This window comes from Phycodurus eques, chromosome 13 (assembly GCF_024500275.1).
Source record: "Phycodurus eques isolate BA_2022a chromosome 13, UOR_Pequ_1.1, whole genome shotgun sequence".
Lineage (NCBI taxonomy): Eukaryota > Metazoa > Chordata > Actinopteri > Syngnathiformes > Syngnathidae > Phycodurus > Phycodurus eques.
Genome location: NC_084537.1, coordinates 16,372,205 through 16,442,719, shown reverse-complemented (window position 1 = coordinate 16,442,719; position 70,515 = coordinate 16,372,205). Strand labels below are relative to the sequence as shown.

Below are 70,515 nucleotides of genomic sequence, written 5' to 3'. Positions count from 1 at the left end.
TGTTCCGATTTCCTGATAAATTCAACAACATCCTGTTTGATTATTTCTTATGTGTTACGGTAGCGACATCTTCTGCTTCCTGTTGATGCAGAGATGAGCAGTCAATCTGTGTGTCACACAATATTGCACAAAGGTTGTACGCGAGCAGCTTTTAACAGCCCACTTTGAAACCATAATAATGCAGGGGCAGAGCCAGGGGGTGGAAGGACATGTGCGCAGCCACATTAGACTGAAAGGGCGGCCACCCCCATGGCCACCCCCTTCGTGCATGGGTCTCAGTCTATGAAAAATGTCTGGTCAAATTTCAATCAACAACCCACACTAACCTGTTTGTCTGCCGTGCATTTGACCAAAATACAACGCTACATAAGTAGAACATTGATATGGGATAGAAATAGATTGAACGAGGCGAAGAGACAAAATTGTCACACAAATCACCAATAAAAAAAAAAAAAAAAAGGGCTGGAGTCGGCCTTGGCACAACAGTGATTACATCGCACGTGGGAACGACGGGATTAAAACTCTAAAAGCCTTTGTGTGTGTGCGCGCGCGTGTGTGTGTGTGTGTGTGCATGAGCGCGTGCGTGCAGTCAGTTAATCTCGCTTTCTAAAGTAATTCAGCTTCACACTGTCTGTCCGCTTCAGCGCATCCCTCAGCGGGGTCAAATATGCACTTAAGGTTTTCAGTATTGGGCCTTCTCTTTTACTATATGCATTAGTCGTTTCTATAAACTCTAAATACATCTCTTTGTTACAAGACTCTATGTATTGTCCCAAAGCCCTGTAATAAAACATTTTTCATGTTCACTGGGTTGTGAATTGGGTTGTGTCTTTGGCATCTTGGCATATACAGTGGGAGGAAAAAGTATTTGCACCTTTTGGAATTTATTTAATTTCTGTATAAATTGGTCTTCAAATACAGTCTGATATCTACCTAAATCACAGGAATAAACAAACAGACTTATTAAAGTAATACCACATAAATAATTATATGTTTTCATTGTTTAATAGAGCATAAACATTCACTGGACAGAGGAAAAAGTAAGTGACCCCTTGGATTCAATAACTGGTTGACCCTTGACCCTTTGGCAGCAATAACCTCGACCAAACGTTTCCTGTAGTTGCATACTCTGATTAGCTCTTGGAGAATCTGAAGCTGAGCGGTTCACTTAATTTTTTCCTCCCTGTCCTGTGAATGTTTGCATGCCATTTTCAATTAAAAAAAAAACAAAATGAAAACAGAATTGTTTGTGTGTAGTTTAAGCAGTCTTTTTGTATTCTTGTTATTTAGAGAAGAGCAGACTATATTTTATGACCAATTTCTGCAGAAATTTAAGAAATTCCAAAGTTTAACGTAGGGGTCCACTGCCTTAGCTGGAACAGAATGGCAAGGAGTCTAAAAAGAGTCAATCTGCTTTTGAATCACTGCATTTAGAAACATTTTTTTTTAACACCACAGCACCATCTGCTGGATACTCCATCATGAACAAATGTGCAAAATTAACCCGAATAACAATTTTTCCCAGGAGCCAATAGCTATCAGGAAAATGTTAGCAAATGTACTCGTAAATATCTAGTAAGAGGACATTTAATTTTGTATTTGTAATGATCAACTCTCCTTGGGCCAGGGGAAATAATCGTGAAGTGAAGTGACTCACACGCGTCAGGTTTAATACGAGTTTAGAGTAGAAGGAATCCATTTACCAGAGCTGTTACTGTTTGAGGCCTTTCCGGAACATCACCCAAAATAACTTGGAATGATGCTGACGAGTGACGACGATGATTTGTTAATATGGATTCTGTTGGGGGTAGTAGAAGAAAAAGCAGAAAAACACATAAAGCAACTACACTGATGTGCTGACGCATGTACATGTAGTTGCATGGAAAGGGTTTGGGGGGGGGACTGCGTTACTGAAATACTTCCCCTTTAAAGTTTTTTTTTTGTTCTTTTTTGTTTTTTTGTTTACCCCATTAGTGACAAAGGTACAAATCATGTGGACTTCTGTGGTGACTCATGATTTCCTGTACAATGGAGCTATGCTGACATCTAGTGGGGGGAAAAAAACTAGAACAACATGTGTTGACAAGGTCATTTTGAAGAAAAGTAAAAGAAAAGTATTGCTCAGCCTATCTGCAAACCAAAATAAAAGTTCTGTGATTCAGTGGTGACAGTAAATTTCATATCTAAATATAAAACAAGCTATAAAACTGATCCCCTCACCCAACTAGCTAAAACGGGCTTGTTGAGGGAAGTGGATAGCCGAGTAATTTTATAACACGAGTCAGTGCAATGACCGCGCAATCAAAAGTATCACCCCTAGTCAGGCTACAACATGAGTCAATAAAATCGTTGGAAGCTGCTACCACCAAAAAGTCTAAAGTTCGTTTTCGCCAACCCTTTCAACCCTTGCTAACCATACTATCTTTATTCTTTTCCATGTTTTTTTTCCTTTCTATTTTACAGCTCCTTATCCTCTCTCTGTTTTATGCCGAAATCCACTTCCATGGCCCTTAAGTCATGAGGAAGGTTCCTAAATATAGATTAACGCATGACTCATGAGGGTTCCCCAGACAGATATGAGAAGGTTCCTGTTGTGGGGCAGAATACCTTCAAGACCTCCTACCCGTGGTTCTTTCACATATTTGCATTGTTGGCCTACTAAATGTGATCAGACATTTTCAATGGGCATATATGCAGCTGAAACAGGTAGCCGTCAACGTAACATTTAATATAACACGCCCCTGGTCAAATGTCCTACCCAAAAAACAAAACCAAAAAAGACCAAGATGAATCATTTCAAAACTTTATCCACTATTAGTGTGACCGTTAACCTTTACAGCGCAATTGAAAATATGAAATCTTAGTAAAAATAAACAACTGGAATAATGACTGGGGACGTAGCTGTGTGGCTGAATTAACCAATCACGTTGAAACTCAGTCAGCACACACCTTCCCTCTGAGTAACCCCAAATAAACGTTTACCCTTCAATAGGCTTTTCCTGACATGGTTGTAGGTCACATTAATGGTGGGGAAAGTTTTGACTTTTGTATACACTGTTTATTGGTAGGCAGACGAAAAAAGGGAAGAACTGGAGAGACGATCGGTAGGTAGGAAGACGGAAAGAGGGAGTTTTGGAAGACAGGGATGGAAGAACAGACAGACAGATAAGTACAGTATATTGCAAGTAGACAGACAAAGGGAAAGACAGGTGGTCAGACAGACAGTTAGGAAGGTAGTAAGTAGGAAGATGTACAAAAGGAAGGATGGACAGGCAAGTAGACAGGGGTGGAAGAATGGACAAATAGGTAGGTCGACAGCTAGTCTGTCAAGAAATGGACAACAGAGAGACAGGCAGGTTGGTGGATCCAGCAACCGATGGCAAAACATACCAACAGAAATAGGTAGCTACAGAAGGTAAAGCGTTCACTGAACCTTTGTTCCGCCAATAAAAGGTTTTGCAGGATCAATTTCTAAGGCAGCTGGCCACACACAGAAACACGCTCGTACGCAGACACGAAGACACTCGCGTACACACAAATTGGAAGTCCACGGCCTCCCTCCCGAGAGGGCTAATAAATACCTTTGGAGCTGCGCCAACACACGGCCCCTCTGGGTTCCGTGAGACGCCCAAAAACAACGGCTGGACCAAAAGCTTTCAGTAATTATATAAATGTGTCGTCTTTTATTTGTTGAGTAGCAAGATAACCACATCAGACACTTGATGATTGTATGATTTTGGCAATGCACTTCCAACCAGCATATGTTCAATGTTTCATGTACTACAGGATGACATGTTGCTCCTATTACTGCCTTAAACATGACCACTTACTCTATGAGCCTTATATTCAGAATTATGTTCATCATATAAAAATATGCACAAGTTTTGATCAACAAGGGGTCGGGGGTGGGAGAGGAAACAGATCCCCTCTCACAAGGGTGGTGGGGGTTTGGATGGGGGCTCTGCTTCCTGAAAGCTAAATTGAAACATCTCCCAGTCATGATGCCATGACTGGCCATTGTTACGGTGAGCAATGAGAGAAAGAGGCACTGGAGGATACGACGGAGCGTTTTGCTTCCCTTTGGCAGCAACAAGACTGATATTAGGCACTCTGTTTTGACGCCCCTCTTCCACATAGCCTTGGTCTTGCTCCCCCCCCCCCCCCCCCCCCCCCCCCCCTTCAGCCTTACTCTCATTTCCCCTCCTCCTGCATCCCCCCTCCCTGGGAAAACAGGGACAACAAATTAGCCTTTTTTTCTCTGCGGGACCTGGGGAGGAGGACACTTGGACAACCCTCAGAGTGTCCGCCTGGAGTTCCCATGCACCCCTCTTGCCCCTTCCCCTTTCAGCAAGCGAGGAAGCAGTCTTTGTGCCAGCACCTGTCTCTGAGGAAATTGGTAAAAGTGATGGCTTTGTTAGCCATCCCCATGGTAACCAGGAGAAAAGAGCGGGGGCCAGCTAGCAGGGATTGGGGAAGAGATTGGACGATTAAGGAAAAGGGGGGCGAGGGTCAGGGGGCTTGAAAATGAAGTAGCAGTTGCATTGCTTTGGCTCAGATCTACGGGAGGATGTGGTGACTTGCTGTGCGTGCATGTGTACGTGTAGGGAGGCTGCATTGTGTCTGTTCATTCAATTCAATAATAAGGCCATGTCTACACAAACAAGGGTATTTTTAAAAGAGTGAATGTTTTTCTTTGCAATTAGTCCACATGCAAGCTGGGGAAGGGGCACAAAGTACCACCTAAAAAAAAATATTTAGTTCTCCCAGCACCACCATAATGACCAACACTAAAATACAGTAGTGAGGAGATGCAATTCATCCATCCATTCTCTGTACTGCTTAACCTCATCAGGGTCGCGGGTGTGCTGGAGCTTTGTGCAAGAAGCAGGGTACACCCTGAACTGGTTGCCAGCCAATAGCGGGGCACAAGGGATAGGTACTGGGCCTGAACGTGAATACCAAAAATCAGCAAATAATTGACGCGAAAATTTATTTTTGAAGACGGGAAAATAAAAATGAAAAAAATTAAATAATTCTTCATCTATTAATTATTCATAATTCATAATTATTCAAATTATTTATTTACTATGCGATTATCATATTGCACAAGAAGGTTGAGGAAAATAAGATCTACCAAAATAAATGTTTGAAAACAAATAGTTTTATTTGATTCAATGCGAATGTTTTGAACTTCAGAGTTAAATATAACTGAGCTGTACTTCAACTATGTAATGTACTGAATAATAAAAAAAACAGAAATAAGGCCCTGTAACATCATGCAAAGTTTGGACTTTTAATTTTGTGATTAGATCTGAGAGAGAGCCCTGTTTAACATTTACAAAAAACAATCTGAACACACCATACAATACAGGTTAATCAATCAGGGCAATATTTTAGATACATCCAAGAAACGGGCCTGTGCTGACTTTGAAAAATGCTCAAATTTGTATTTGTACCCAGCTTCAGGTCACCAAATATAATCTTAATGTCAGCTATTAGGTCTTATATTAGTCATAAAATGCATTATTATTATTTTATTTATTTTTGTATGTGAACTTTATATTCTAATGAGGTGTATTGGAGTACCTCAACTTCACAGTGTACATGTGCGATACAACTTCCTGAAATTATCGCTTATCTTCTGACGGGCTAAAATAGCCTGTTGGTGCGAGGTTATAGCACCACCTCTTGCTTTGGCGTGCATTTCCATATGTACAAAGTTGTTTTCTGAGGGCGGATGGCTAAATCATAACTGTGTGTACAGATGACATAACCACCACTGGCGACTTGTCACCCAGGCTGCCACCTTCATCTCAGTGGGTGACATTGTGACGGGACACTGAATGGCTTGAAGGCCACAAGGTCACCTCGCATCATGTCCACTGAACCCCACTCCATCCATTCATCCATTTTCTGAGGCGCTTATCCTCACAAGGGTCGCGTGAGTGCTGGAGCCAATCCCAGCTATCATCGGGCAGGAGGCAGGGTACACCCTGAACTGGTTGCCAGCCAATCGCAGGGCACATATAAACAAACAACCATTCACACTCACATTCACACCTACGGGCAATTTAGAATCTCCAATTCATGCATGTTTTTGGGATGTGGGAGGAAACCGGAGTGCCCGGAGAAAACCCACGCAGGCACGGGGAGAACATGCAAACTCCACACAGGCGGGGCTGGGGATTGGGGATTGAACCCGGTCCTCAGAACTGTGAGGCAGACGCTCTAACCAGTCCGTGCCACCGTGCTGCTCTGAACCCCACCCACTCTTAAAAATCAAGCAGCAGGCGGTCCACTTCCCAAACTCAATGCTACATTTTACACTGAATAATCCGCTTAATGAAGTTGACCACTCAAATGTCTTAATGACATTTTTATCACATAAGGACCCATATAGTGTGCATTGTATTACTATATATGAAATTACATTAGGAGGAAGCACTATAGTGAAATTCAAATGTCTATTTTGGCTCTTTAGTTCATTTTTCCTGACTGGTTATTATTACTGTTCTAACATATCACATCACATGGGGTTTTCAAACTATGGTCATCACCTCCTAGCTCCATGAGATGGTGCTCTTTCACTAGTTCTCCTGGCTAAAAACGGACTCACTTTTTTTTCAGCGTTAGACTAGACCCTCATGTTAAAAATGAAAAGATTTTTAACAAAGGGTTTAAATGTCAGTTATCATTCATGCCTGTTTGATCTAATTTAGGCAAAATTATAGGTGGCACAAACCCAGGTGTCCCTTTTATGAGCCTTAGATGAACAATTTCCTTACAGTATTTCTAAATTATAGTTGAGTCCTTTACGTCCCTTTGCACAGCCATAAGATGTGAAAAACCTCTTTCATCTTCCCCTTTGTGACTTCCTCCACACGGGAGGTTTTTTGGGCTTGTTTGAAGATGTGATTGATAGCAAGTCTTCCATTGAGCTGCGACACATTTTCAGACAATTATTTCTTCGAATGAAGTATTAGGTAACCCCATTGCAAGCTTATATTTTGTAGTATACATACAATGAGAGTATTGCTGCTTTGCTGCCCATAATATCGCTTCTGATATTTGGGCCTAAAAAGACCATTATGAATTATATAGTTTTCTTTGATTAAGTCCTAACTGATTGAAAGATGGTGCTGCCATTACAGTCAAACACAATCTGTTATGTGATGCTGGTTGACATCCAAGGTCTAATAAAAAAATAACAATCGTTCCCACAGGAATGAATGGAAAGTGAATTACTTTGTTGCTTTCGTTCAATGGTCAAACTACCACCATCTCTAAATAAGTACGAATAGAAGTTGCGCACCGTACAATAAAACAAAATAAAGTAAAACTACTCACCCTTCAAAGCTATTGCTAGAATTATCAAGTGTCATATGTCTCCCAGCGGGCAACATAAGCTTTCTGGTTACTTCATCCGTGAGTACAGGGGGCTCCTCAGTTTACAACCACTACCACTACCGCTGTAGTAAATTCAGAATTACAACAAATATTTGTACGAAAAACACTTCCACGGCATAAATACAAAACAGTCAAATTTAAAAAATTAAGTACTGCGGTAACTGAGCATGCCTTCTTGTGCAGCGTGATGACATATTGTTAGGCCACTGTGCAAAGTGGCCGAACAATGTTATTGCGTCCGTTCACTAACTCAAAACGTTGTAAACTGAGAGTAAATACTGGTTAATAATAGTATGTTCAAGATGGTACTGGTTAATCTGTGTACAGTATGTAACTGATCCATCCATCCATCCATTTTCTGAGCCGCTTCTACTCACTTGGGTCGCGGGCGTGCTGGAGCCTATCCCAGCTGTCATCGGGCAGGAGGCGGGGTCCACCCTGAACTGGTTGCCAGCCAATCGCAGGGCACATAGGAACAAACAACCATTCGCACTCACAGTCATGCCTACGGGCAATTTAGAGTCTCCAATTAATGCATGTTTTGGGATGTGGGAGGAAACCGGAGTGCCTGGAGAAAACCCACACAGGCACGGGGGGAGAACATGCAAACTCCACACAGGCCGGGCCGGGGATTGAACCTGGGTCCTCAGAACTGTGAGGCTGACTCTCTAACCAGTCGTCCACCGTGCCGCTATGTAACTGATATTTACGGGAATTAATTGTATTGCTCATATTGTCCTGAGCAGCAAGACCCTCACCATTCTGTGGTGGCACAGTCACCAACCTTTATTTGCAAAGGATCGGGACAGAGTCTTGGTGGGAATAGCAAAAATATGTGAATAATTGACACTTGGTATACACCAACACCACTTTTTTTTTTTTTTTTTTTTAGACAGCGTACCAGTACAAGTACTTACATTTCAGTCCTCCTCGATTCCGAGTATCGATACTTGATAATGCCATTACGCCGTGTAATTGTGATGATAATGTGTTTTATTTTAACCAAATATAGTTTATAGTTTAAACTGTACCACAAACTATGATCCCCAAACCTTGTAATCTTATTTCAAACTCATTTGATGACATTACCCTTGAATGGGTTACATTTACAGAGAAGTGGAAGAACACTGGTTTGTATGTTGCTGGTTTACAACCAATAACAATTGCGATTGTCGTGCAATCACGAGACCGCCTTTGTTTGGTACCTACAGCTTTTTAATAGCCACCCAGCAGATCAAAAACCAATATGCACGGTGAAGAGTGAAGACTCTTCAAAACATCCACTAACAACCCGAGCTAAACTCCTTCCCAACAAGAAAAGATTTTTAAACAGTCAAGATTTATTACTTCAACAAACTTTCTTGGCACCGATTACAACTTTCTTATTCGCCAGGGCTTTGGTGCATCTTACTGAAAGAGCACAAAAATACACGCAGAGCCGATGTGAATTTGTTTTTCGCGAATAGCTGAGGATAGGCTCCACAGGGAAAAAAAAAGAAAATAATTTGTGAATAGCGAACTGTGAATAAGGGTTGACTGTATCACACAAATACACACACAGAGAAATATTAAGCAAAAAACCTGGTGGAGTTAATCCAGTCGATATATAAACAAAGCATATGAAAATCATGGTTTTTATCTTTTATCTTTTTCGTATAACCAGGTATGGTCGTTTATCTTTTGAGGTATAACCAGAATATTTTTGCCTGAAATCCAAATTGTTCAACTTCTGAGGTTCCAATGTACAAGGAATGGAACAAGAAAAATGATTGCATTACAGAATTGTCATGAATGCTTGTCTTAGACGAGGCCTTCATATTGAGCTGTCACGTGTACAGCTCATCAACAGGCTTGTCAAGTTTCATACTAACCACACTTACAATAAGTATGAAAACAAAGCAGATGTTTATCTAATCATGACGTGATAAGTTGGATCTACCGAGTCTCTCATGCGATGCAACGCTTCCCGCATGTTCTCAAACAGAGGATAAAATTTGATGGGCAGCAGTGAAAATAATTGGCTCTATGTACCGTACTGCACTCGTTGCATCTGAGTCTGCATCTGTCTTTCCCAACAGCATGTGAGAATATCGCCAAAATGAACACGAGCGGGTTACAAAGCGCTCTAAACATGTCGTCAATGAGCTCTGATTTATCTGGTCTGCTACCTTCACTGAAACCAAATACTTACACAGTGTATTCTTCCTAATGCAGAGACCAATAATAATAATTTTAAAAAAAAACTATAATCAGCCTTCATTACAAATGACTGTATTTCAAAAAAACGATCCAGCAAGCCATTTATATATTGTACTTTCCTCCCTCTGTCTCACAGAAACTCACAGGTTTGTATGTTTTGAGTATGAAGTCATGGGTGTGAGCCAATGTATACACATTGTGTAGATACACAGGGACATTTAAAGCTAGCGTATGTACTCCCCGCTCTTCAGTCACGCTCCAGCCTTTTTTTGAATATTATTGTTGGAGAAACAAGTCTAGCTATTTTCATGTATTCAAATGGAACCCATCATTAGGTCACGTTGGTGGGAGGGGTTGTGGGGGGCAGATGGCATAAGTCAACACCAACTTTACATAAAGTTGAAGACAGCGCTTTTGGCAGCGGCATCATTCATGTTTCAGTGGGATTTTTTAAAATCTCACGTTTGTGAAATTTTGCTTTTCCATTGCTTCTATTTTCCAACAGATGCTGTTCTCCGAGGTCAAACGGTGCAGAAACATTCAACTAAAAGTCACGAAGCAGCAAATGGCCTTCGAATTGGTCAGACCAAATTCCAACAAAGTTCTGTCTTGACCATATCATCATAAACCATAGAGCGTGAAGTAATGTTCCTGCTTATTATGCTGGTTATGACCTGGAGAGAATATTAGCTGACTGGAGAGAATCATGCTGCAGAAACAAAATCGTTCAGTTCGGAAGAAAATTCAAGGAAGATGTTATTCAATTAGACCAGCGATTCTCAAAAGTGTGGGACACTTACCACATTTTCTTGTGAACATACAATATATTTTATTGAAATTATTATTCAAGAAAACCATTTTCGTTTTCTATATTAAAGCACAGCATTAAGGTTCAAATTGTACACATTACAGTTAATGATAATGTGAAATAAATGAATGAATGAACATGTTGAAATGCAACTTAATAAAGGTTTTAAGGTGGCGGCAATTTGACTCTGTAATATTACAGTGATACTGCATATTTGCATTTTGGCATTTGCAAATTCAAACTTTTTTTCGGTGGGCACGTCAATCACTCGCAGGTGTTCACTTTTCGTGTTAGGGCCTATCCGTTCACTGTAAATCCATTTCTGTTATTTCCTATTGGCAAAATAAAATAGTTTGGGAAATCCAAACTAATTGGAGGACAACCAGTGTCCTGGAATAGATTGTGTTTGACCTCGCAGGTTCCACTGAATTTACTAGCAAAACGCCAGCATATATTGCATAGAGCCCAGTGTTACAGAACGAAGAAAGGAAATGTGTAAAATACATTGTGTAATTGGATATGTCTTTGTACCATCATTCATCACAATGTAAAAATGTTCAGTTAATAAGCACTAATGAGTGAATCAATCTCTCTTTAAATTACTTTTTACACTTGCATGTCAAGTGACTCTTGATGAAACACTTTCTAGAGGTGCACGCGCATTAGAAGTAATAAAAAAAGCATAACACTTGCACATTCTGCTTTTATTCTTCAAGAAAGTTTATAAGATGTATTATTTTGAGTATTTTATTATAATATATTTCGCTTTACCTTTCTAGTGTTCTCAGAATGAGCTACTACTACAATTTATTTTTTATAGATGATTCCGCTGTCATTATCTCAATAAATAAACAGACACACTCTTGCTCTCACACACAAACGTACAGACAAACTACTCAACCTCAAACCTCACACTAAGTGCATACAGGACCACACACACGCTGCCTCACCCACTAAATATTTTTGCAGTGCTATAAACATTTATTTAGGTTGAAAGGAGGGTTTTTTTTGTGTGGTTTGCGTGCATAAGTGTATACTGTATATGCGAGTGACTTGTTTTTGCAGAAATGGATGGAAAGTTACACTACATGTGTCGTCGAGGACGTGTGTCCACAAAACTTAACCGCATGACACAAGAAGAGTTGAGTACAGTGGTACCTTGACTTGCAAGTTTAATTTGTTCTGTAACCAAGCTCGTAACTTCATTTAGTTACGAATATCATATTGGTATCTGTCACAGAAACAAACCAACTTGCTTACTACTATTTTGCCACGATGCCTTTCTACACGAGTATATGCAATTTAAGAGGACTAATGCACATCTTATATGACGTCTTAGTAGTAAGATAGTAAATGTGTCAATGTTGCTGAAGAGCTTCAACTCAATTCCATGAGCGTACTATATTTTCAAATACATAAATAAAGATACTCATGGTTTGATTGTGCCAGGGCAGCTGCCCAAATTTTCTCTCTTTAGAATATATCCATGATACTTCCAGGTTCTGACAGAGGCCTGGCTCCCAAATGTTTCCTGCCTGTAGCGTGAAAGAACCAATTAAAAAAAGGGGGAAAAAAAGACAATTTCAAGGTCTGGTAACAATGACTATGTGAACTAACGGCATCATAGTGCACTTGTTTGCTCAACATTTTGCAGCTGTTTTTTAAGAAGTGCTGTTGATCCTATCTGCTTTCCTCTTGTGCAACAAAATACATTTTACTGTGGAAAAAAAGAAGAAAGGAAGCTTGTGCAACACTTAAAGTTTGTTAAGCAAGTGAGGATAAGGCATTCAAAGTCATTAAAGGCGCGTCATTTCAAATTAACAGACCTCTACAAAGGAATGTCGTTTTACACTAAATAAATGTGTGTTAGTGCTGTTGGCCAAGAGCGCAGCGAGACATCTTTATCTTCGGGTTTTACGCGCGTGTGTAAATCTCTGACATTGGATTTTAAACAGGCCTATTTTGGTTTCCACGGCAGCCGAGTGGAGCCAAAGTGCGCTGGCAAACGCAGACCGCGACATACAGTATATGTACATAACACGTACATGCGAATGTGAGGCCCCATTCGGAGGTGTTGGTAATGTCGAACCTCACACAGACACAGAAACACACACAAGTCACACTGTTGCCTTAGCTCTGCACTCTGTCTGGGTGGTCTGTGGTGAAAATGTTTATGATCTAATCCAACTGGCTTGTTTCGCTGAATTGAGAATGATTTACAGGATGCTGCAGCAGAGGAGGAGGCCCGAGGAAATTTTAAGGCTCCATTTCAAGTCATTTTGGGTCCAGACATGCACACTTGTCTTTCCCCCCTGCTTCTCATTGCAATGTGTTTTTGTATTTTTGTGTAGTGCTTGGACGGCCGTCTTTGACTGACAAATGAGCTGCACTTTTGACAGCAGGCACAAAGCTGTTTTCCTCCCTTCATGGAAAAGGGAAATCTTCATCATGATATCAATCATGTCTTTCATGCACTCTGCACTTCCAATTGGACTGACTGTTGAAAGCAGCCTTTCCAAAATATAGTACCTGTGTCACAGGGAGCTGGAGCCTATCCCAGCTGATTGGTAAACTGCACCCTGGACTGGTCTCCAAATGATCATAGGGCCCATATAGAGACAGACATCCATTCACACTCAAATGCCAGTGCGTGGGAACTGAACCCACACTGCCTGAGCAACAATCAACTGAGTGGACCAAAACAACATCAGTGTCTCCTATCCAAGGTTACAAAGGAATATTTGATCCACACCTAAAAAATACAAGAATAAAGTCATCATTTTATGAGGATAAAGTTTTATAATTACTTGATCCCCAACCGGGGACTGGAGTTGAGAATTAGCACTACCTATAAACTATATATGCATCACATCAGCTGCAAGCCTGTAACTATTTTTGACTTCATTGTCCCTCTCAAATAAATACATAAATTGTATTTAATTATCGTATTACTTTATGTTTTTATAACGTATTAGAGATGGCTATTCTTTTTCTTATTAAAAACATATATCATCTTTTTTTTTGAGAGAGGCTGAAATGGATGAATGGCATTTCAATTCATGTCAATGGGGAAAGATGAGTTACAAGTATTTTTATTTATGAGCATGGTCACGGAACAAATTAAACTTGTATCTCAATTAGTCTTAATAACGAAATTCAGCCACATGCAGGAGGTGGAGATCTGAGGGATGGTGGTGATCTAAGATGGGTGGATGGAGGGATGGATGGATGGCCGAGCATGTAGTCAAGGTCGCCTCCATAATAGTAGTGTTTACATTGTTTACAGTAATCATATTCTATAAAAGAATGCTGTTCCGTTAGATACAATTAAAACCATGATGTTTTAAGATGATTACTATTTTATAGTACAATCATCATAGTATGTTTTATCATAGTCATTCATCGTAGTAGTTTTTAACACGTTGCAAATCTGAAAAGCTGTTTGATAAAATTATGCTTAAAGGCATTTAAGTTAAGTGTTGGAGTTGGTATTGTTCAATATTTTGAAGCCAATATTTTCCCTTTTACTGCAAATTAATATATGGTGCATTGTGCGACTTGTAGTATGAACGGTGCCTATTTTTACCCCAAAAACATTTACGCCAGATAAAAGTGTCTCACACGTCGGTTTTTCAGGGTTATACTTAAAAATTATATATGACTTTATTATATCCCCCACTATCATGTATTTATGGATTCTGGCATCGAGGTAATCTAGTTTATGTGCAACTCAATCCTCCCTTTTTTTCTCTCTCTTCTACTTTCGACCAAGCGGCGAGTTAGTCAAGCCCATCTCCTGGCCAGAGCAAACACAACCAAAAGCTACATTCCCTGAGCTCAATTTGCTGTTACATCTCTCAGCTCTATGAAATGGGAGTTGTCAAACTTGAAGTCAGAAGGAGTTGTTGAGTTGCTTCTTCCTGCTAATCTGTTCACACCGCTTTGTAGTAGTGTGAATAAAATGGGGGGAACGAAAGAAAACAATGAGAGCAGTGGGGGGAAAACATTCCATAATGGTGAAGTAACCAAAGCAAATAGGAAAACTTTATCATTATTATTATTATTAATATTGATTGGAAACGTAGGTGTGAATGTGTGCGCGAATGGTTGTTTGTGCCCTGCGATTGGCTGGCGACCATTTCAGGGTGTACCCCGCCCGAAGATACAGTGAATGGGTGGATTATTATTATTATTATTATTGTAGTAGTAGTAGTAGGAGTAGTAATACTACTCCTACTATTACTACTACTACTACTAATAATAATAATAATTATTATTATTATTATAAATTATGCTGCTAACAATAAGATGACATGATCAGAGCTAAATTTGTTTGAATTATTATTGCATGTTATTAATTAATGCAATACACATTAAATACACAAAAATATGGATTCATTTTAAAATCGTATATATATATATATATATATATATATATATATATATATATATGTATGTGTGTGTACTGCAATACATTATGTTTGAGTAAATTTGAATTCTATATCGTTTTTTTTTTTTTTTTCTGCAAGAACCATGAGTTCCGTGTGATTGTTTCCCAGTCGGGCATGTTACAGTGGAACCACTCTGATAGCAACATACAGCAGAAGTTGTTAGTTTTGCATCCTTCTCCTAATCTTAAAGCGGTCGTTTAAACTTTCTCCGGTATTTTTTTTTTTATTTGAGAAGTTTTAAGCTCGTTCAGTGTCGGATCCAGACTGCTCGTCAACAGCTGTTTCAGCAGCAGTTCCGTAGATTTATGCTACGTGCTAAATGTTAGCCGAGTGCTAAAAACTCTTTTTTTGACAGCAGCCCATTCAATATACATGTGTCCACACCAGCAAGAACTCACCGTAGATTCAGGAATCACTGAGAGGTAAACTTTTATAGAAATGACTTGTCTTTCAACTGCTTTGTTATGTTGTCGTGTCAATGTGCTAAACATTCTGTCTGGACTTTGATTAACTCGCGCTTCTACCGACCTGCATCAACATGATATCCAAAATTGCTGTAAAGGTTTCACAGCCTTTTCATACATGTCATAATTCCCCTGACACTTTTCCTTTGCTTCTCTTTTGTAACACTCCTCTCTCCATATATTGCGGTTATATGCACATGCATTTATAAATATGGAATCGTCACTGTTGTGCTGACACTCTCCATATGGCTGTAATGTGTCTCAAATGATTGCTTTGATATTTATATAACACTTCTTTAGAAATATGAAATATTTAGGGCAGTACAGTGTGGTAGTGATTGACACGTCAGTCTCACAGTCAAGAGATCCTGGATGATTATTGTGTTATTTTTCTGTAGTAGTAACAAGTGGGTTTGTGTGAAGGTTTTTTATTTCCCCCACTCACACGTGTTATGCGATTTAAATAAGTTCATGTCTCTTTCAGTCATTGCGAGCAGACAGCATGGAGCTGCAGGCGGTGTTGATGGCGGCCGGCGGGGGCTCGCGCATGACCGACCTGACGTACAACACACCCAAAGCCATGCTGCCAGTTGGCAACAGGCCACTGATATGGTACCCTCTAAACCTGCTGGAGAGGGTCGGCTTTGATGGTGAGAAGCGGGTCTTTACATACATTGTACGCTTGCTTGTGTTACTATGATTTATCTTTGATATACAGTAATCTCTGAGCATGTTAAATTGAAATTGCAGCAGTTGAGTGCATTTGACAGTTTCTGCTTTGCAAGTTTGATATTCGTGTAATTTCTGGTGTATAATGTGCCCACCCCCTCCTCGTAAATTTGTCAAGTTTATTTGTATAGCCCTTAATCACAAAAGATTCTCAAAGAGCTTCACAGGCCCAAGTTGGCAATGACAACATCCAAAAGTCAATAGAGCGCATAAGGAAAATGAAACAATTCTTTCACATTGTATACCGGTACTTAGGGGTTGTGAAAAAGGTGTACTTTCATTCTAATGTTACAAATTTATATACAATATGGTTAACTTTTCGCTGCTCACCCGAGGACCATGATGTCCTTGCGGGCGTCGCCATATCATATCATAACACCATGTCATATCGTATCTGTTGCTCCTACATCCGTCTGATGACAGCATCCGATTTAGCATCTTAGTTTATGAGACGGCAGATTTATTTCTTCACAGAGCACATCTCCCAAGTAAAAAAAATTAAATAAAAATAAATTTGTGAGGCACCAAAATGAAAATTTGTGGTGGAACCAAAAATGAGTGAACAAGGACCGAAAGCGGAAACACTTAAAAAAAATGATTATGCCAATTATTAGTAAATTTACATATATGGATATGACTGTGTACTAACCTCACTAAAAGTAAGGTATTGCAATTGCATAAATATTAATGCTTCAAATGATAAATCAACTACAAAATTATTTAGCACTGCCACTAACTAACAGTCCAGCAATGCACAGATAGCACTCGGCAGTATGAGGAAAAAAATACCATCAAAATATATTTTTTACATATCAGTCGTGTCTGCTGCTATACTACCTCGCCACTCGTTAGCCAGAAGCTAGATTCGCCAGCACAGGGCTCACCGGTCTGGGACACCTGTGGCTCCTCTCCGTGCCCTGTTGTTGGACAGCCTCCTCTGGATTTGTGTCCCACGGAGCAGTCCTGCTAGGACCAGTCTGTTGCCACCCTGCCAACTCTCCTGGACACTTACCTGCTACCTCCGTGTTGACGGACAGACGCTGGTTTGTTGTGAATGTGATTGAACCGCCGACGACTGAGTGACGTCATTACGCTCTTGTGCGTGCAATGCTGTGTTCAAGTGTGCCATGGAAAAATGCCAATTTTTCAGTCAGACTGATGCCTTTAGGGACCGAAACATGCTACTGTTTGATTTGGCGTGAATCAATACTCTGTAGCACTGACCAAATTCGACTGATTGCAGTACCCATCCGTACTCGAGAGCATAATGCACGAAAAATTACGGTAATTGAAAAAATAAACCATTTTGGGTCACATGGGCGTCAAATACAGGTTTTTATTATTCACAGCAGGGTTAGTCTCGATGCTCCACAAATAGTTGGGGATTCACTCTACTGCGAAAGCACAGACAATTACATTTGGTCTAAATATACTACATTAGAGGAGTGTCCATCATTAAATATGCAATATAACTGGCCGATGGTGGCCAATGGAGTAATGCCGAGGTTGGAAGAGTCAGCCCAGGCCAGTATGTAATGTTTCATATTTGTATTATTTATCTATTATCACATATTGCTGCGCTGTCTCTGCCCCTGGTTGATGCTTGTGAAGTTACTGATGTGCAATTTCAGCATCGGTGCTTGACATTAGTTTCATATCTTTTGTCAGCCATATTGGATGTGTCACCTGAAATCAACGTGGACATAGCTGGATAAAGGCATTGAACTGAAATTGGGCACTTGGACCCAAGTGTTATTTTTAATTTTTGATTTGTAAAAAGTTAGCCAGAAGCTAGATTCGCCGGATTTATTGAAAGTGAAGTGCAAGTTTTCTTGCCCAGCCTAATCTTGTATGTAGCGATGTGCATCTGTGTGCACATTTCTTTGTTGCCTGGTGTATTGGTGGCACATTCCTAGCTTGATACAGCGCTGGTGAGAACAAGACAATGGTCAACAAAAAATGGCACAGGGTTCAATTCAGTAGATTTAGACACACTCCTGTGTACTATAAATTGTCAGTACCGGTAAGTAAATAGTGTCTAGCATGTTTGCGTCACCTCATGCTGTTTGGTGCTTGGAGAAAACACACTGTGCAGCTACAGTATATCACACAGCTTGTTTCATGGCATGAGGTTAACAATTATGCTGCTTTTCTGTCCATATTTTCACCAGCTTGTCAGCACTTCATCTGCCATTGTTAGGTGTGTGTGTGTCCTGACACCATTTAGACTGCAGTGCTTTGGCCTCTCGTGCTGGGACATGCGGTCGGTCCAGAAATGCTTGGCTTATAAAGGGATTTGTTGCAGTATGCTGTTCTTGCCAGTAAACAGGGCTATTCATTGTTTAAAAAAACTGTTGCTCCTCACTGCCCTCAATAAAACTACATTTCTATATTAATCACCATGTGTGGCCAGCATTTTTTTTACTGTGTGCAGCCAGCTAGCCAAAGGCCTGCAATTTACTTTTATGAGGCTGACACAGCGAGTGAGCGAATGCATTACACAGACCATTTTATACAAATAAGTTAGCAATTCTTAGAAGAATTAAAGAGGTCTGCTCATGCTATTATCTACTTAAAGTGAAGCTTAATTGTGGGGGTGGAAAAGTGGACATCTAATGTGATGTTAGGAATAGTTGTAGTGATTAAACTGAGACCTGCTGCAGCCAAGTAATGCATGCCATTTTACCTCAGTTCCTTCAAGACGCAATTAATTCATTAATTAATCAATCAACTAACAGTTCCACACAACTGACAGAATTTTTAACAAATTAATCGATAACCATGCCATCTCAAGTCAAAATTTTAAAACAAGGCAGACATGAGACAGAGGTACAGTGTAAAGTGACCTATTTTTTTTTTTCAATTACAGGAGGACATTAGATGCACAATATATATCACTGTATAAGTAACAGGATGCACATTCTTACTGGTTCAAGCATATCACACATGAACATGATGCTTTTGTTCAGGAACACTGATATTCATCACTGTTTGTTCTTTGCGTTGACTTCAGAGGTGATCGTGATCACCACTAAGGAGGTTCAGAAGATGATGAGCACAGACCTCAAACTGAAGATGGACGTGAAGATGAAACTCGACTTCGTTTGCATCCTGGAAGATGAAGACTTGGGCACGGCTGACGCTCTCCGACACATCCAGCCAAAGATCAAGGTGTGGCGCACACAAACATTTTATCAATTGTTCTCCAGATGTGGTACAATGAATTACGACATTATGTTTGATGAAAGAATTATGACGACAATGATCTGCAAAACAATCCGTGCAGCCATTCAAATGGTGTCTTTGATTACGGAGTGGTGCCTTGATTTATTAGTTTAAATAGTTCCGTGACCACACTCTCAACACAAAACACTCATATCTCAAATCATCTTTCCTCATTGAAATAAATGGAAATGACATTAATTAGTTTCAGCCCCCATAAAACCCCAACAAAAAAATGTTTTACATTTAATGACAAAAATCGCACTCTATAGTATTGTACTTTACTAAAATATAGAGTAATAACATCATTAAATGGAATGTAAATAATAAAACACTGTGCCTCGCAATTTAATGCATTCTTTGTGTGGCTCTTTCTGGTGTGTGCGCCTTGGCCACCGGGGGCATTATAGTACAATCATTTATATAAACCTGAAGAAGACAATCACAATTGCTCAGTAAACTACAGTAATGTCGTTTTTTTTGCAAAGGATAAATATATGCTTGAGAAATGTTAGATTGGCTGTCTACATGTTTTGCTTCACAGTTTGTGTTCAAATATCTGTTGCTTATATATGCTTGAGAAATGTTATATTGTCTGTCTACATGTGTTGCTTCACAGTTTGTGTTCAAATATCTGTTGCTTATGATTAAACAGTGCATCATCGATGCTAGTATTGTTCGCCCCTTCCATGGCGTTTTGGATTGTGTGTTAGCATTAAGCTGCCAGACTTTCAGACAGTTATGCGGTGTTTGGTTAAATACACGTGATTGATAGACTACAGCATGTTACAACTTCTGTACTAATTCGGGTTAGATCAGCATTATAGGAACAGAACTCCAACGTACAGTAAACCGAGGACTCCCCCAATTTTATAGACGCACATGTTAGCACACACAGACATGGTATCCCTGATTCACAATCTCAGTTTCCACCCCCCACTCCTGCCTGCTGACCTCGCTAGCCATCCCCTCATCCGATTCTCTGCAAACAGATGAAGTCACAGTTTAGACGTGCTGCTCTGCCAGCTCGCTCATTTATTCTCATCTTGTAGTGGAGCACATCTGTGCACCACTTGTGTGTGTGTGTGTGTGTGTGTGTGTGTGGCTGTGTGTGTGGCTGTGTGTGTGTGTGTGTGTGTGACTGTTTTACACACTCCTCTAGCCAAGCGTACCTCCCATGGCAGTATTGATGTGATTGTATGAGGTCGTAGTCCCTTTGTTTTAGCCGATGTAATTTCCTCGATGATCAGAAAAATATTGTAGTCAATTTTAAATTCATTGTTGCACGAGGTATGACTTTTTGGTTTTAGCTGCATATTTTTATGTTACCAACATTAATAGCGACATCCATCCATCCATCCATTTTCCATACCGGTTATCCTCACTAGGGTCACGGGCGTGCTGGAGCCTGGCCCAGCTATCTTCGGACGAGAGGCGTGGTACACCCTGAACTGGTCGCCAGTCAATCGAAGGGCACACGTAAAAAAAAAAAAAAACATAAGCACTACACCTACGGGCAATTTAGAGTCTTCAATTAACCTACCATGCATGTTTTTGGGATGTGGGAGGAAACCGGAGTTGCTGAAGAAAACACACGCAGGCACGGGGAGAAAAAGCAAACCCCACACAGGCAAGGCCGAATTTGGCAGATGTGCTCACCAATCGGCTACCGTGCCGCCTTTAAAAGTGACATATTATGCATTATTTTTTTTCACAATTTAAAACAGTGTCTTAATACCCCAAGGATATTTATAGATGCAAATTTCTTGGCCTTCCAAAATCAGCTCAGTTTAGTCTCATGTAAGTGAGCCGGCCTATATACTTCTGAGGCCAGAGTGAGGAAAAATGACTCTAAAGACTTTGAAGGCACTTAAACTTCTGGGGGCACCTGTTCATACATTTTACTTTAACGTGTATATAACAAAAAGTCATGCAGCTCAGTTTATCTTGCACACAGCCACCACTGGCTAATTTAGGTAATGAATGCATTGGGCCTGAATTAATTGCGCCCTCTGCTGGTTGCTTACAAGTGTGACAGCAACTGTGCCTTTTTCCTTCCAAGACACTTGGTCTACGCAACCTGATCCCATTCATACAAATGTGAGATCAATGAAATTATCTGTGATTGACAAATTTCCTTTCCAAAACTCTGCCTCAATCAGTAACTTTCAAACAGCTGTCTTAGATTTGCTTTCTGTGTAAAGATGTGTTTTGAGAGGTTTAATGTTTTCCCCCTCTGGCATTTGTGTGAAATCATAGTTTCTCTTATTATTCCCCCCTCGCCCAGGAGTTCTTTATTTAACCCGTAGTGTAACTGCACACAAGCACACTCCAATGGGACAAGTTCCCTCACGCTCCCGTTGAGGATATTGGAGTCCGTAATCCTTTGAGCAGCCAGATAGATTAGAGGCATTGAGTTACAAACACTCTCACACTGGAGGGTGATGAGTGAGGGACCATAACCATGGCCTGCCAAATCCCACCAGCAGAATCATTCGAACTGTCAGTGAGGTTCATGAATACAGAATAGACACACGCACACACACACACACACACACACACACTAGCCCATCTCTTTATGCTAACAACTTTCTATGAGGGGATTTTGTGTTACCGATCAAACAAAATACTTAGAACAATCCACCCACACTCAAGGGGAGCAGAGAAGTTCTATTCCCTGAAAGGCGAGATTAGTACAAGCAGCATATTTTATTTTGTCTAGTGAAGCCGCACAAAGGTGGACGCCTTTGCCTGATTGTTGCCAAAGTCTTTCACGTTAAGCCCAACGAGTGAAAGGCGTACTTAATGTGCACTAGTTATTTATTTATTTTTTTTAAATCTTTGTATGGTCAAAAGCCCCATGGACATTTTTATTTTCACTCATTTTTAATCACTTGGCAGACCTGAGTGAGTATCTAGGCTGACTCAGCTTCTGGTCTGCAAATGTTTGTCGACCTTTGACAAAAGGTGAAGAGAGAGACATTGGGGTGAGATGGAGAATGGTGCCTGAATGTCTGAATGGTGAACATGTCACGAACAAAGCTTTAGGTAAATTTCTGAAATAAACAGAAGAAAATTTGGTCGCTTACAGTTCTGGTTCTTCTCTGTGTGTAATGCTTTCCTCAAGGTTGAGGTTGGCTTATATTTAATAACAATAAATTAATTGTTTTCATTTGCTTAATTATCTGATCTGCTTCCACCCAGCAGTACAGTTCAGTTTACAATTTCTTTGATTTTCCATTGTCAAATATAGTGAATGTTATACAAAATTGTTAATATCATACAATTTTTTGCATCATTTGTTGGAATACAAATTATGGACATGCATAATCAATTCGTTGATTAATTGTGCATTAATAATGCTGGCGATGAAAATGAAGAAACTTGGCTGGAACCAGTAGAGGCACTGTTCATTAGTTCTGAACTCATTTGGCATCTAAAGAATGACACCTTTTCACAATTTGAAACTGTTCCCAGGTGTCCTAATATGTAACACTTATGTCATACTTAGTACATAATACCCCAAGGTCGAAGAAGGGCACTTTCTTCGTCACGTCTTGTTTAATTCAGCCCATTTGTAAGGGCTGGCCCTGCCACATGCAAGTGAGCCAGCCGTCATCCCGCACCAAATACTGCTGGGCCAGGCTGAGTGTGGACTGGGTTACCATGACAACTGGGGAGCCTGAGCTGAATGACTGGAGAAGCTGCCATGTGTTGGGAAAAATTGCTAGTGCCTAAAAGAATACCGATACTGTACGTCTGTGCAGTACTCGGTACTTGTAAAAAATGCTCTGCATACAACGCACCGATACTTTAAGGAGAGACGTATGACAAGTACACTGTCAGGTGACTTCAAATTATGATCTGCAAAACGGATGGATAACTGGAGGCGACCGCGAACCAGCAAACTGCGAGTGTCATAAACCGGGTCTTCTGGTCCGCAAAACGCTGCTAGGCACGCGCTGGTAGGTGACGCATAGCAACATGGCATGTCGAGTAAACAGAAGTAAGCGACGGTGTGATAAAGTAACACTACAGCTGTCCTGTCATAGTTTTATTCAATAACTTGACCTAACACATGACCAAACCCAAATACAGACCACCATCGCTCTGGCCATTGCTTGAAAATGGCTCTTGCTCTTCACCCAGTCTTGCTGATCATGTCATGGGCGAGGAAACTGTGGGTAGGTGGCCATCATAAATAATGATTTCTTGAGATTATATACATTAGCCTCACAAGATTTATGTCATAGGTGTCAAACTCAAGGCCCGGGGCCAGGTGTGACCCGCCACATCATTTTATGTGGCCCGCGAAAGCAAATCCTGCTCGTCAACTTCCGTGATTTTTGCTAAAATCTGTACCCAAATTCCAAATTGTCATTATAATAAACAATAATGTTGAGATATTGCATTTTTCTGTTACAAAACCCTTCTTCTACAGTAACTTCAAAAATTATTGAACAAACTATTATCCTTGTCTTCTGATTTCCAAACTAATTATCCCTCAATTTGTTGTGTAATGGTAATATGTTTTGGTGATGATTAAACATTTATATGGTTTCACTGTTAACGAAATCATATCTACAATGCGGCCCGAGACAAAAAAAGAGTTTGACACCCCTGATTTATGTGGTTGTTTTAATTTCACACTTGATGGGTGGGCATACACTCCAGAGAAACAAATACTTGTCTACAAACAGTAAAAAGAAAACTTTTTAAATGTCCCTTTCAAGGGCCACATTCATGCAGACCTTTTGTTTTGTATGTTTTAATTGTTAAAACAGTTATTTAAATAAAATAAAAAAAAGTATGAAAGAACACACTTGGTATGTTACACCATCTAAATAAATTTTAATGTACAGTAATATCTAAAAGATGACACTAGATTTGATATGTAGTTTTTCCAATTAGTCAACTCAGCCAAGGAAATGTAGTCACATGCCGATCCCTGGTACTCATTACAGTGGTGGTACGGTGTTTAAAGATTTGAGGTCGACACTGTTGACGTCCGTTGATTGGTTATATCATCACTTCCATGGACAACTGCAATGGAATGGGGAGAACACAAAACGTCCCGTACCTAGAACAAGAACACACAATTCTGGTTGTCCTCCAGTGTTATCACACACAAAATGGTGGCCTCGTCCTTGAGAATACCAACATCAAAATCTAGGAACCCCAGCTTGCAGTTTTTGTCCTGTAAGAATGGCTTTCATAGAGCAAACTTTAAAAGAAAAGCACTATGACTGTGTGTGTGGCAACGTGTGTGTGGTCCTGACCTGTCCAGAGATCCTGGGTGTTGAAAAGGCGAAGTGTCTCCGTCTCTCCAGCTGACTCCACTCCGCCATCGCCTGTGAGTGTCCATGTGTGTGTTCTGTCTCAGAGCATGTGTACCAGGTTTCGTGTGTGTGTGGGTGTGTGCGTGCGTGCGTGTGTGTGTGTTAAAACAGAGAGGAGAGTTGAAAGGTCTCTGGGTCGCAGTGTCAGTAGATCTTCTGCAGACGCCCGCAGCCTTACTGTGGCAGCTTCCTGCCGCCAAGTCCAGACCAGGCTAGGCTATAAGTTGCCACCGGATCAACTTCATGACCCTTGAACCCAATCATACGCTCCCCTCACTCACATACACTCTCCTGGCTGCAGTGGACATTATGACCCAATATCTCGTGCGTATCTTCATAATGCTGATTTCTGATTACTTCATGTAATGATGTCATGGCTTATTGCAACCCTATCTCAGGTATTGTGGTGCCGCAATTTGTGAAATTTTCACGTCACGAGCTGTCACGCGTAAAATCTTTGTGAATATTTTTTGCTCTATGTTGCGAGGCAATATTTGAGTTACGAGCAAGCATCAGATACACTGATGCTCGAGCGAAGAAAAAAAAAACCCAGCAGGATCTTGGGACGATTATGCTCATCCATCAGTGACAGCTGTTTAGAGACTGCCTCAAGATGTACTTCAGGCTTCTTCAAGTTTGTCCATGCTTTTTATTTTTCCACTGTAGCATACAAAACTGCCAAAATATCTTGCTCTTTTCACTCTAAAATCACTCTGCCAACATCTCTCCTATTGGATCACCGGCTAATGTCATGGCGGTGCTGCACCCGAATTGAAGATTTTTCACACCCAGCGGCGGTGGTGTGGCAGGGCAGCACATACACAATGAATGGGTGTGTTGATGGCGCGCTGCGCTTGCTGTGTGCGGTGTGAAAATACCTTAACTGGCCTTGTTTCTGATGTCTCTGACTGGGCCCTGCCTACACATACAGTACAACTATGCAGTGGAAAGGGAATACAGTGTTCCCTCGCTGTATCGCAGTTCAACTATTGTGGTTTCACGGTATCCTGGATTTTTGATATTCATATTGCTTCCATGAAAATTCATTAAAACACATAAGGAATAAAATGTACATAGTGTACAGTACTACAGTGCATCACCGTATGTTTAAGAGTTTAAAAGGTGTTTAAGTGAATAGAACGTTTTGAGTATGGTAGAGGTTAATAGGAGTATGGGGAAGATTAAGAGTCTGTGAAGGTTCATACAGTTTTAAAAAAGTATTCACTCACTATTCACTCACCAAAAGTATTCACTCACCTGCCTTGATTCAGATAAGAATTTAGAATTTCTTAAAACTCATTCACTGCCAGCCTTCCCAGTTAGCATGGATATTTGACTTCTAAAGCTATGCAGTTATAGCATCTTAAACTCTTCTGTGAAGGTTTTCCACAAGGTTTAGGAGTGTGTTGATGTAAATTTATGACCAGAAGTGCATTTTTTAGGTTACACACTGATCATGTCCAAGTAAGCCTGGCTCTCAGTCTCCACTTTAATTCATCCAAAAGTGTTCTATAGGGTTGAGGTCAGGATTGTGCCAGCTTGTCAAGTTCATCCACATCAAACTCTCTCATCCAGTTCTTTATGAACCTTGATTGATGCATAGTCATGTTGGAACAGGATGGGGCCATCTCCAAACTGTTCCCACAAAGTTGTAAATGTCCAAAATATTAGTCCTTGAGCTCCAATAAAAGGAACTCTGAATGCTTTTTTGAAGATTTTGGACAGTCAAACAGTTTGGGGATTACCCCTTCCTGTCCCAACACATCTGTACACCTGTGCAGGGTCCATAAAGACATAGATGAGAGAATTTGGTATGGATGAACTTGACCTCAAACCAATACAACACCTTTGGGTTGATTTTGAGTGGACAGTGAGCCAGGCCTTCTCATTCAACATCAGTATGTGACCTCACAAATATGATCCTGGAAGAAAATTCCTCTAAACTCACTGCTAACCCTTTTTGAAAGCCTTCCCACAAGAGTTGAAGCTGTTATAGCTGCACAGGGTAGACCAACATCATAATAAAGCATAAGGATTTAGAATGGGATATCACATAAAATCCTATGTTAGTCAAGGCAGGTGAGCGAATACTTTGGCAATATCGTGTATGTGTTAATAATCAAATTATGTGTACTTGGCAGATTTCACCTATTGCAGGGGTGGTCTGGAACATCACCCCTGCGATAAATGAGGGATTACTGCAGTGATATTTCAGTTCATTTAAATGATGAATAATCATTTTAAATACAAGTGTTGATACAAGTTACGAGCTTAGTCACTCAACTGAATAAGTAAAACTCGTAAGTCAAGGTTTACTGTAGGTTTGTCCTACTCTTTCTTTCCCAGCCTCGCTCCTTTGTAGCCCTAGCAGAGGTATCTCTGTCAATAAAGCGGCGGGAACTAATGGTAGGATTAGTCCTCATGCTGACAGCCCACATCACTGAGCAGACAAATGGCTACTGTGAACGGAGGCACAAGTTAAAACGCATTCACACATACTCATGCACATAAACACAAGTGAAAACCTGTTAAAATGACCGATCCTGCTTGCACTCCGATGCGTTGTAAGTGATATCTTAATGGAGTTCACAAGCAGTGTATTGATGTTTAAGAGTGCTCTCATTTACTGAATTACTCAGTACCTGAGATTCCATCGTCTAAAAATCCTCTTTCCCCGTAGTTACTCTAGCTCCAATTTATTTTTAAACCTCACTTTTTTTTAGTAATACATTTTACAGGCAATGTTTTAACTGTCATACCAGTATAAAGAGAAGTTAACCACGGTATAATAAAACTATACAGTATTTAAACCACATTACTTATCTTAAGATGCCTGACAGACACATAATGGCCAGTAATGGATAGTAAAACTGTGCACTTTGTTGGCAAGCTTCTTGAGTCATTAGCCATTATGCTTTCAGCTACATATTATTTATATCAGCCATACTTTCTTTGTCTTCCCAGCGTTTGCTTGTTCATTTCAGAATAGCTTTAAAATGTTCCCGCTAAAGGCACTCCCTTTGTCTGCTTTTTCTCCGTATTCATGTTGTGCATACGGGCTATCACGGTATCCAAATGGGCGGTGGGGGGCACAGGGCTCAAAGACCCTTTTTTGGCCCCCGGATTACCACGGATGCCAGTACGTTACCTCACGTCCAGTCACGTCCAGATGGGGTCCCTTATGAAACTTAGGCCATGTTCAAGAAAATTAGCTGAAGTAAAGATACAGCAGTCTTTGTGTGGCATCATGCATGATGGTGGTTTGCACAGTGTGGTACATTAAAAGGGCCCAAGCCCTGCAACGAATAGTGAAAAATCTGTGTTTTTCCAGCAAAGAGCTGGGGATAGGTTTCACAGAAACAAATGCGAATAGGGGAATTTGTGAATAGTGGACCATTTAGTGTGTTTTATAACGAAAAAGCTTAGCAAGTCATTTTTTAAGCAAATATCTTGTTGTCTCTTTCTATCTTGCCTCCTCAGACGGACATCCTGGTGTTGAGTTGTGATGTGATAACAGATGTGGCGCTTCACGAGGTGGTTGATCTGTTTAGGGCCCATGATGCAACACTGGCAATGCTAATGAGCAAAGCCCATGAATTCACAGAGACCATTCCAGGCCAAAAGGGCAAGACGAAAACTGGTAAATAAAAAGCATACATTTTGTAGATTTATACGTTAGCTGAAATCACTTTATATAGTTACGTTCTATTATGAAAATGAAATTGAATGTTCTATTTGTTTCTCTGCAGCTGAGCAACGAGATTTTGTAGGCGTGGACCAGTCAGGCAAAAGGATCTTGTTCATGGCCAATGAGGTGGATTTGGAGGATGGGCTATCAATTAGGAAGTCCATCTTGACCAAGTAAGCATCTCAATATTGTAAATTTTAATACTGGAATTTCCCTTGAGATCATCAAATAGCTTAATTTGTCCTGTTTATGGAGTGTAAACGTATAGCCTACACACTGTACATTACTGCATTCCACTTCATTAGGAGTCCAGATGTTTTGTGTTTTAATCAGGGTTTCCGTAGCTGGTGTGTGGGATATTTGTTACAGGAAGAGAACGTGAGGTAGGTTTTCATTTCCTCATCCTGAAATGCACGTATGTGCGAGAGCGGCGTTGTGGGAGCTTGTAAATACTTCATGGAGCCAAAGCCACTGTAAATTCTGGAAAATGAGAGGAGGGTCCAGAGCAGCTGCTTGCAAGCGTCCTTGCACAGAGAAGTCTTTAGTCACTCTACTCAGGCACACACACACACATGCACACGCATATTTTGATCTTATACACAGTCTTAGTGGATAAATGCTTCCGAACCACACATGAATGCACCCTTGACAACATTGTGCTGGAAGCTGATAGGAAGGGCATTCTTTTGTGATGTTATCACAATGTGTGTGAGCCCACTGCTAAACATTTCTGGCTTCTATTCCACGTTTTCAAGGCTCTAATCTATTATACATAAATTAGAAGAGCAATGTATAAAACTAGAACAGTGTAAAGTATTTCTATGTCAGGAAATCAGAGACTAATTTCCGGAGTTTAGGATTTCTACAAGCCACTCGTGGGTAGTTTAAGTGTAGCGGCACTGTTTTACACATCAGTTTTCTTCCAGCCACTGGTCCCATCAAAAGCACGCACACGCTTTTTAATCATCTGTTTTTTTCTTCTTCTTTTTTATGTGCTCGATGAACGTTTGTCCACCATTTGTAATGTTTATTAGCCAATCATTAAATGTATTGATTGATGATTGGCGGGTCGAGGGATTAACGATCAAATTAGATTTTAAAAGATTAATTGCTCTGTTTACTTGAATTTTGGATGGCAGAAAACATTTGACTTTTTTGTTTTGTTTTTTAAGCTCTATGATCATTTCAAGAATCAATTGCTTATCAACAATTGGTTTTTAACAAATAAACAAATGTTAAAATATATATCATGTTGTATTTTAGACAGTGAACAAGTTGAGATTGAAACAACATCAGTGAAACAGTATACCAATTAATACATATTTAACAGGTAATTTGTTTTATTTAAAGACACTGCAAATTGAATTCAGATATATTTTTTTTAAATACATGATACATATTTGAAGATAATTGCTGAAAACATCCAAAGACTGAGAACTAAGTAGTACAGTGGAAACTCGATTTAACAGACCCTGATTTAACGGACTTGGACAGAAAATAGTGTCCACTCAAAATCACCTCTCCTACGCACCAGTGAGGTAAGTTTGGATAAACTTTAAAACTCTTCAAACAATTTAAAGCTTTTTAATGCTTATTTACAATAATTTTGTATTCTACTGGCTGTATGTAGGCCACAAAAAAGCACAAAATAATAAGTTTGCACTGTATTGGGTGTTTTTAGGCAACTACAAAAGTACTTACATTTACAAACCCCCAGCCCCGGCCGTCCTTCTGATAAATTAAGGTCCCACTGTACTTAATTGTAGAGATGAAGCATTAAACAGCTTTTCACCATTTCTGTTTTCCTGATTTTTCTGTGGCTCAACGGCGCCACGTGATGTACTTTGGAGTTCGGCATGAGTACCCTCCTGGCACAATTATCTGGCACAATTGCGACGTTCAGTTAGCTAACTAGCTAGGCCTAAGCCACAAAAATGCATGTTCTCTTCAGGTCTACTGATGTGACTGCTTTGGAGCACCTTGTTGTCAGTCATGAATGTTCGCATCTCACCCAGAGAAAGAGGGGAAAAAGTGAGGAGGGGCGGAAAAATAAAAGTCTGACTTGACAGCCAGCGTGTGGACTGGGCTGCCATGTCCGCTTTATAGCGGCTCGTTGTTGGCCGTGAATGCGTGCACGTCACAGAAAGAAGGTGGCAGAGCGAGGGGGGAAAGAAAATGTCCGACTTGACAGCCAGCATGTGGACAGGGGCTTCACGCTTGTGTGGCGAGATGAATTGGCATCCATTTTTCCTGGTCTTGGTATTGGTGTTTGATTGACATTCGACAGTTGAGCGAGGTGTGGTTTCAGCACATTCTGTAGACACGCACTCGGCATTTGAGAGGCAAGAAAAGACCTTGATTTTTCATTATTTTGAAGCCTTATTTTATTTACTTGGGGGCGGGGGGTGGAATTAGCATTAAAATTTGTCAGGGTTGTTAACGACACTGTTCTCTGTGATATGTCAAATCTAGAAGACATTCATTTTCAATTTCCAGGGGCTTTAATGCTCCACGTTTGTGCTTGAAATTCAGCCTTTTTTCCTCTTCTCTTCTTTGGCATTTTTGTTCACATTCTTGGGGGGGAAAAAAACGATACAATTACACTGAAAACTATGATATTGTTGATAACAAATCTCAATACTTTTCTTTGGTTGGTGGTAAACTTTATTTATCAAGTGCATAATCTGTTTTGATGTCTAATTACCCTCTGAAGTCATTCCTTTGTCTTATCTCATGAGTGCAACTCATGTTTTAAGTGGTTAGTTGGGAGTTAAGCTGTTTAGTTGATGTTTATGAGCATCATTGCAGTGACCTTTAAAGATTTTGTACTGACAGCCTTATTTGCAAGTGTTTCAAATGATGACACAAAAACTCAATCAACTCACATGCTGCACTTTCCAATAAAAAGGCAGGGCGATATTGCGTCAATGCAATAACTATGTATGTGCACCATGTAAAATGAGTTATTATGTAGTGTCTGTGGAGTCACACCTTCTTAAAGTGTTCTTTGAAATTGTAATTATTTTCTGTTTTTTTTCGTGTGTTTAAATATGTATTTTTTTCATTGAATGAAATCATGAAATTGAATGATTTCGTATTTAGGAGGCTTGATTGCTAAAATCTTGAGAGTTAGGAAACATGTAAGCCTGGCTGCCATTTCTTATTTTTCTCACTTGGCCCTGAACCTTTTTATACATGTTTATTTCATTATGTTACACAGGCAAGGATCAAGCTCAGTTTCCGGATCATCAGTATGCCAGACTATCCTTGTTCCACCAGCAGTGGACCATGTGTGGGTTTAAGCTGCTTCAGATATGAGACAAAATAAAATGCATTAGCCTATCTCGGCATTAGGGGAATCACAGGCATTTTTATTTTGCAGGCTATACCGAATATCCTAAATAAGCCCCTTAGCCATGTTGGCTCAGCTGAGGAAACCTGACTAATGAGGGTATTAGCAGTCATTCTGCAACGTCTGACTCACCATGCAGTGCTCCTTACAACTAAACATTCATCGTGCCGCCTGTTTTAGAGCGAGCTGTGGCTCCTCTCTCCGGCTGAGGATTGTGGAAGAACTTTAGTAGTTGTGATTAGTCCAAGAGTTGTCATGCTTGTCTGCCGAGGAACAAAATACCTGCTTCTTCCCAACAGCAACTTCTGCCGCCTTTATTGTGACCACAAGACGTGGCTCCTTGTGATACAGTGAACCTCCTCAAAATTGCTGTTCATCGTTCACGCCGCGGTTACTGTATATTGTGGATTTTTAAGCGATCACGTTCTATATTGGTTTTTACAGTATGCAGGCAAGTCTGAATTTAGATTTGTGCGCCTTCAGTATACTACAGTACCATCTTATGCAGCAACATGACTTGGCAGCATTGAGGGCTACTGGAAGAGATGCAGCGTAATTAGAAGAAACAAGAAGAGACAGAAAAGGTCCCCAACTAAGCTCCAGTTCCAGTGATAGTTCTTGTTCCAACAGAACAGAGACAATACATGCCTCTGAGTATTGCTGTATGCTCTGTTTGGGGTGGTTAGCCCTTCCATAGCCTTTCATATACTGTTGTTGTGCAATGTTGCATTAAGCTAGCAGACTTCTATTAGACAAAATGATAGGGTTTGGCTTAACATTTTGGTGTCTAAATATATAATGTTGAATTCTATTTTTCTTTTTCCGTCAGTTTTACCGTAAACTTCAGGAGGCAGTGAAAAATAAACAGCATGAAGCAAGCCTACTTTGCCTCTTAGTTGAAGAACTGTGTGAGCGAGTCTTCTTTTCATTTCCAAAGTATTTATACGATAGGCTCCCATTTCTTGACAGTGAGAGAGTCAGAACAGGTGCTAAGAAATATTTTTAAACGTGTGTTGTAATAAGTTTACGTGTTAAGTCAACAATTTTATCGCAAATGTTCACCTATCGCGGGTGACTGGAATCTATGCCCCATGATAAACTGGGGTCAGTGTATTTTTCCTTTTTTACTGTCAGTGTTTGACTGCCGTGATCACATTCTATCAGCCAAAGCTTGTTTGGAGCTTGATTCCACTCACTTCTTCTGGGTGGTAAAGTAAGGAGTTGAACTTTTGTTCACTTCCATTTCATGTGCTGTTCGTGCTGTTATGAAAACACCTGTTCTTTGGTGTCATCCTCCCGCTTTCTCTTACCTGTCTGATGAACAGCAATGTCACAAATGGAGATTCCAATTTCCAAAGAAGCCCACAACACACCTGCGTAATATCTTATGAATAAATACATTGAAAACACCCACAGAGCAGGTCTTTGTGTGTGCACTCACATGTGGTTTTATGCTTTCGAAAGTAGCGTCACTCAGAGGAACACACACAGTTTGATTGATGGCATTTGGTTGTAAAATGTGTGTGACGAAGCGATCCTCCTGAGTCACACTTGTCAGACTGCTTGGAGGTTTTGTTTCCATAATCAATGCTAATTTTCGTGGAGAAGATATGATGAAGTTGTTCTTATTCCATTCAACCAGTTAAACTTCCTCAATGATAATATTCCCTCAGAAATTGCATGCGAATGAATGACGGATACTGTTGCTTAACCAAAATCCCAAGAAAGAAATTAATGAAGTTCAATAAAGCTGGTTAAGCCATTACAGAGTATCATAGCAATCTGTGTATATATTGCCCCCTAGATGTGAGAAGTAGTATTCCTTTAGCGTACTCATCCCAAAATAGCAGAACATTTACTTAGAATTTAATGAATGATGGCGCTGCTATTACATGCAATAAAAAAAGCATGAAAATGTCCAAAAAAATTGGTAAACTTTCATATTAACATGAAAGTAATGGCTTGTTTTTTACCAGTCAAACATAAACTTGGGATGGCATTCAAATAAATTTATTTGATAGACAGTCAAAATTAACAATTACTTTATTTTATTTTATTTTAAATATAAACACACTAGAGTCTCCAGCATGAGTCTCCCCTCCCTCACTATGTAAGAACTCGAGCGCCTTCGTTTACACTGGTGGGATTATCTGGTGCAATTGTAAGTTATTTATTTGTACTAGGTTCATTTCTACCACTACGGCATTCAGTTAGCTAGCTACCTATGCCTACACCCCAACCCTGGATGCCACAATTTACAGAGCAGCTCAGTGTCGTTATTAAATTCTTTAGACCCGGAGCACTGTTAGCTCATGAGCTAGCTGGTGGCTATTACCTCTTGTCGTGATGTAGAAAGCACGGTGGGATATATTCCAGCCAACTATGTTATAAGCAGATATATTTTCACGGCTAGATGAAGTAGCATTTATTTTTCAGTGGGGTGTGGTTTCACGCATTCAGCAGACACGCCCATAGTGTTTGGGAGCAGAAAGTTTGATTTTTCACAATGTTGAGACCTTTTTTTTTTTTCAATTCAAATTTGGTAGAGTTTTTAACAAAACTTTTCTCTCTGGTCTGTCAAATTTAAAAGAATTTATTTTCACTTCAGAATGACGTTGATTAATTAATTGACTGTTACTCTTATGCCCTTCCCTTGAGTGAATGCTTGTGATATTTATTTGTTTAGTATGTTAATCAATGTAGTATGTTAATTCAATCCAGGCCTATATTTTTTACTTCTTCAGCACAAATAGCTGCAGACCTTCTGACATAATTAGTAGTAATGCTCAGATCTCAAGACAACCAGTCAGACTTGCGGATATGGCGCATCAGTCATTTTCAAGTGTCGGGACTTGCCAGAAATTCTTTGGTTCTTTTTTGGAAATGGAAATCAAGGTTTTCGTGTCAAAGCTTCACTGTGAACAGCTTTTTATTTTGTCAAAGCTGCATGATTGTTCTGTGGTAATGAGACGCAGTCTTTCCAAATCAATAGCTTCCAACCAAAAAGAATCTAAATAACTAAAAATAGTGTGTGTTGGAAAATATTTAACGGTGGTCTATGCGTATTACATAGTAAAAGTTTGGCGTCGTCTGTTTTTTGGGGAGGGGAGCTTTTTTTTTTTACGATCTAATAATTGAAAGGGCGGTGAAAGAGGAGTACACGTAGGGCATAAAGGGGTGAGGGTGGATTTGTTTATTGAAGTGTGGAGGATGACTTGGTCTTCTTTGGCTCTCGCTTCATAAATGTCACATGTGTTTGTGTACAACCCCCCCACTGGCATAAACCTGTCTCTCCCCGGCCACTGCCTCTTGGAAACGACCTTTACGGTAGCCGACGCAGGACAACACACAGATATGATCACCCTCTTGACTTTAATGTCTGTCTCTAGCTGATGTCTGGCTTGCATCATCTAAGCCATCCTAATGTGACAGGGTTTGTAGTAAATGAGAAGGAACCATCAAATGTATGCAGGAAGAGTGTAGATGTGTCCTCATGGAAACCACATAAGCAATTCTGAGGAAATTGAGGAAATGGTTTTAATCTCTTTTTCAATTCAGCAGCCTCAGTGAAAGATACCTACTACAGACAGAGCACATCTTTCCTTTTGAAAACATGCTAAGCATTTCTATGCTAGGGATGGGATTTAATTTGATTACTGAGCAATCAAATTTTAGTTTTAAATATTTGTGTAGTTTTTCTATGTATATACAGTGCTGTGAAAAAGTATTGGCCCCTTTCTCAAATTCTTATATTTTTGCATAGTTTCCCCACTTTGTATAAGGTCATCAAACAAATATAAATGTGAGACAAAATAACCCGAGTGAACTTAAAATGCTATTTTTAAATGGTGATTTCATTTATTAAGGAAAACTATTAAAAGCTACCTGGCCCTGTGTGAAAAAGTATTTACCCGCCTTGTTAAATCGTGAATTAATTGTGGCTAATCGCAATTTTTGGTTAATTTTCACTGAGCACACACACCCAAGCCTGATTACTTCCAGACCTGTTTAATCAAGAAATCACTTAAACAGAATTTGCCCTGACAAAATAGTCGTACAAACGATCTAAAAAAGCTGCAACAAAATGACACAATTCAAAGAAAGTCCAGAACAGTTGAGAAATAAAATTACTTGACTTCTATCAGTCTAGAAAGGGTTACAAAAGCCATTACTAAAGCTTTAGGATTCCACTGAACCATAGGGAAGGCCATTATCCTCACATGGAGAAAACATGGAGCAGTGGTGAACCTTCCCAGGAGTGGCCGGCCTACAAAAATTACCCCAAGAGAACAGCAATGACTCATCCAGGAGGCCACAAAGGAATTCAGGACAACTTCTAAAGAACTGCAGGCCTCCCTTGCCTTAGTTAAGGTCAATGTTCATGACACAATAATAAGGAAGAGACTGGGCAAAAATGGCATCCATGGCAGAGTTCCAAGGCGAAAACCACTTGTGTCCAAAAAGAACATAAAAGCTCGTCTTACTTTTGCAAAAAAACATCAGCATGATTCCCAAGACTTTTGGGAGATTATTATACGGACTGATGAGATAAAAGTCGAGCTTTTTGGAAGGTGTGTCTCGTTACTTCTGGCGTAAATGTAGCACAGCATTTCAGGAAATAACATCGTACTAACAGTCAAACATGGTGGTGGTAGTGTGATGATCTTGGGATGCTTAGCTCATTCAGGACCTGGACAACTTGCTGTGATTGATGGAACCATGTATTCTGCTCTTTAACAGAAAGTCCTAAAGGAGAATGCTCAGCCATCAGTTTGTGAACTCAAGCTGGAGCACACTTGGGTTCTACAGCAGGCTAATGATCTAGAACATACCAGCAAGTCAACTTCAGAATGCCTTAAAACAACAAAATGAAGGTTTGGGAGTGGCCTAATGAAAGTCCAGACTTGAATCCGATTGAAATGCAGTAGCTTGACCTTTAAGAGGCCGTTCATGCTCGAAAACCCTCCATTTTTGGTGAATTCAAACAATTCTGCAAGGAGGAGTGGGCCAAAATATTTCCGAAGAGATGTGTAAGACTCATTACCAGTTATAGATAATCCTTGATTTCAGTTGTTGCTGCTGAGTATGGCCCAACCAGTTATTAGGTTTAGGGGGCCATTACATTTTCACACAGGGCCAAGTAAATTTGAATAGTTTTGGTTTTTCCGCGATTCAAAATGTAAATCGCTGGTGCACGGTGACGCAGCGTCGCAGATGTAACAGCCAATCGATAATGCACATGAGCTTTCACACACAAAGTAGTGTTTTAAGCGTTTCAACAAACTAGTGGAAACTGATTCAGTAGCACCTCTGCTGGTTGTCGTCAAGTTGTGCACTTTGTTTTCCTCACTCGCTTCAAGACATGATCGAATCAGCCATCAATTCCACAAAATCGACATAATTCTTCACCATCAATTAATCAAATAAGTGATTATGCCCATGCCTGTCTGTTCTCTCTCTCTCTCTCTCTCTCTCTCTCTGTCTCTCTCTCTCTCTCGCTCTCTCTCTCGCTCTCTCTCTCTCTCTCTCTCTCTCTCTCTCTCCCCCCCAGACATCCAAGGATGTTCATCAAAACAGGCCTGGTGGACGCTCACCTTTACTGTATGAAAAAAGCAGTGGTGGAATTTCTGACGGACAACAAGTGAGTTCATCCATTTCTTAAATCAATAAATCAGAAGCATGATGTACCCTTGTGTATTCTTGAATTTTCTTCCTGAACAATCGAAAATGATCAATGTTGGACTTAACTGGCATGCAAAACACTGTCCAGACACGAGCGCTCATTCACTGCTTAATCTGTAGCAAATGTTAAAGAGGGTTACATAGTGTGTGAGGCTTTCAAAGGTCCTGTTAGCAGGGTATTCTACCAAGGTGTTAATTTGTTTTACAATGTGTCACAGAGGCAGGCTGTAAGGCCTTTAGCCTCTGAAGTGGAGGGGTGTCACCTGGCCGCCCACAGCTCCACGCCAGTGGCTAGACCGCCCCGAAATAAGGAACGATTTGGCGCTCCGTCTTGGAAATATGCATTCACGAGGTGTCATTATTGAACTAAAATCAGCCACCGTTTTATTTTACTTCACTGTATCGTGTGTCACTGATGATGATAATGAAATGGTCTTTATTTGTAGCCTGTTTTTGTGTCAAAGCTGTTCAAATAATAGGTTGTTGTTTCTGGATGTTGTTCAAATTTCATAATTGGGTCAACGACAATTCAGTTTAGTGATTTCCAAAGAGAACGTGTTGTTTTAAAGTTGGAAATTTAGAAAAATAACAACAGCATTTGATAGCTTGCAAGTCTCGGCATTTACCAGAAATTGTTACGCTGCTTGTAGTCACAGCAAACATCAGTCGAGGAATTCATCCTTTGACTGCTTGGCCAAAAGACACAAGGGCAATGAAATTCCAACAGACAAACATTTTTCGCACCTGCTTCATGAAAGAAAATCTGCCTCTTTCGATCCACTACCATTCCAACACTAACCTCACGTGGCCAAGTAATTTAAATAAACCAATAATTTGCCAGGTATCACATCTTTATATGCAGTCACTATATATCTTTTTATTTGACTCTCTCGGCTCGGCTCGTTCTCCCTTTCTCTTCGCTCCACGTTCCTCCTCCCTTTTCTCCAGAAGACATGGACACAGTAACTGTTGTTTTTCTCCTGTCATTCACATGGAAATTCTAATCTCACCCTTTAAAAGAAAGTAAGGGAGAGGGTGAATGGGGTGCAGGGTGTTGGAGAGAAACACTGAGCACAGCAAAGTTCTGTACATAGAGGATTTAAAAAAAATACCTCCGTGAGTCATCTCAACCTGCTCATAAAGTCATCACAAAGTCACTGACAGATTATTCATATTTTATTTGTAAAAAAATATGTTCTAAAGCAGCGATGTATTTTAAATGTTGATCTGCAATACTTGTACAAACCTCGCAGCCCTCTAAATTTGGATGTTTATATTAAAGATGATGTTACAATGCAGTAATGCACTTAAAAGTTAATTTAACTTCACAAAGAGCAAAAAAATTAAAAAATGACTTTTTCCAAGACTAGATCTCATAATTCTAATGATGGTAAAATAGTGGTATTCCTGCTTTACGTTATTGCTAATCTTGCACGCCTCCTCTTGACTGCAGATCCATTTCATCAGTCCGTGGTGAGCTAGTGCCATATTTGGTGCGCAAGCAGTTTTCCAAAGCGAGGAGCAGTCCAAAACTTAAGGATGACACTGATGAACAGAGCCAGAACAAGAGTGACAGCTCCACAAACAATGGTATTTGTCATGCGCACACAAAGATCACTGTTTCCTATTAATACAACTCGATTTGCTCTGAATGAACACTGGATTGAATTGGTTGTACTTTATTAACAGATGTTTGAAATGAATTGTGCATACGAAGTCTTGTTTAGATTTATGAGCATGTTAATAGAACTGATAAAGTCTGTCTTGTTACGATATTTCATCATGTAGTGGCTGGGGTCGTTTATTTGGGCAAAGGCCTTTAATTATATAAATGAAAAAATACAGAATCTATATGAGCTTCTTTTTTCACCGTTAAAAATGCTGCTTAATTCCAGTTAAAGTATACAGTATAAAGTGGACTAGACAGGACTAGAATCTATTTGTATTGGTGGGTAACCGCCACAAAACTCGTTGAAGCCTGGAAATATTGAAGGCAATTTCCTCTTCACACTGGTAGACTCTTTCACGTGTTTCTTAAATGTCTAAACTTCAATTTAAATATTCCTGTGGTCCTGAGTGTGTTGTGTCTCCAGGCATTGCCTTTTCGTAATTACCTTAAAATATTTTTCAAAATTGATCTATGTGAATGAGTGAAACCATGTCAGAGTTAATAACTAACGAGCAGAACCGCTGATGCACAGCGTCGCCCAACAGGCTTACAAAGACAACATGAGTTAATGTCTATGTACATGTTTAGCTTCTGGCTACGTTAATAGAGAAACAGCTACATATAACATGGTAAATTCTAGGTGTTCGAACTTCTGGACTTGTCACATATGCATACCGAGAGGTCTGTATTTACCTTTGTGTCGTCACCTTCCCGTTGCTTCCGCTGGAACCTCTTATTCTCTGGGGGAACAAGCAAGCGACGTTTATCCTTGTTTTTCTGGCAAAGGCGATGCATACCACCACCTAATGTACCGCAAAAATTTTTCAGTACCGGCCAAGATTTGTTAGAGAAATGCAGAGAAACACAGTATTTTGAATTTGAAGCGAGCGCCTCGGAATATATTAGAAAGCAACTCTCTAGAAAGATGCCCTATTCACATAGTTTAAGGTCATCTTGGAGCAGCGTTGCAAAATTGCCACCAGTTTTTCTTTCCCCGACTGCAGTTCAGTGTCAGTTTAAAAAAGGTTTATGGCACTGCTCCAATGGGTAATACAGTTTAATCTATCTATGGCAAGTTTCTCAAATCAGGATCTGTTCTTGACAAATTTCAAAGGCCTAGTAGTACCACCACTCACGAGAACGGCAAACTACTAGAGCAGGCGTTTGTGCATAGCCAGGAAACAGTACACGGAGAGCCGCACTGGAACTCGGCATCAACAAAAGCTTTATTCGGCGGATGCTTCTGAGTGATAAAGCTTGATCATACTGAGGTTTCAAGCGGAGGAATATGATGTACAAGATAGCACTTTGCGTGAACACCTGCTCAAGGAGTTTGTTTTTTTAATCATTGGTGGTAGTAGCAGGCCTTCCGCTGTGTGGTTTGGAGATCCTGTTTCGATATACTTGCCATGGTATAGTTTAAATTGTACTACGCATCGGAGCTGTGTAGCGGCCATGAAGCTTCTCAAACGGGAGCTGAATTGCAGTCAGAAACAGAAAAACTTCTTGTCAGGCAGCAATTTTCCAAAGCTGGTCCAATGTCAATGGCGACCCATGGGCAAGGAAATGATATGGTTACGAAAACTGTAAAGCCTACCCTGTTAAATGCTCATGGCCTCACATAGGTCCCAATGATACCTGGAGCGAAATACAAAAAAGGCAGTTTATAGGGACCTTTGGGACGCCCTTTATATAGCAAATTTCTTTTTTCTCCCCATATGGTCCATTTGGTTGATTTCGACCGTAGCCTATTTTTACAGCAAACTAATTAGTCCTGAATAAATTGTGCTGCCTGTTGGTCGCTGCAAAGTTTTTTTTTCAAGGAGTAGCAACCACTACTTCGTTGATCAAACTGTTCAATCCAGCAAAATATTTGTGTAGCATTTCAGGTTGTATCACTAACGGCTGCTTCTCCTCCTCTCCTCCCAGAGCTTCTCATCTCATCACGTGACGATCCTCTCCTCCAGCTGGCCCAGGAGCGCTCCTGCTGGAATGACCATCACGGGGACATGAGCGAGGCGTACCACGGGGGTAAGCTCCGCTGCTACGTACACATCATGGACCAGGGCCTCTGCTACCGCGTCAACACGCTCGCCGCTTACATAGAGGCGAACCGCCTGGTAAGCTACAGGCGCTCAGAAAAGATAAAAATGTCACATGCTCTTAATTAATTCCACTCACATTTTTTCTGTCCTTATGCAAGGTTCCCAAGCTTTTGTTTGAAGAGCCAGCAGTCCACCCATCTGCCGTCATTTCAGACAGATGTCAGGTTTGTGTCAGTGGTTGTTTCAACATTTTGTCTCGTGTTTCCTGGTCAATTGGGGTTGTGCTAATTGTCCTCAGATGGTCAGATGAGCTCAGAGTTTATATTACTTTGATGAGAATCACACGTGTGTGCGCGTGCGTGCGTGCGTGCGCGCGTGCGTACGCGCGCGTGCATGTGTGTGTGAGTGACTCTTGAGTAATGTCTCTGTCTCCTGTCATCTGCTCAGATGGGATCCGACAGCATGATTGGGGCCCTGTGTCAGATCGCAGATAAAACTTCAATAAAGAGGTCCACTATCGGAAGCTCCACCACTGTTAAGGAGAAGGTCAGGGTGACGAACTCCATCATCATGCACGGGGTTACCATTGAAGAGGGGTGAGAACGCACACAGACACACATTCTCATTCTTGACTTTGAAGTGATCATATAATACACGTTGAGAAAGAATTCTGCCTTCAAGACATGTTTATGGTTTAGGTCTTAATTGTAACCTCAATGGCTGTGCATGATTCAGTTACTTTGCTTAATAATGATTTCAGTTTTTTGTTCTTGCCGAGACACTGTGAACACCCGAAACCTCTAATTAGTTTGCCGTTATTTTTCATGTGTGGCATTTTTGTCCCTGTAGCTACCACTCCCACTGTTTAAAGTCGAATTATTACAAGCATAAATGCATACCAGCATTATGGTTGATATCTTTGAGGATTGTGTCGAGTAGAGCTATGTTTGAATCAGTGGTGATTCAAAATGACTTCAGCATTTTGGTTGATACCTTTGAGGATTGTGTCGAGTAGACCTATGTTTGAATCAGTGGTGATTCAAAATGACCTGCGAATTTGTTTGAAAAAAACAAATCCTTAATCATAAATTCCACTTTCGAACCGAAACAAATCAAAGAATAACATATGACCCACTGCAATGCTGTGAAGCCGCATTTACCTACAGTGTTTATGGTCGCCACTATTTTGACTTACTGCGCATGCGCAGTTGTACAGTAGCTACAGTCGCCGATCACATGGATCACCGAGCTGTCTTCCCCGAGACGATAAAATCCGCGGAACGAAGCGTCCGATGGCCATGCCTGAGGAGCTGCACGGATGTTCATGGCAGAATGCGAACACAGCAGATGAATTGGATAAGACAGCTAGCCAGATGCTGCTAAGTAGCATCTTAGGTAACTAGCTTTCTTCCAAGCCAGCCAGTGTGGATTTACGCATTTTACGCCACTGAGACCGGTGCGAAACAAAGTAAGCCATTTTAAACCAGCCAAAATGGATCTCTTCTGGTGTTGTGACAAAATCTGCGATAAAGAAAAACCTGCTACCAGGACATGACCACAGGGCTAAAGATCATTTTCAAATAATCAAATGTAACTTTTTGTTGGACAATGACATCTTTATTTTGCAACTGTACAAAGAGTAACGATTCGCTTGTGATCAGCTCGTCATTCGTTACTGTCAATCCAAATAGAGAATGTGAATTTAAACGGCAAGGCTGAGCCCTAGTATCGAGGTAAATATTTTATTCTTGTAACATTACCTCTTTTTCCCTATAATATTCTAACTTACTCATGAAAAATTGTCTTATCTCCTTTTCCTGCAATTTAGCAAATACAAATAATTGTAGTAATATCAATTGACATACAACAGGAACTGTTTAGTGTGATTTAATGTCAGACAGTGAGGGAAAAAAGTGTATTTCTTTTTATATAATGGATGTAAACTTCAGGTTTCAACTGTAGCCTACCATTCAGTGTTAAGAATTAACTGTTTTGAATTCGAATACGGACAAATGGTGTGTGTGTGTGTGTGTGCGTGCGTGTGTGCGTGTGTGTGTGTGTGTGTGTGTGTGTGTGTTTTTAAGTCAGATGCTTTATAAATGGGAGATGTCACAGGTTTTGTCTTCCACGCTCCGCGGGGTCGAGCAAGGCGCGCTGGGCCCACAATGGGCCCATTGGTGTGCGACCAGCCAGAGGCCAGCTCCAAACAAACACCAAGCCGCTGAAGTGAAGCACACAACATCCCAATATCTCATTTGACCACTAATTTACTTGGTCACACCGGGATTCCCACTGCTTATGGAATTTGCAGAACACTATGAACCCTTGTTATTCCACATAGTAAAATCCTGCGCTATTTTGGCAATGAGGGAGTAGAAGTTTGCCAAGCACACGTGAAAACACATTTGGTTTCGAGATATATTGTTTTTCTGTAATTGCATACACATCTTCACATCAAAGTGCATTATACTGTATATGCCTCAATTTTACCATTATGTAACATTCCAACTTTATTTTCATAACATTTACACTTGCAATATTGCAACTTTGTTGCAATGTTACAACTTCATCATCCTAAAATCATTCCTTTTTTCTTGCACATTACAGCTTTCTGCCCATAATTTTTTTTTCTTTCCATTAATACAATACTCATTGTTTCCTGAAAAAATATTGGGAATATCTCCAGGATTACACAGTTTTTTTCTCATGTTAAATATTTTTTGGGTAACATTCGGACTTTATTTTCATACCATTTACACTCGTAATATTACAACTTTATTGTAACATTCCGATTTTTTTCTAATAACATTCGTTCTTTTTTCACACATCATTACAACTTTCATTCCATTCATTAATTCATTTATCTTCCGTTCCGCTTATCCTCACTAGGGCCGCAGGCGTGCTGGAGCTTATCCCAGCTATTGCCGGGCGAGAGGCGGGGTACACCCTGAACTGGTCGCCAGCCAACCGCAGGGCATATAGAAACAAACAACCATTCGCACTCACATTCACACCTATGGGCAATTTAGAGTTGTCAATCAACCTACCATGCATGTTTTTGGGATGTGGGAGGAAACCGGAGTACCCGGAGAAAATCCACGCAGGGGAGAACATGCAAACTCCACACAGGCGGGGCCGGGATTCAAACCCCGGTCCTCAGAACTGTGAAGCAGATGTGCTAACCAGTCGCTCACCGTGCCCCCACTTTCATTCCATAATTTTGCTTTTTTTTATAATTTGCACTAATAATCATCATCCACTGAAAGTATTTGGGAAAATGCCTGAATATTATGACATTTTTATTATAAATTTATTCATTGAACATTTACTTTTTTTAATTACGATTTTTGTTTCTTTTTGATTTTATTTTATTTGAATTTAACTGTTAACAAAAATGGGGGGGAAAATCCTGGCTCTTCACCTTTTTTTCCAAAATTGAATGGGCTCTTTTTTTGCCCCACAAAGTTTCGGTTCAGTAGTTTTTGCATTATCTTATCAAACAACCAAGTACAACTAAACCTTCTTTGCCGAGATAATAAGTGAATCAAATCACGCTGGGATCATCTGTGATGCTGCACATATTTCACTGATGTCGTCATGACGCCGAGTCACTCATTCGTGCAGCTGCAACAAGAAAGCGCTTGCATTGAAAGAAGCAGAAGCTACTGTACAATTTTAACATAGATTAATCAGCTCTCCGCTCTGGCAGAAAGAGATTCAAGACCAGATCTTTAATGCACTTATTCAAAGGGGCCGCTAATTTTCTTACTCTCTTCTCTCCACCGAAGCCTCAACACTATCTCCCCTCCTGTCCCGCCGTCTCTCCGCAGCGCTTCTTAAAACCTCTCAAGGACCGCAGCCAGCCAGCGTGGGGACCCTCATCATGGCCACGTAGGCGCAAGCACAAAGGCATGAAAGAACGAGAGAGTGAGAGGGAGATGGCGAAAGGGGGCAAGCAAGCTCGACTTCAGGGAGAAAATTGCAATTCTTTCCTTTCTTTCATTGGGCACATAAGAAGGAAGGAGAAAGAGGGAAAGAAAGAAAGAGCCAGTATGAGCGGATTAGCAGACCCTGGCCATGTCAGCGAAACCCCTCGCATTTCTGGTTTCTTTGTTTGGAGCTGACCAGAGCTTGTTGACAAAGCGCTGCGTGTTTGGGAAGGGGGATACTAGGGGTCAACTTTACAGGGGGGTGGGACAGGAGGTGGGGGTTGCTGGGTGTGTGTGTGAGAGAGACAGAGGATGATGGGGTGGTCATGGCAAGGAGGAGCCCTGGTGTTAGTAATTAGTGGTGTTTCAGCTTTGAAACTTCTTTGGTGGTCTCTCGCGCTCACTCTCTCGCTAATGTTACAATACTGGGATTCTTGTAATCTCCCATCACCAACTACCACCACCACCTCCGTGGCAGTCACTTAAACACACAGACACACACACTAACACACACGCCGTCTTCCACTCTTTCCTGGCTTAACCACCTGAATAAAACGGCCAATACAAACCTGTCTGTTTGGGAGCTACAGAAGGCCAAGAGTGTGTGCGTCACTGCCTGGGCAAGACCAACATGTGTTCACCACTGGTCTCCCCAAGCTACTGAAGCACGCACACACACATTCTCCATCCCACACATTTCACACACACATACACAGCCTCCATGTTTAGCCAAGACAAGACTGTCTGTGTGTCCTCTCCAAAAAAATTTATGGCAGTGGTTGGGGCGAAGGTGAGAACGCACGGTGGGTTGGCAGCACTAGTTCAGGTGGGAGCTACAGCCTCCGCGATGTCCTAAAACACGCCAACGCATGTGCCCAGCATTGTTTTTCTTTAATATAAATGCTAATGTTGTGTCATTAGGATGTTTGATATTGAACATTTCAGAGCAGGTGGACGGTGCAAACAGGCCTAACATTTCGCTCACGTCCGGCGTGGCACGAAATAAGTGGCTGAGGCGGGTGGAAAACTGTGGTCGCACTGGGCCGCTCCCAGTATGAATGCTTGTAACTGTGTACGTGGGCGCGTGTACACACGTTTTTGAGGAATTAACAAGATCCGATCTTCCGCAGACACTTTAAAGAGTAAAGTGGGAAAATCATGTTTTTGACATAACCGAACCCACCTGAATGAAACTCTTTTTAACTCGGGCATTTGCAGTGACTGGACTCAACATTCTTTATCGACTATGGAATTAATGGATTGAGTCTTTGCTCTCTGATTGTTCTGAACTCCTGTTTACTTGCCAGTGCTATATTGAGCAGTACAATGCTTGCAGTCAAGTGGTGGCCTCCATTTCTCGCGCTTGACAGCAATTAAACCCCAATCAATTCCACACAGTGAACTAAATTCTTAAACAGTTAGTGTAACTTCTGTGTACGGGCATAATAATTGATTAATTACATTGGTGCCTTGAGATACGGCTGCCCAGATGTTTTTTGATACACAAACCAAGATTGGTTTTGACTTGCAGGCAAAAATTTGAGATGCAAGCGCTCTATGGGCAGTAAACTCAACTTCACAAGAAGCTGCATTTTGTTAGCCTGTTAACAAATCTTCAAAAAATAAGAGGCTTAAAGCTGTTTAATGCCACTTCTAGTTGTTTAATGTCCCACTAAACAAATGACAAAGAGAAATACATGTGTATTAAAAAACAACCACATCTTTGCCTCCCGCTAACTTAATGCTAACACACAATGTAAAATGACATGGAGGGGCTAACGAATACCATCTATAGTTGTGGTGTTATAAGCCTTTAAGCAACAGCTATTTGAAAACAAATGCTGCAGTAACACATATAGACAGTCAGTATAACAATACTATCCTCTGCGAAAAACGACCATTACAACAACAGTTTACTGAATCACTTACAGTAGTTGTGAGAGTCTTCTTCAATGGTGTTTTCATGACTGTATTATACTGTCCCTGGTGGTCATGTCGCCCACACCAGGAGTCGCAATGAATTAGTCATCCATCCATCCATTTTCTGAGCCGCTTCGCCTCACTAGGGTCGCAGGCGTGCTGGAGCCTATCCCAGCTATCAACAGTCAGGAGGCATGGTACACCCTGAACTGGTTGCCAGCCAATCGCAGGGCACATAGAAGCAAACAACCGTTCGCTCTCACATTCACACCTACGGGCAATTTAGAGTTGTCAATTAAACGAGCATGCATGTTTTTGGGATGTGGGAGGAAACCGGAGTGCCCGGAGAAAACCCACGCAGGCACGGGAAGAACATGCAAACTCCACACAGGCGGGGCCGGGGATTTTCTTCCGAACTGCTTCACACTCGACAGCCACACAGCATCCGGAGCCTTTAGGGACTCCGGGCAAATCTCATCCACCCCTGGGGCCTTGCCACCGAAGAGCTTTTTAACCACCCCGGTAACCTCAACCACAGAGAAGGGAGAGCCCGCCTCAGAGATCCCAGACTGTGCTTTCTCATGGGAAGGCGTGTAGGTAGAATTGAGGAGGTCTTCGAACTATTCTCTCCTGCCGAATCACAGCGCTCCATCCCACACAATGTTTATGGTGCACTGCTTCCCCCTCCTGAGACGCCGGATGGTGGACCAGAATTTCCTCGAATCCGTCCAGAAGTCGTTCTCCATGGCCTCACCGAACTCCTCCCACGCCCAAGTTTTTGCCCAAACGGCCATCAAAGCTGCATTCCGCTTGGCCATACGGTACCCATCAGCTGCCTAAGGAGTCCCACAAGCCAAAAATGCCCAATAGGACTCCTTCTTCAGCTTTAAGGCATCCCTCACCGCTGGTGTCCATCAACGGGTTCGGGGCTTGCGGCCACGACAGGCACTGACCACCTTACGGCCATAGCTCCGGTCGTCCCCTCAGCAATGGAGGCGTAAAACACAGCCCACAGAGTTAAAACTCCTTCTGACAGGAGATTCTGCCTACGTTCCCGGCAGACCATCACAATACGTTTGGGCCTGCCAGGTTGGACCGGCATCTTACCCCACCATCGCAGCTAACACACCACCAAGGAGTGATCAGTTGACAGCTCCGCCCCTCTCTTCACCCGAGTATCCAAGACAGGCAGCCACAAGTCCGATGACATGACCACAAAGTTGATCATCGAACTGCGGCCTTATGGTTGAAGATGGTGTTCATTATGGACAATCCGTGATGAGTACAGAAATCCATTAACAGAACTCCGCTCGGGTTCTGACGAGGGAGCCGTTCCTCCTAATCACGCCCTTCCAGGTCTCACTGTCATTGCCTACGTGAGCATTGAAGTCCCCCAGCAGAACGATGAAGTTGCCAGCGGGAGCGCTCTCCAGCACCCCCTCCAAGGCCTCCAAAAAGGGTGGGTTACTCCAAACTGCTGCTTGGTACACAAGCACAAGCAACAGTCAGGACCCCTCCCCCTACCCGTAGGCGGAGGGAGGGCTACCCTGTCGTCCACCGGTGTGAACCCCACTGTACAGGTGCCGAGCCGGGGGGTAATGAGGATACCCACACCTGCTTGGCACCTCTCACCATAGGCAACTACGGAGTGGAAGAGAGTCCATCCCCTCTCGAGAGGACTGGTACCAGAGCCCAAGCTGTGTGCGGAGGCAAGCCCGACTATGTCTAGTCGGAAGTTCTCGACCTCACACACCAGCTCGGGCTCCTTCCCTGCCAGAGAAATGACGTTCGACGTCCCTAGAGCCAGCTTCTGTTGCCGGTGATCGGACCGCCAAGGTCCCTGCCTTCGGCAACCACCCTGCTCACACTGCACCCAACCCCTATGGCCCCTCCCACAGATGGTGAGCCCATGGGAAGGGGGACCCACGTTACCCTTTCAGGCTGTGCCTGGCCGGGCCCCATGGGTGCAGACCCGGCCACCTGCTGCTCGTCTTCGAGCCCCACCTCCAGGCCTGGCTCCAGAGGGGGGCCCGGTGACCCGCGTCCGGGCAACGGAAAACGTAATACCATCAATTTACTCATCATAGGGGGTCTTTTAGCTGTGCTTTGTCTGGTCCGCCACTTAGGACCTGTTTGCCATGGGTGACCCTGCCAGGGGCATAAAGCCCCAGATAACTGAGCTCCTAGGATCACTGGGGCACACAAACCCCCTCCACCACGATAAGATGATGGCTCAAGGAGGGGATTATACTATTACGTATACTTATATTGTTATACTTACTTATATTGTTATATAAGGATTATAGAGTGCTATTTTCCTGGGCTGGACTGGATTCATTGAATTTCAACGAGGAAAGATGTTTTGCGATACGAGTGTTTTTAGTTACGAGTGTGGTCATGGATGGAATTAAACTCGTATCTCAAGGCACCACTGTATTAGATTAATCCGGATAAGTGGATAAAAAAAAAAGATGTATGGATAATTATGCCGATCAATAGTAGTAACACCCCCTTATCAAGCAGAATAAATGGGCTGTATTGATTTCAAAAGCAAACAGCAGTGATATTCCGCTTTTACCAAAACAATAAGTAAAAAAATTGACATGGACGTTTTAAATGCTGTTTTACAGGTGCAACATCCAGGGCAGCGTGATCTGCAGCAACGCCGTCATCGGCCGAGGCTCGGACCTCAAATACTGCCTGGTGGGAAGCGGACAGCAAATCGAACCCGCGGGTGAGCACCCAATTCACACAGTAAAAACACGAGATCTGCTATTTTTTGTTCATGCAACGTTGAGAATTTTCTAATTAAAAATATTTCATGCCTCAATATTCAATACTTAAAACAGATAGTTCATGTTTGGATTGAGAGATTGAGAAAAATAAATATTACCATCCTTCATACTCAATCTGTCGTAAATGGTGCAAAAATACCACAAAACGTGACTGAAGGAATTATATATATATATATAAATATCTGGTGGAAAGTTGGCCAATGAAGAATTTTTTTCCCCCTGTATGATCAAGTGATTGGAATTTTTTTTCATTTTCTTAATCCTCTTGTAGCCAAAGCTATATGGGAGTATGTGTGTGTGCGTACATGAGTGTTAGTGAATGTGTGTGCGTGTGTGTCCGTGCGTGCGTGCGTGTGTCACATTGATGGAGAGGTTAGAGAGCAGGGCCAGAACAGGACCACCCGGAATTCAACAGCAGCGCCCTCCAGCCACGTCCAGCACACACATGCATGTTTAGAGAAAGAGACGCACGCTCGGGCCGCCGAACCGCCTAATTGAGTGAACAATAGAGCGCTTCAAGAAACTCCACTTTGACTCTTGCTTTAGTTTTAGTCTTCACTCTTCAGCTAAATTTAATCTAGTTTTTTTCAACCTGTAGGAAACGACGATGAAACTCACTAAATTTATCAACAGCAATTCACGAATTTGGTCTTTCTTCTGAACCTTTTTACCTGATTGTTTTTTTATTTTATTTCCAAATCCCGGAAATTCCTCCAAATAAGCATTCTTCAGTCTCTGGTCATGTTGTGTTCTTATAAAGAAACAAACACTGGTATAGTCAATATTAATTACTAAAATATAAAATGTCTAATCGACTTGGATCCAACCGGGATATTGTTGTTTGTCCTTAATCCACCAAAAAACATCTTAATTCAGTGCAAAAATGTTGTCTTCTGCTTCATCAAACATATAATGGTCAAACTCCTTGACATGCTAGGGCGGACCGTCTAACTTTACTTTCATCTACCTGATATGCACAATAAAATTTAGAAGTGCGATATTGTGACAAATTAAGCAAAATGTTACAAACTTTCATTTCAGATTGTATTATAGTTATCGTCTGTCTTCAGTGAATGTCTCAATGTTTTAGAGATCATTGTGCTAAAAAGGTTGGTTCCCTTTGGGTCTTTATAGTAGAGCATCTGCCGAGTGTAACAAATCAGATCCTGTGTGTTTTGGCAGAGTTGCGACTAATGGCAAAGCACATGGTCGCTAGCATGATATCATTCAATGCTTGAAACCTGCTTGCATAATTGTAGTGCGAAAGCTGCCTGGCCAAAGTTCTGTCAGACAAAGACAAAGCTTCAGAATGGCAGTCTATTTGATGAGATATTTGTTTTTGTTCCATCAAGACGGCGCACTGGTGTAAATCCATCCATCCATCCATTTTCTGAGCCGCTTCTCCTCACTAGGGTCGCGGGCGTGCTGGAGCCTATCCCAGCTGTCGTCGGGCAGGAGGCGGGGTACACCCTGAACTGGTTGCCAGCCAATCGGAGGGCACATACAAACAAACAACCATTCGCACTCACATTCACACCTACGGGCAATTTAGAGTCTCCAATTAGTGCATGTTTTTGGGATGTGGGAGGAAACCGGAGTGCCCGAAGAAAACCCACGCAGGCACGGGGAGAACATGCAAACTCCACACAGGCGGGGCCGGGGATTGAACCCGGGTCCTCAGAACTGTGAGACTGACGCTCTAACCAGTCATTCACCGTGCCACTGGTGTAAATCTAATCATTTTACACACACGTTTTGTGAAAGTCAACTGAGAAGAGCCTCTCTATTATCTTACTTATTATTAGTGTTGCAAACTTTATTTCGGAAGCAAAACAAAAATGTCTCCAATATTTTTTATTTACTTTAGGATTCACATGGGCGTCTTGTCGGAGAGGTAGGGGAAGTGAAAAGTAGAGATGGTACGGCAGTAGTAACAGGAGGACGGAAGTAGGTGGGATGGTAATTAGGAAGGAAGGCAGGGTGATAGGTTTGAAGGAAGGTTAACGGGATATAAGGAAGGGAAGGCATAATGGACGTGGTAGGTAAGAAAAAAGGCAGGACGGTGGGTTGGTAGAACGGACTGTATGTTAGAAGGAAGGGAAGTCATGATAGAAGTGTGGTCGGTAAGAAGGAAGGCAAGATAGTAGGTCAGTAGTAAGGAAGGGAAGGCAGGATGGAAGTGTGGTAGAGCAGTTGCTGGGACTCAAGGAAAGCGGTGATGCAAGCTGGTAGGTACTATAGGGAAGAAATGTAGGTTTAAAGGAAGAGACCCCAGGATGAAAGACTGGTAGGTCAGTTGGTGGGATGGAAAAAAGAAGGAAGACAAGCTGGTTGTACTTTGGGTGTATGTTGATGTGGACAGGATCAGAGGTTCACGGAATAAGGAACAGAGAAAGAAGTAAAAAGGAAGGACAAATTGATAGTAGTGTGAAAGGAAGTTAGATGGACAAGAAAGAAAGGGGTAGCCAGATGGTAGGCAGTATGGAATTAAAGGAGAATAGTAGGTAGAGTAGAGGAATGGCTGGTAGAAACTGCTTTATTTATTCATAGATAATTGAATTTATTAACATAATAGAAAAGGTAAGCGGTTAACGTAGCAGCAGTGTAGCTGGATAGGGCTGCTGAAGGCATTACACTATCATGACTTCTAAAGCTGTGAGGAGGCAAGGACCACCCAGACTGTCCGCCACACACACAATCACACGGCTGTCAGGTGTTGATATTAGTCCATAGACAATGTACCTCTGTGCTGTGTGCTTTGAAAACACAAACAGTGGGTGTGTTTTGTATAATTCTACGTTGCCAGTAATATTCGTCAGTAAGCTGTCAGTCTTGCTGTGTTTTGTGTCTCAGTATGGGATCATCCATTACAACTCTGCTGTATAAAACAATATGAGCAACAATAAGCCACAAGACAACACTGATTTAGTTCTGATTAAGCTCTGAAATATAAACAACCTCGTGAGGCAAGTGACCGGATACAGATCCGAGCCAGATACGAGCAGTCGTTCGTCTGAATTTTGCTTTGACTTGTATGGTAGCAGTGAAGTCAACTCATCTTCAAGCCGTTTATTGCCACTCCCAGTTGAAGTTTACTGTCAAACTAAACGAAACAAAGAGAATTCCACGTTGTGTATTTCAGCCAACCACATACCTTTGCCTCAAGTGCGCTGAGCCCAGTGATTCTCAACCAGTGTGCGAGGCACATTAGTTTGCCGGGAGAGTTCTTCAGGTGTGCTGCGGGAAATTATAAAATTTGAAGTAATTGCTAAAAAAAAATTATTTATTTACAAGAGATAATGTATCTTTTTTCATCTATTTATGCCAGTGAGGCATAGTGATGAATAAATGCTCTTCTATTTGATGGCAGGGAGTACATACAGTGGTTATCCACTTTTTGTGACATTTTTGTTTGTTGGTGTGCCGTGAGATTTTTGAATTGTAAAATATGTGCCTTGCCGCCATAAAGGTTTGAAATCACTGGCTTATCCTAATGCTAATAAACACTGCAAAATGCCATAGATGGGCTAAAAAAATTGCATATATTAACCCCTTTGAGTTACTTATGTGGTCACGGAACAAATTAAAATCATATCTCAAGGCACCAGTGTACAGTAAAACAATAAAGCAATGTAAAGAAACACAATTATTTTATAGTGTAATTCCTGTCCCTACTGTAGTAGTTGAATGTGTGCCTTTAGGGGCGTGGCCTTCACTCAAGCTGCGGCGTATCTGAAACTTAGCCATCACGACAATTTTTGTTTGTAACCTAAGCAAAAAATGGTCCAAATGACGTCTTGTAACTCGAAAAACTCCTTGATAATTGGTGCCCCCGATATGGCCCTAAGTAGTGGTGTGTGTCAAAGTATAAATGTATATAGGTTACAGACAACTCATTGCAATAAATTGAACAGCCTTAGTCCAGGTGTCCCACGCCCCATTTATCTTCTTATCCACACAGCTAAGGAAAAACGCATTTGTGAAGAGATTCCTACACACTAGAAGCCACTTGGCGTAAATGGAACATTATTCTCGTTCACCGTTTGCTTTGGATCAGTCCAGATGTTGGGGCTTGGAGGGCTCGGACGGAGGCGTGTATAGCGGCTGCAGGCAGACGTACTTTCAGGCATCATGTCTTTCCTTTGTGAGGTTCAGGTAGCAGGCAGCATGAGCTAAGTCTTGCCACTCTGCATCTGCTTCTGGGACTCATTTAAGATGCATTTAAAAGCAAACTACTAAGTAGGCTTTGTTTTGCATTGATTTCAGTATGATTTGAAAAAGGTGTCAAGCCTAAAACCTATCTTGTTATGTTAACATTAGCTTTGGTGTTAACTGTACTGTTCTTAATATGTGTGGTGTTTGTACAAGCTTTTCTGCACACTACAAAGATCAGAATGTAGTTTTTAATAGGTTTAATAGGTTATTACACAGATGATTTGTGTTCGCGTTGACTTCTTTTGCTTCTGCTGCTTGCTTAACAAATCGTTAGCCTAATAGTGTAAATAATTTATTTACAATTTATTTACAATAAATAATCTTTGTTCCTCTATTTATGCCAGTGAGGCATAGTGACAGATACAAATGAATGGTCTTCTATTAGATGGCAGGATGTAAATACAGTAATTAATGTATCCACCTTTTGTGACATTTTTGTTTGTTGTTGGTGTGCCGTGAGATTTTTCAATTGTAAAATGATCCTTGGCTCCATAAAGGTTGGAAATCACTGCTCCAGTCAGATCGTGTATTATATAATCAGTCAGGTCAAACCAACATTACAACATGACAGACATAATGGGTGCTTTTCTGAGCCGCTTCTCCTCACCAGGGTCGCGGGCGTGCTGGAGCCTATCCCAGCTATCATTGGGCAGGAGGCGGTGTACACCCTGAACGGGTTGCCAGCCAATCGCAGGGTACATACAAACAAACAACCATCCACACTCACATTCACACCTATGGGCAATTTAGAGTTGTCAATTAACCTACCATGCATGTTTTTGGGATGTAGGAGGAAACCGGAGTGCCCGGAGAAAACCCACGCAGGCACGGGGAGAACATGCAAACTCCACACAGGCGGGGCCGGGGATTGAACCCCAATCCTCAGAACTGTGAGGCAGACGCTAAACAGTCGTCCACCGTGCCGCCTGGGTGCTAACTTACTGTAATTAAGTTACTTTATTTTTAAGTAAATTACTTCACCCACGCCATAACTTTAGAGCATGATTCGACAGAACGGCGGCATGTTTACGTACAACCGTCAGTGCTAGCAGTAGCTTGCTAGGCTACATAACGTTTTATTGCCTGCTTGCGAGCCGTATCGTATTAAAAGTATGTAAACATATCTCGAGCAAGCTTTAAATGAACGTCCTCTCCTGTCCTGAGCACCGGTGACCACCAACACCCGTTTTCCACCCATTTTGTTCTTACAAACGCGGCGCGATCCACTCTTGTCGTCACCACGGTAACGAGTGTATCCGGTCGCGTTTGAGTTGACAAGATAAAGCCCAATGATCGTAAAAAACGGGATGCGGTGGTATCTGAATACAAGATTTTATTGCAGTAGTCTAACAGTGCAATCGTGAAAAAGCAAATTTGTCTTGTAGTTTGATCCGGGCATTACGTGTTGTCTGTTCCACGCCGCCGTTTTCTTTTTTTTTTTTTAAATAACTTTATTGGCCGTCATACATTTCCAATACTACGTCAAACGACACACGACAAGGCTAAAAATAAACTAGCATGTGGATTCAAATGTACTGTGCACGCGGCGACGCGGAGTAAATGTCTTTTGCGGACATTGATTGCATCTGCGAATTATGACATTAAAGCCGATCAGCATAAAATGCTAAATATCTGCCGATACCGATCAGCCCGATAAAATCGATATATATGCCCTGCGATTGGCTGGCAACCAGTTCAGGGTGTACCCCGCTTCTCGCCCGAAGATAGCTGGGATTGGCTCCAGCACGCCCGCAACCCTCATGAGGATAAGCGGAAAGGAAGATGAATGAATAGATATATATCATTCATTTCATTTTGTATTTTTTTATTTATTCTCACTCTTTAATTGGTAAATAATTTCTTCACATTTCCATCATGAATTAATTAAATAGAATATATTAATACTTTAAATGGAATCTGAATGATCGTAATGCTTTATTGATCCCAGGGTGAATTTGGTATTCTACAATGTAGTTATTTATTTCATTATTTCTATCCTGATGATGGTAATCCTATATGTATATTTATTTTATTACATTTTATCTGTGACTTAAGAGTAAATTAAACAAATCTATGGGGGGGTATAGGGTTACAAAAAAAATATTCTTGCTTCTACTTTAAAGATATGTTCTTTGAAATGTCTTGTGTGTGGGTGTTGTCATCAAAAGGTGAACGAAATATTTCATTAATTATCAAAGGAAAATGTTAACTTCGCCTGACAAGAGAGAGAACAGGCAATTTGAGAATAATGACAGAAACAATTTAGAAAGAACTTGCAAGTTAGAACACAGGTTCAAATACAACCCGATGACTGCTCTAAAAAATGTCTGCCTATTTCTCCTTAGACAGTCATTTATACACACTTGAGCAGGTAGTTATCATCTTCCTCGTGCAACCCCTCCCCCCCAACCATACACATATTGCTTTGTCTCACAGCAAAGTGATAATAGGATATCAGGGAGAGAGAAAGGACCAAGGTGATTTATATGATTATTTAGTTATAATTATTTAATTATATGAGGTCATACTTAACATAGAATACGTTTTTAAACATTAACAAGAAACCCACCCTAATATTACCCACCATATTTTTGTCTTGCAGTTTGACGATCATAGTTTTGTTCTTTGTGTTTTTAGCTGAAAGGACCAATGAGGTCATTGTTGGCACAGACCAACTGATGGAGATCTAAGTGGCCTCACCTGACCATCACAACGTGGATACCCGGTGACACACTTTACACAGTCCTTTTAGTAAATTGTGTTTCAATAAAAACTCAAATCCACTCTAGTTTCATTTTTTTTGACATGGTGCATTTGTTATTGCTGCTCACTTCTAATTGGCTTACTCGATGATTGAGTTCCACTTCCACCCTCCTCTGTGTTCGCAGTGTGTGAGTGCACGACTTTGGCGTTGCACGCTGCGCAGCTGTGAAAACCAGAGAAGTCGAGCAAAAGCGGTGGGAGCGGTGACCACAATGGAGTGGGGGTTTCGTTTATTTGTACACAAAAATGGTGTATGTGTCAGTTCTGGACCACCCAGCTTGATCCTGTATCAGTTAACACCAACACCCCGCCCTCGCACACACTCCTCGGAAGAGGAAGCATACTCGCAGCCGACGCCTTTCTTCTTTCTTTTTTCCTTCCCCACCACCTCATCTTTTTGCCCCTTTGCTGTCACAAGATTTATCGCATCCCTTTGGCGAAGCGTTTCTTAAATTACAGGTTGGAAGTTCTTTAGTCAGGAAGGGAGACGACGCGGACAGAGTTGTCTGTGTGGAAGCTTTGTGTTTGCGCGTGATTTACAACGGCCTTGCTTTCCTTTTGTGTCTGAGGCTTTGCAGGAATATAAAAACAACCAAGATGATTTTTGATGTGTCAGTAGTGGTCGGAGTAAAGCCTTGCTGGTGAGAGAGTAGTAAAACCATTACATGAAGTTTGCTTTAAAAGCCCCCATCCAATGTCGCCGTAAAGTCACATTGGTGGCAGTAGCCCATCATGTGGTTCATCAAAACCTCGCTAACCACGAGACTCTTTTCACAAGTCTTAATTCTGATGAGGTCACAAAAAATACAAATCTTGTGCGACGCATTAGCTGATTGAAGCTGTTGGGAAAATGGCGGTAACTTTTAACATGGACTAATCACAAAAACTTTAGGGTAACAATTTTTAGGGTGAAATTTTAGATTGAACCTACAATGCACGATAACCTTCTCTAAACTTTTATAATCGTGCAGGATAATCGTAGACATCCGATTATTGGGCTTTTGCTAACTTTAACCATAAGTGTATGGATGGCTCGTTGCTGTTAAGCTCCCTGTTAGAGAATAACAAGTTCTGCTAAAGGTACTGAAACACTGAGTAGTGGGACACGTGCATTCATTTTTAGATTTATTGAGAAATTTCACTCGAAAGCCGTATATCCGTAACTTTTTGTGAGGAAGGGTAAGTTGTATCTCTTTCATCCGTTGTGGGCTTATCAGATCAACAACTGATGAGTTTAACATTAAGTATTAATTAAGAGTTATATGCATACCAATAATCCGGAAGAATTTTAGCATTGGGCATTTAATCGACAAACCACAAAGATGTCTTAAACCCAGTCACAGACTCATTTTGACATATACTACGCATAAAAAGTGGAACATTTGGATTTTGATGGAATAGGACCGGAGGCACGGTGGGCGACTGGTTAGAGCGTCTGCCTCACAGTTCTGAGGACCAGGGTTCAATCTCCGGCCCCGCCTGCGTGGGTTTTCTCCGGGCACTCCGGTTTCCTCCCACATCCCCAAAACATGTGTGGTATGTTAATTGGCAACTCTAAATTGTCCGTAGGTGTGAATGTGAGTGTGAATGGTTGTTTGTTTCAATGTGCCCTGCGATAGGCCGGCAACCAGTTCAGGGTGTACCCCGCCTCCTACCCGATGATAGCTGGGATAGGCTCCAGCACCCTAGTGCGCCCGCGACCCTAGTGAGGAGAAGCGGCTCAGAAAATGGATGGATGGATGGAATAGGACCTTGAATGCCAAAACACATGATGGGCGATTAATCGACTTCAAGCTACAACCGTTATTACAGAGCGATAGAGTTGACGCGTCAGCTAGTCGACTGGTGGGTTCAGCCTTTACCAGAGTGTAGTTGTAATTATTTTAAAGGTCCCATATTTTGGCTATATAGACCTCCATAGATTGACTCTCTCTCACATGGACTATAAAAATGTCAATTCCATTGAAAAAAAAGCCTCCTTGTTTTTGTCATACGAGTGTCCAGAAAAGGCCCCTCTGACAGCTACTTCTGTTTAACCCAGTTTTGTATCTGTTTTGTCCATATTTGTTTCAAAATACCGCCCCCTTTCCTCTGCTACGTTGTCTCCGTGTAGAAGACCCATTTCTGAGAGCACATATTTGTTATGTTGACAGCACTGGTTCGGAAACGGCAAAGGAAGGCGGAGATCTTCGCTAGTGACGTAGATAAGCTCGAGAAATTCAAATGACCTGATTTCAGGCCTCTCGGCAGAAAAATGTCAGGAGCTCAGAATGCGAGGACGATTTTAATTCATATTTCACCTTTACTGAAGCACCATGAGACAACAGTACTTCCCAAATACAAAAAAAAAAAAAAAGTTCGCTTGGCGAAATACTGTATGTAGTACCCTTTGTCATTGGAGGGGAAAAAAGCTTTTTTTTTTCTCTGACTTTGGGGTTTGGACTGTTCCAGTGGTAGCATATTGACTCCAGTCACAGTGTCTGCATTTGAAAGGCACACCTGAACATGTGAATATACGACTTAAGTGCAAACCACATTTAAGGCTCTCACACGACGCACTCTTTGTTCACATTTTTCACCCATCTCACACGCTGACCTCTCTCTCGCAGCTCATGATGAGACATGGCAGCTGCCGGTGTTTGCATAAAGCTTTTGTGTATTTGTACAAAGACCCCGGAGTCTCTTCAAGACAACGCCACTGTGGCTGAGCCCACCTACCAGTTCATTTGCGTGTTTGCTCATGTGTATGTGTGTATGTTCACACATTAATGCCCACGTTTACCTGTGTGTGGCCAATGTTAATCTGCCGTCTCACAAACTCATCGCACCACTGATTGTGTGTGTGTGTGTGTGTGTGTGTGTGTGGCAGTTTAAATTCTGGACCTCAGATGTCATTTTGACCTTATTCTCTTGAATTTTTCACGTTGCAACTTCCCCCCCCCCTTGTATTCTGACTTTTTTCTCTTAAGATGATGAATTTTTCACATTTTTACAACTTTGTTCTTGTCAGAAAATATTGTTAGACCTTTGTCATTATTTAACGATTTTATTGGTTGAATGTTTTCCCATTATTCTTATGATGGTTTTTCCACATAAAATTCTACTTTTTACTCATAACATTGGGACTTTTTCCAGATGGTCTTGTGACTTTATCTTGTAATATTACAACTTTATTCTAGTGATATTTATTTATTTATTACATTATTTTATTTCATGAAGGTGTTGTAATATTTCGACTAGCTTAATAACCTATTAAGTACCTTACCACTGTAGCATAGCATAGCATAGCCTTCGCATTTGATTTAAAACAAGGTGGCTTTTTTTTTAAATGGAATTGACATTTTTATAGTCCATGTGAGAGAGAGTCAAGCTATGGAGGTCTAAATAGCCAAAATATGGGACCTTTAAAATAATTACAACTACACTCTGGTAAAGGCTGAACCCACCAGTCGACTAGCTGACGCGTCAACTCTATCGCTCTGTATATATATATAGTTATTTGTGTTTATGCTTTAAAAAGTTCACATTTTGGAGATGTAGCCTCTAATAACTGTTGCAATGATGTGTGTCAAACCACGTTTCAAGTCGTGTGGTGGCATCCTACATCAGTTGTTGTCGAGAGAATGATCATCTGGCATCAATGTCCCGCTTTGAATAGAGGGAATTTAAACAGGAATGTTCACATCGGGATTGTTTTCAGCATGGTGTGGTCGCCTCAAGTGTTCCAAATGGGTGTCGACAGTTGATCGTCCAGTTGTGATGTTGACACCCTCTGATGTCTCAGATGTGACTCCAAAATAAAACACAGCTGTTGTTACTGGTTGGTTCCTCCAGCCGTGCTAACCCTTCGCACTCGTCACGACACGTAGTACGTGTGGTCGTGAAGAATTGGCTCTCACCGGCCAAGTTTTGCACATATCAGCCTTCGCCTTTTGTTTTCTTTTAAAAGTAATGAAAATGATGTCTGGAAATGAAAGTGTAGAGTTGCAATGAGTCACTCCGAATAAGAAAATAAGTGCGTTTTGTGGAGAATATCAGTTGTTAGAGGGAGTGTGTGACCTTCCTCATGTCAGATTCATGAGGCGAGACGTGAACTGCGAACATAAGGACGCAGATCTATGCCTCAGATGTTTTACTTGGATGCTTTTCATTTAAGAATGAACACCATATAGCAGGGTGCACGCTTACCCATTTTTCACACACACAAACACATTTCTAAAGTGGTTCACAAAGTTGCTAAATATTAGGAATGCTCCAGGATCAGTTTACTTTGTGAAGCACTTGACTTTTTTTTTTTTTTAATGTGACTGATAAAAAAATAATAAAAATCTAGCAACTTCTTGTGGTGTTATTAAAGACTTCTGGAGACTCCCTACAGAGCAGGACCTGTTTACCCCTCTGCGTCCTGACTGCAATTGAATGGCGCTCGTGCAAACAAACACTAATTTATCCGCGCTCCTCCCAAAAAAAGTGAGCACCCACAAGGATTCTATTGTGTTTTCACTCATGGAATCACTACTTCTTCACAAAGCTCAGTAACATTTTGTCAATTAATGTAGCGGGTCTGTTATATGACCTGGGAAAACAAAAATACCACCACGTTGACAATTTACCTGAACATTCGCTTGTGTTAGACAATTTAGCTGAAAATTCCCTTGTGTTAACACTGGTAACACTTAGCTAATGCTAATCTGTGTTAATTCGGTGATTCCTTTTGGCTTTGACATTATAATGCTTCGGTGTACCGTGCTCCCCTGGTATATTGCATTTCACTTACCATTGCCTCGCTACATCACAGTTGGGTTTTTGTGGAATGCATCTACTTGTCTAACACGAAAATCCCCACTATATCGTGGAAATCTGTGCTTTATAACGATCGTTTTTTTAATGGGTTTTTACAATGTATTAACTGTAATGCATTATCATGTGGGAAAGGAGCGCCACACTCACCGATCCACTTTACAGCTGTTTATTGAACACCAGGATAACAGTAAAACACAATAACACAATGGACACGCTGACGCTGGAGCTGCTGTTGACCACCTCTCACACCCAGACAATCACGGAAGACTTGGCGACATCCCTCACCATGCTCTGCCTCTGAAAGCACATGCAGAATTTTACACGCAGCCACTGCAAGAGGTACAATATTTTCTATACATTTTATGTTTACAATGTGTTGAAACGTGTGTTTAAATGTGTTCAAAGTGTGTGGTACAGGTAAAGCTATGTTAGAAAAACATTCTCAGCTTTAGCAGGTCTTTGTAAAATGGGGAAAAAAAAGAAAGCTCACTGACACATTTTCAGGAATAGCGAGATAGCAAGATTTACTTTGTTGTTTAATTTCACACCTGATGGGTCGGCAGGCACTCCAGCGACCCAACTGTTTTTATACAAAAGTCAGTTTGACATATGTCCCTGTTTTTTTTTTTTTTTTTTTACTGTTCTTGCAGAAATAAAGCTTAAAGAATCATTTCAGCAGATAAGACAGAACCTGGAGGTGGAGACAAAAGTGGACACGAGTAGAAGGTAGGGTGGAGTTATAGCTCTAAGTGGGGGGGGGTAGGTGGTGGGGGGTGTTGCGGTGGTGGTGTCTGTGGGGGGTTGGCCGAGTAGCTGGGTGGCTTCATGGCTTGAGGGCTGATCGTGGGTGAGCAAGGAAACACAGAGCAAGGGAGCGGCCCACCCAAGTCGCAGTCAGTCAGAAACCTGTGTGTGTGTTTGCCTGTTTGTGTCTGTGTGTGTGTTTTCTGCTGACCCTGACATATTAGGACAACACTTCCTCAATTTGTCTTCTGTGTTCTCTGGCCACAAATGAATTTCCTCCCTCCCAACTTTTTTTTTTTTTTTTCTCTTCCACATGCTACCTTTCAAGATGACCACCCCTCACCCAACCAGCCCACCTCCAACTAACACATAGCAACACCACCCCAAGCACGCATACCCCCATCTCTAACTTAAACATCTGAATACATGCGACCTTTTTACAAGCGCTGTAGTTGCAACACTTGCTTACGTTGCTAGCAATGTGTGTTTAGACAAAGATACCATGTACGGCATCACAACTTCACTGACACACACTCAAACAAAGGCAGACATGCCTGTCACAGTAGAGGCCCCCCAAGCTAATTAGCTAAACATTGGCTGGGTGGTTGATTGGAATCACATCTTAAATGGCTTTGCCTGTAAAGTCGCAGGAAGAAACACACCACCGACCTGATTTACGCTCTCAGGTGGCCTTTTTTCTCCAGTCCGAATGTTTATTGCATCGCCATACATGGAAATTACACGTCTTTCGCCATCCACGTTAGGGATTTTCTGACCATATCTCGCTACAGTCGGCCTGTGTAGGTTTAAAAAATAAATAACAAAATAGATGCATAAAAGATCACACTGGTCTTAATAGTAAGTAAAAAGATGCAGATGCATGGGAAAAAAAGTAGACATGGACAAATTTTGAGTTAGCATCAGGAAACGGTTGTCCTATTGTAATGTTACAAAAATACTCATCATTTTATGAGGAAATATGTACTTTTGCAAGAGACAGTCGTAATGTTACGAGGAAGAGCATTGTAAAGGAGAGTAATTGAAAATACAGTGGTGCCTTCAGATACGAGTAAACCGACTTATAACATTTTCGAGAAACAAACCGTCGTTTGGCCATTTTTTTAATTTTATTTTTTTTGTTTGCTTTGACTTGCGAGCAAAAATTACAGATACAAGCGCTGTTAGGCTGTTGTGAACTCAACTGACATCACAACAAGCAGCAGTTTTGCAGATATTGAGTTATTCTCCAAAAAAGGCTTTAAGCTGTTGAAGTCTACTGTCAAACTAAACAAAAAAAAAGAGGATTACGTGTTGTGTATGTATAAAAAAATAAAATAAAAATCACGACTGTATTTAGGTCCATTAGCTTAATGCTAACACACAATGCAACATCACATAGACCGGCTAACGAATAGCATTGATAAAAATAATAGCATTGATAATAATAGCAGTGTAATAATCCTTTAAGCCATGAATATTTGGACACAAATGGTGGATCGACGCATGTAGACAGACAATTTAACGATAAAGACACATTTTCTTTATCCTGCTAAAAGAAATAGTCATATTACTGCTTTATTGAATCACAAATTGAACATATCTCAAGGCACCACTGTGGTATCAATGTTGCAGAAAATAAAGTTAGAAAGTTACAAGAAAAAAAGTTGCGCTTTTACGAGAAACGTTGCAAAAATAGTCGGAATCCTGCAAGAAAAAGTCTTTAGTTACGGGGAAAAAATGTAATATTATAAAATGATATGATAAAATAGGAGAATTGGTACAATGTCAAAAAATAGTTGAAAAAAAGTCACTGTTATGAGAAAAAAAGTAACAACTTTATTATTGTAATACTACAGTTTTATTTTTTGATCATAATAAGCCCTCAAGGGCAAATTGAATAATTGAATTTTATTTCATTTCCTCTAATAATGCCTGAATGTTGCTGCATAATGTGATGCTGATCCAAATTAGGATTGTTAGGCCTTGGTGTAGGTCTGAGCTCAACTCGGCACCATTCTAATTGTTCTCTTTAATCAGACATGACTGAATGTTGTGAATGGATTTTATTGAAAAATATGTTCCCTTCTGTTTGCTCACATTGTCTCAAACACACTGAGAAAGTTGTGAGGTTTGTTTTAAGAGCACAGGTCTGGGTCGCCGTCACCACCTGCTCCGCTCCCCCGACAATACCTCTGTTACAAGCGCACAAACAAAGACTTGACAATAAGTGCGTTTCTGTGGTTTTGTGTGTTTTTGGCCCCCAGAAAGGCAACCATTCATTAGGGCGACAAAAGGCGCCAAAGAAATGCATTATCATAATTAATCTTGTGCTGAGACTGTGGGTGGCAGCTCCAGCTCTTCTCCAAGACTGACAAGAGGCGTTTTTAAATGGAGGAAAAGTGTCGCTCTTGGTAACTTGTTGCCTTTTCATTGATATTGGGCTTATTATAGAAAAGTGGTGTGAACACTTCTGTGTTCTTGTCAAATATACATGAAGAGATGTGGGTGAAAATGAAGCAGAACACCCAAGATGAAAATGTTTTGCCACTGTGGAAGAACTGCTTTTACATAAGCTTTTTTTCTTTGCTCTTTCATATGGATCGTTGAAAGAGTAGCTGATTTTTATTGCATTTCTATACATATTTTTAAATGCCTTGACAATCAAAAATGTGAAATAGTAGAAAAGGTTCCATGTTTAACAATATTACTGATTACTACATTATACTGAAAACTACAGGATTGAACGTGATATGATGAGAAGGTTTAAAGCTATCGAGCATAAATTCGTAATCCTGCAAGAAAAAAATTGTGATGAGAAAAAAAGTGGACAAAATATCTCAATCTTGAAATGAAACATGAAAGTTGTAATGTTCGCAAAACAAATCCCAAAATGTTACTTGAAAAAATTGTGATGTTACGGGGGAAAAAAAGGCACAATGTTATGCAGACAAAGTCAGTCTTTCAAGAAAATATTTTAACTCTTACAAGAAATACTCTAAATTGCCCGTAGGTGTGAATGTGAGTGCGAATGGTTGTTTGTTTGGATGTGCCCTGCGATTGGCTGGCAACCAGTTCAGGGTCTACCCCGCCTCCTGCCTGATGATAGTTGGGATAGGCTCCAGCACTCCAGTGAGGATAAGAAGCTCAGAAAATGGATGGATGGATGTCTATTCAACCCGTTTAAACATCATTGAAAACAGATGCCCGGATACCTTTTATTTTTTTTTTATTGTTGGGTGTCAATAGGAAATGTCAACCCACTAGAAATGTTATCAATGTATCTAATACTAAAAGAAATTTAGTTTTAGTTGTGTTTAATCTTTACTACGTTTGAGGCTGTAAAATAAAATTTTCCATCCATTTACAATAAAAGAAGGGGGGAAAAGTCATTTTGGAGCAAGCTCGATTCCTCCTCCTTTGAAAATAAATGCGTGGTGGGTCTGAACTTTGAGGGTGTTGGCTGTTGTGAGGCGGCCGGATGCCAGAGTGGTTCCGTAGGGCTGCCTATGGCACATACACAGCCCCAGACGGACGGCCAGCCATGCATGCACGGACGAACGGACAGATGGATGGAGTCACTGGGGAGAGATGAAATGTACACTTGCGTGGTAGGGACAAGTCGGGATGGGGAAGAGGAGGGGAAATAAGAGTTTCAGGAAAGATGGAGGCATCAAGAGGAGTTAAAAGTAGAGAAGAAGAGTGGATGGACAAAAGGGAGCATGTGGGACACAGTGAGAGTCTTGGTGGGGGGGGGGCGTTTTTGTGTACGCACTACAAGGCACTCCAGATATCTGTGCAGCGCATGGTCATCTCAGACGGTTTATTTATCCAAGTCCTCCAGACCAGGCCTCGGACCTCCCTGACTTTGTTAGGCTTGAAGGGGGCCCCTACCGCACAACCCAATTCTTCACATTCCACTTGGGCTCCCATTTCCAGCTGCCTGTTTCCCTCTACCACTCAAACCCAGACTGAGCCTGTCAAGCCGTGTTCCAGCGCAGCGGAAAAAAAAGTGCCCTTCCCGAGATGTGAATCATTGGCTACCTCTGTATTAACAGAAAGATAGACGGTGTATTAGTTTGAGGTGTGCCCAAAAAGTGAGCTAACGGCACTGGTGATGGGCTAAAATGGGTCCGATCAGTCCACAATAGAATTTGAGGCCTCGTAGCTGCACCATAGTGACAGTTATTGATCAAATATTGCTCGAAAACAGTCCATTTTCTTCACCAATAGGTATGCTGAGGGTAGGAATTGGCGAACACCGACTTAAAAAAAAGAATACTACTGCCAGACTAAAGGTGTAGAATAAGGAGAATAAAATCATGGTTACGAGGGGGGAAAAAACTTTATGTGGATAAAATCCTACTAACATTCTCTCTTACAAGAATACATTCCTAATATTACAAGAAAAAAAGTTAACAGTCGTAATATTACAATAATGCACATTTATGAGACAATTGTAAAATGATGGGAATGAAGTAAAAATTTTAATTATTACGAGAATCATGTTGTATATAAAGCGAATGAAGTTGTGATACTATGATGGAAAAGGAAATTAAAAAATATATATATATATATATTTTTTTTTTTTTTACCAGAATAAAGTTGTTTTCGGCGGCACGATGGCCGACTGGTTAGAGCGTCAGCCTCACAGTTCTGAGGACCCGGGTTCAATCCCCAGCCCCGCCTGTGTGGAGTTTGCATGTTCGGTTTCCTCCCACATCCCAAAAACATGCATTAACTGGAGACTCTAAATTGCCCGTAGGCATGACTGTGAGTGCGAATGGTTGTTTGTTCCTATGTGCCCTGCGATTGGCTGGCAACCAGTTCAGGGTGGACCCCGCCTCCTGCCCGATGACAGCTGGGATAGGCTCCAGCACGCCCGCGACCCTAGTGAGGAGAAGCGGCTCAGAAAATGGATGGATGGATGGATGGATGGATGGATGGATGGGTAACAATGTGTAACAATTTTACAGAAATAAAGTTTTTACCAGAATGAAATTGTTTAGTACAAAAGAAAAGTCATCATTAAAAAGAAAGTTGTAATATTACGACAGGGTAAAATTCATATTTTTGCGCACATAAAGTCATAATTTATTGCAAATAATTCCTAGTATTACGTGGGGGCAAACTGATGGGAGAAAAGGTCATAACATTAAGGGGAGGAAGTCAAAATGTTAGGGTGTAGTGTCACTAAAATAAAATACTATTTTGAGGATAAAGTCATAATATAGCGACCAAAAAAAATGTTTTTACAAGGAAGTCCTAGCATTACATGAAAATGGCGTTTTACGTTAATGAACCCATATAATAATGAGGGAAAAGATCTCGTAATGCTATGAAGAACATATTCGGTATTAATATGTACATTATGATTTTTTTCTTGTAAAATGGCGACTTTATTTTTGTAACAATACAGTTTTAGGTTTTACGCCATAATGTTCCCCACTGTGGCCCTTACACTTTTTCATAGGAAGAAAATAAGACACTGCATCATTGCGTTTAAAGTAACAGAAGCATCCATCCATCCATTTTCTTTACCACTTTTCCTCAATAGGCGCGGGCTGCTGGAGCCTATCCCAGCTATCTTCGGGCGGGAGGCGGGGTACACCCTGAACCGGTCACCAGCCAATCGCAGGGCATATAGAAACAAACAACCATTCCCACTCACATTCACACCAGCGGGCAATTTAGAGTCTTTAATTAATGTATGTTTTTGGCATGTGGGAGGAAACCGGAGTGCCCGGAGAAAACCCACCCAGCCAGGCACGGGGAGAACATGCAAACTCCACACAGGCGGGGCCGGGATTTGAACCCCGGTCCCCAGAACTGTGAGGCAGATGTGCTAACCAGTCACCCCCACCATGCCGGTGTAACAGAAGCAAGGGTTATAAAGTAAAGCAACCTTAAGAAATCCAGTTTTATGCCGACTTAGGACTGACTATTTTCTTTTTTTAATTCATTTTTTTGCCTTGAGTCGTGAGCACTTAAGAGTGGCGGCAAACTTCACAACAAGCAGCAGATAGTGAACAATTCTCTAATAATAAAAGTCCAATGTTAGCTCAAGCTGGTTATTGACATTGTCAGTTGAAGTTCAAACGTAAAAAAGAAAAAAACAAACTTAAATACATATTGTGTATTTAACCAAACCACATAACCTTCCAGTAGCTTAATGCTAACGCACAATGTGAAAGGCCATAGACAGGCTGACAAAACTATTAACAATATTGCAGTAGTTATAACCCTTAAAAGATATTTGAACACAAATGGTGCATCAACAAATGTATACACCATCCACCCATCCATTCTCTATATTGCTTATCCTGTTCAGGGTCGTGGGGCACTGGAGCCCATCACAGCTGGGTTTGGGCAAAAAGCAGACTACACCCTGAACTGGTCGCCAGTCAGTCGCAGAGCACATGTAGAGACAGACAACCATTCAGACTCACCGTCCCTGACCGGGAACTGTCCCGACGCTGTCCGCACAGACGTCATGCGATTGTACCACTACAGCTCCGGTAACTTCAGACACTCACATGCATATACAATGGTGCATTGAGATACGAGTGACCTGACAATTATTATTTTTATTTTTTCTAAGCTACAAGCTATAGTATGACCTTTTGGGGGAGGGGGGCTTTGGGTTAAGAGCAAAGGTTTGAGATACGAGCCCTATATTGCGGCACTGAACTCAACTCACTTCACAATAAGTAGCAGTTTAACAGACAGTCAACAATTCTTCCCAAAAGGCTTCATGCTGTTTATTGCCAGCGCCAGATGACGTTTACTATCAAACTAGATACAAAACAAAAGAGAATTACATGGTGTGTATTTACATTGTATTTTAGTGTGTATTTACATTGTATTTTAGCTATTGTCTGAGGTACATGTGAGCTAATTTTTTTATTGGCTATTGCACAGACTTCGTGATAACGATGCCTTCTGCCCTAACTGGTAGAAAGGCCAAGCCAGTGAACGTGCGCGGTCCCCAAACGCGCAGCTGTCACTAGTGAACCAACACCTAAATCCAATTACCCCACATCAGCTTCCAATCGTTTTTAAGTCAAGCAAAGGGGCTCAAATTATCACCAGGTGCCTGACAAATGTTCTGTACAGCAGCACCGCTCGCCCTGTGAGAACGACCCTGTACTATTGTGACATGTTTGTTCACCCTCATACTTTTTACGTAGCAAACCACACTTTTAAGCTTTTTTTTTTTTTTTTTTGTGGTGGTGTAGGGGGGGGATTATAAAGCAGTTTTGTCTGGGAACCTGCTTTCCAGGCTCATGTGAGCTCCTTTGTGAACTCATGAAATCATGCATGTCAAGACGTGGAAACGTTCCAACGAGTGCCACTCTGAACCAAGCAGCCACCACTAAGAGGTGAAAAAAAAAACAGGATACACGTGCGTTATAAGTCGTGATGTTTTAATGTCACGACAGTATTATGAGAGCTGAACTTAGTGCTGACACTTCTTCGCATTAATGCTTTTTGTGTTTTGTTTTTTTGCAAACAGCAAAGACTTGTGGGTTGATAAAAGAGGAGGGATGCATAATTGTGGTTGTATAGTTGCCACACTATAATTGTTTTAAGATATATTATCTGCATGTGCCATAAAAGTTCAATCGGGTTCCAAAATTAAAGTTATTAACAGTTTCCGCCAACCCTAAATAAGTCCTTTTGAGTTTAGCAGTAATATAGTACTTTATGATCCATTTATCTACTGATCAGTCACAATAAAATGCTGATATTGCACAAATGTAGCATTAGATAGAAATACAACTGTATTCAACACACAAAATGCATATAGGAGCATATCCTGTGCTCGGCAAACACGTGCGTAACCTAAAGGACGAGATATTTTACATTACAATGGAATAACTTCCACAAAGACTCACTTTATGCTAATAAATGGCACTGAAGTTGCCAATTTATGTTGGTCATGGTAAAAAATTTTTGCCTGCGGTCATGTTGGGTTTGGTTTTTCAACTAGAATTGACAAATAGCGTGAGCCTTATGGGAATAATGTACACGAACAGGCAATACTGTGCACAAACAAACCAAAATGTCCACAAACTGGGAATTCTGTAATGTACACAAGCAGGGAATAATGTTCTCAAACTATGGGAATTGTGTACACTTGTGGAGTGATGTGCACACAGTGGGAATAATGTTCACAAACTGGGAATAATGTATATAAACAAGCAATAAAGCGCACAAACTGGGAATAATGTACACTCATAGAGAATAAAGTGCACCAACAAAAAAAAAAAATAATAACGTAAGATATCATG

The 70,515-nt window shown here is 41.1% G+C and overlaps 1 protein-coding gene across 2 annotated transcripts; it reads left to right on the top strand.

Moving 5' to 3' along the window:
- Positions 1-14,988: 14,988 nt before the first annotated feature.
- eif2b3 (eukaryotic translation initiation factor 2B, subunit 3 gamma) lies at positions 14,989-58,207 on the top strand. Of its 2 annotated transcripts, XM_061694122.1 has the most exons (13): positions 14,989-15,287; positions 15,814-15,979; positions 19,072-19,229; positions 28,100-28,259; positions 28,369-28,480; positions 37,211-37,300; positions 38,795-38,931; positions 40,940-41,130; positions 41,214-41,279; positions 41,503-41,651; positions 49,535-49,638; positions 56,552-56,639; positions 56,803-58,207. In XM_061694122.1, the coding sequence occupies exons 2-12, from the start codon at positions 15,832-15,834 to the stop codon at positions 56,602-56,604; spliced, it is 1,368 nt and encodes a 455-aa protein (XP_061550106.1). In that variant the 5' UTR covers positions 14,989-15,287; positions 15,814-15,831; the 3' UTR covers positions 56,605-56,639; positions 56,803-58,207. The 2 variants fall into 2 exon arrangements, with proteins under 2 accessions (XP_061550106.1, XP_061550105.1); XM_061694121.1 differs by lacking the exon at positions 56,803-58,207 and having other exon boundaries at positions 56,552-56,697.
- Positions 58,208-70,515: the final 12,308 nt, after the last annotated feature.

What these genes read in the sequence shown, in the direction of transcription:
- eif2b3 (XM_061694122.1), top strand. Translation starts at nt 15,832, where the DNA reads ATGGAGCTGCAGGCGGTGTTGATGGCGGCCGGCGGGGGCTCGCGCATG. An exon ending in AGGAAGTCCATCTTGACCAA is followed by an intron (nt 28,481 to 37,210) that starts GTAAGCATCTCA and finishes TCTCCCCCCCAG; the next exon opens with ACATCCAAGGATGTTCATCA. An exon ending in GGGGTTACCATTGAAGAGGG is followed by an intron (nt 41,652 to 49,534) that starts GTGAGAACGCAC and finishes GCTGTTTTACAG; the next exon opens with GTGCAACATCCAGGGCAGCG.